Below are 70,994 nucleotides of genomic sequence, written 5' to 3'. Positions count from 1 at the left end.
GCCCGCAACTTACAAGGATTTCTCCAGGCAGGAAGATCAGGGTTTCAAATAGTATGTTAGAAAAAATTTTGGCAGAGATAAATTCATACTGCCCATGGTTCCCACAGGAAGGAACCTTGAATAAGAAAACCTGGGAAACAGTTGGACAGGTTTCATGAACTACAAAGGCAGATCCTAACACCCTTTGCCTTTGGGAGCTTGTAAAAGATGCTATTGATAATCAAATAGGGGGTGACAGTGAGTTGGGGAAAGGAGAGTATTTGGCACGCCCAAGAGAGGCAGCCTTAGACAAGAGGAACTGGGTTTAAAAGAATTTGAAAAACAAAAAAAGGCAGAGCACTGAGCAGTATCCATAATTCTGCTTCTTTGTCCCTTGGCGCGCCAATGTCCACGTGTCTCATTGTGTGTTTTTTGTCCACATGTCTCATTGTATGAATGATTGGCCGGCTATGTTTTATGTTCTATGTTTAATGTTCAAAAGATCATTAAAATTGCTTGATCCAACACTTGGTCTAGTTTAACTTGGTTTTCAAAGGCAGTTTTAATATGCAGAGCAGCAGCTGATAAGTTTGCTTAACACCTGTAGCTAAGAGTTGAGCTCAGCTGGAAAAGCTGCTTTTCAAGGAACCAGCAGTTTTTTAGAATCTATAAGGAAGTTAAAAGTTGTTTGTCGTAGAAAAATCTCTGTGACAAGGTGCTTTTATCTTAAAATTGCAGCTAGAAAAAGCAAGAAATTTTGTTTGGTTTAAATATATAAGATGTGTTGTCACTTCATTTTTGTTTGTAATTGGTTTTAAGGTATAAATATGTTCTACATGTCTTGGTTATAAATTATCTGCCTAAAGTTATTGGCTATGATTTAAAAAAAAAAAAAGTTTACAACCTTGGTAACAAAGGTTGGCTTAAGATTGGTAACTCGAGGTTAGAGTCATTCAGAAACCAGATGTATAAAGATAAGATTTAAGAACAATGTCTCTTTAGTGAGATATTAAAAGCTGCAATATCATGCATTCATATATAAGAATTGGCAGCAAAACTTTATAGCATAAAGGTAATCTACTTGGTGTTGATTTTAGAGAAAATAGATTGCTTACATTGTTAAAGATTGGCTTTGTTTCTCAAAAATATGGTTATACTCTAATGTTACAAAAGAGGCTTAAAAACATAGTTAAATGGCCAATATTCCATTGGCTACAGTTGGCAGTTAAATCAAGTGTTTGAGATTTTTTGATTTACTCATGTTTATAGAGAAAAGATACAACACTTATCTTTTAAAGTTTAAAGTTTAAAGTTAAAGTTAAAAAAAATTGCACAATTCAGGCCTAGCCAGGCCTCGGAGAACAAGCCTGAGATTAAGAACATTTACATTTGAATTAAGACAATGCAGACTGAGCTCTGCAGCTCAGGTGCCAAGAGTTCCTTTTGTCCTGGGTCTTCACAACCAGGTCCTAGAAATGTGTTTACTGGAATTTGTCTTTTGCCTTGCTTGTTTCTTGCAGGGGAGGAGGGGTAAACCTAAGACCCAAAGACTTTAAAACGGTCTGTGGGCCGAGAGTTATAATTATGCTGGAGACATTAAAATTATGCCTACTTCCCTCCATGAGTTATAACTGTACCTGCTGATAAAATATTGTTCAATTTGTTTTTAATCCTTTATATCCAAAGTTGTTAAAAATGAGATGCTTTGGATTCATTTAATATATGTAACAATTATTAGAGGATAAAGTTGGCCTTTATCTGATGTTCTCACTCAGCTTAAAGAGATTGGTTGTTGAATTAATCCAAAAGAAAGCTCAAGCTTGAGATTTATGAAACTAATGGGGCATTACAGCCTAACTTGCCTACTCCAGCTGCCATTCCAATAAATACTTATAGAATTATTATAGATATAAAAGATGTTTTTATACCATCCCTTTACATTTCTGGTAAAGGTGGGAGGTTTACATTCAGTAAATTTGCTCGTAATTTTTAAGAGCCCATGAAGTGATACTGTTAAAAATGATTGCTTCAAAGAATGGTTAATTGTTACTTTGATGCTAGAAATCAAGAGGCTAAATCTTTTAGTGTATATTATTCATTGTATGATACTTTATTAGCAGATTTCTCTAAAGAAGTTTTCTGCAAGCCTTTGCTCCAATATAACGAGATTTAAAAATTTTTGGAGTACTTGTTGCTCCAGAAAGGATTCAAAGGCAGTATCTTTTCAATATTTGAGACCTCAGTTATATCCTAAGCAGATTGTGGCACAGAAAATTCTAATAAAAATAGTTAGTTGGGGCTGGAGAGATGGCTCAGCCGTTAAAGGCTAGATTTATAATTTAAAAGATAAAAGTTGAATTCCCAGCAACCATATGATGGCTCACAACCACTTGTGGTGGGGATCTAGTGCCATCTTCTGGCTTGTAAGTGTACATGCAAAAAGAAAATGTTTGCTTTTAATCTTGATTTGCGTTTAGTGATTTTTAAAAGTTGTTAAGAGATCTTAATTGGCTAAAACCTCATCTTAAGTTTACCATAGGAAGATTTAAACCTCTGTTTGATATTTTCAAAGTGATAAAAGTCCTAATTCCCTTTGACAATTAACTAATAAAGGAGAGATAGCTTTGCTGAAAATAGAGTAAGCTGTTATCAACAGATAAATTATATAGACTGATAAATTGTTGGCAGTTTGTGTTGTTACTACTCATATGTCCACAGCAGCCCTTTGACAAAAGAAACCATTAATGTGGATTTATTTTTCTATATCTACAAATAAAGTTTAAACATCCTATTATAAAATTATAATTGTGTTAATACAAGATTATATGATAAAATCCTAAAAGCGTTTGGATAAAAGGTTTATTCCTTATTCCAAATAGCAATTAAATTGGTTATTGAAAAATAATGATATTTGGCCTATTACATGACAAACTTTTTAGACAAATTTGATAATCATATGTTACACTTTTTCTCTATGCATGCTTTTATATCCCAAGGTCACCAAAAGCACACCTTGCTTTTGTCTTGTTTTAAATTTTCTGCAAACAGATGCTAAAGGTCAGTCTGCAGTGGATTGCCACTGGCATCCAGTTACTTCTAACTTATTTGCCAGGGTCTTGTGGAGAGACCCCTTAACTAATACTTGGTGTGGTCCTGATCCTGTTTTGATTTGGGATCATGAGTCAGTCTACATTTTTCAGAAAAAGAAAATGGAGCCTGATGGCTGCCTAAAAGACTGATCCTCAAGTGGACACAGATCTTGAGCCTAATAATTATGATTCTAATGATATAGATGACTCAAAATCTTTATCAACCAGCTTATTTAACTTGGTATATAGTCTCCACTCTTACTGGAGAGTAAGTAATTTTTACTAAGCTACCCACCTGATGGCTAGACTTGTGTCTGATCCCTGCTAATTAGCAGTTGGATTAGATACTGAAATATTTCCACTTCCAACCTTATTTTCTAAATTGCTTGGATAATCATGTTGCTTTTAACCTTTGAACCTTATATTTTAAGCAGATCGGTTGCCCTCACACAGGATCGCTCTCAGCAAGTTCAGCTATTCATCATGGCAGTTACACAACGCTGTGAAGAACTGCATCTAGTGCATGCCCACAGGTCCTTTGGTCTGAATGTGGTCTTGGTCTAAAGAGTGTGCCAATGATGGCCAGTTAGTCAATGATGGGTAATTATAGGAGTAATTTTTAGCTCCCATAAACCTAAGGCAGAGGCATACATCAATATGCTATGTATGATTTCCTCAATGGCGGGTAATATAGGAGTAATATAAACGCCAACCTAAGCCAGGCACGGTCACCAGGCCACTCGAGACTCTAGACGGGATGAAATTGTGCCTCGTCCAGATATTGGCACTGCCATCTTAAAAAATTAAGAGGGGAACTGTGTCCTTCCCCCAGGCCTGAGCAGGCCTGCAAGTCATTTGCCACAATAGACCAAGCAACAGTAGGACCTAGGAGAGGCATTGCATTACCAGCCTTGGCACCTTGGAGCCTGCTACCTGAGCTAAGAAGAATGGACTGCCTGCTGAGCTAGCCTTGACACCTTCCAGACTGCTGTCTCTTTGCCCAGCCCCTGGGCTGAACCAAGAAGAGACTCTGGGGGTTGGGGCTTCCCCTTTATATGTGAAAGCAAATTATTAAACTTCGAGCCTTGATCAGAGAACTTTGTCTCTTCATCTCTTCCTGCCTGTTTCCCTATTCTCAGCCTCTCTTGCAGGTGAACCAGGTTCAGCTGTTGCTGCAGGCGGCAACAAGGGGGGACAGAGAAGGACAGAAAGAGAAGAGGGGCTGGCTGGGAACACATGGAAACAGAGCTGGGGGGGGGGAGACAGAAAGGAGGGGGCTGGGATAGTGAGCAGTCCTTTTCTATGCTACTGTTGCTACCATGCCTGGCTCATACCAGGTGGCAGGCAATGGTGGCAGGTAATGGTGCAAGCTATTGCTAGGTCCCTGGGAGGAGCCTGGTGGAATCTCCTGTAACCCAATATTCCTCTCTTTTTAATTAAAAATGAGGAACTAGGAAGGTGTAATGGTGGAGGAGGAGTGAGGTTGCCCTGTTGTTTAGACTACTTTCTGCTGACTTTGGGGTGGCATTCTGTCTTTGGGGACCCTAAGAGAATGGGGATACTGGTCAGGCCCTGGGACAGCAGGCTGTTTCACTGCTGCCCAGGATCTGTGGAACCATTCATGGCTAGGAAAGTGCAGTACCAGTTGGAGCAGTCTGTAAGGCTAGACTGGAGCACCCGTGAGTTGCTTCTCTGTAGCTGTCCTGGATGCAGATTTTGAGTAAACACCTGAACTTGGCAAGATGCTGAAGCACATATACCTATTAGAAACAGAAAATAAAGTTGAGTAGATTAAGCAGAAAAACATTTTTTTTCCTTAGGTGTACATTTGAAACCTTTAGGCCCATGGTATTGGTAGTGGGGAGCGGGGGAGGGAGGCAGTTCCAAAACCAGGGAGTGGGGAGGAATCCCACCCTCTGAAATGGGCAACTGGTGGGAAACCATGGCTGTTGATTGACACCGGTGCCTATCCAGATAAAGTCTGTTTGACCCATGAGAATGGTTCTGGATGGGTTTCCTGGGGCTTACAAGAATCTTTTTAAATTTACAATAAGAGATAAATTTGTTAAAAGCATGAATGCTCCTTAAGGTGACCTCAGTGAAGACGAAAACCTTTTGTGAAGCACAAGGGGTAAGAATGACTTTATCCTCCATTCTGAAGACTGGATGTACATAAATTAAGCATGATGAGAAACATCTTTATGTCTATACTTAAAGGACAACCAAAGGAGACTTAAAATCTTGAACTCGTGGCTATGACAGTTGATTGTACAGTTTACCAGCATTAGGCTAATAATTTATAAAAACTTCATTCATCGATGTTAGAGCTCTGACCTTTCAAAGTCCTGATATAACCATAGCATATCAAGGGGAGGGAACCTGAAACACTTTTGCTCCTTTTATAGATCTTAAATCACATTCTTATCACCATTTAACCTTCCGTAAACCTTAAAACACCTTCCTAGACCCTACAATCCTTTCTTAGGAGAGAGCTGGGGCTAGGGTAGAGAGTGGTCCTTTTACATTCTGCTGTACCCATTCTGCTATACCTGGCTCATACCTGGTGGCAGTCACCAATGACAACAGATGATGAAGGGAGCTGTTTCCAGGTCACTGGAAAGAGCATAGCAGAATCACCTGTGAGCCAACAGTAGCCTTTTCCAGCCTTGATATCAGGGTTTGTACCTAATCTTATAATATATTATGCTGTATTCAGTTAATATTCCTGGAAGGCATATATATATATATATATATATATATATATATATATATATATATGGAGGAGGGGAGAGTTGTAGAAGGAGGAGAAACTGTGGTTGGGATGTAATACATGTAAAAAATTAAAATTAATTTTTTCACACAATATATTTTGATTATATTCTTTCCCCTCCCCTAACTCCTCCCAGGTTTTTACCACCTCTCTACGCACCCTGACATCTTGCTCTCACTCTCTCTGCAAAAAAAAAAAAAACCAAACAAACAAACAAACAAAATTAGTAAGACAAAAAAATAGCAAAATGAAAAATGAGAAAAATAAAAAAATGAAAAAAAAAATGAAACAAAGGCCCACAAATAAACAGGGAGTCTGTTCTGGGTTTGCCAAGTACTCCTGGGCATGAGGCCTGCCTTGGAGTGTGTTTCATATACATTTCATTGGAGAAAACAGATCTCCCCTTTCCCACAGGCATTGACTGCAAATAGCTTCTAGGTCAAGTGTTGGGATAATCTTTTTGTACATTGTGTAAAGGTTGTTGTTCAAACATTGATTTCTGCACTAGCAGAGGGTTGAGTACTGGCTGGTCTTTGATATTGTTATATTTATGAATCAACTCCTGCCTTGGCATTTTGTAAACATACACCTCTCTCACTTTCTGATTAGTTTAGTAAAGATCTGACTGACAATAGCAGAAGAGAAAAGGTGGGACTTTCAGGCAGAGAGAGGGTCTCTGGGGAAGAATCAGAGGCAGGAATTCACCAGGTGACATGATGGTGTAGAGAACAGGTACCCAGAAGGAAAGAGAGGTGATGGGCCTCTTGGCAGGATATAAACTAGAATAAGCCAGGTTAGAGCTAGCTGGGAAGTGCTCAGCTAGTGCCCAAGCTTTCATAGATAATAATAACTCTCTGTGTCATTTCTCAGGAACTGGCAGATTCGAGACAGCCCGTGATAGTCAGGGGTGGGACTTCATGCTCATTTTCCCTTCTCAGGGCTGGGACTGTATCTGGATTGAGCCTGTATGGGTCTTATGCATGCTGTCTCTATCTCTGTGAGTTCATGTATGTATCAGTCCAGTTGTGTCTGGAAGATGCTGCTTCCTTGGAGTCGTCCATCCCCTCAGGCTCTTACAATCTTGCTGCCTCCTCATCCACAAAGATTACTGAGCCTTGAAGGGAAATATTTGATAAAGACATCTTACTTAGGACTGAGTGTTTCACAGTCTTTTACTCCCTATACATTGTCCACTTGTGGGTCTCTGTGTTAATTATCATCCATTAAAATACAATACATCTCTGATGAGGGTTGAGTAATTCATTAATCTATGGGGATAGCAATATGTCATTAAGAGTTATTTTATGCCGGGCAGTGGTGGCACACACTTTTAATCCCAGCACTTGGGAGGCAGAGGCAGATGGATTTCTGAGTTCGAGGACAGCCTGGTCTACAGAGTGAGTTCCAGGACAGGCAGGGCTACACAGAGAAACCCTGTCTCGAAAGATATAAAAAAAAAAAAAAAAAAAAGGAAGAGTTACTTTATGGTTGTGTTCCTGTAGTGGAGTAATAGTAGTGGGTTTTTTGGGTTTTTATGTATTTTAGATACTAATACTTTAGCAGATTTATAATTGGTAATCATTTTTTCCACTTTGTAAGCTACTTCTTTGCTTTATTGATGGTGTTCTTTGCTGTGTAGAAGCTCTTTAGCCTCATAAGGCCGTCTTTATTAATTGTTGGTCTTAGTGTTATGCCCAAGTCACAGGGACCCCAAAGACCACCGAAAAGTCAATTCCCAAGCAAACACATAAGAGTGTTTATTACGAGCTTGAAGTGAGAGCCTCGAGTCTTGGGGGTGCAGGGTATTCATTGTAGTTACAGTACAATGGGGAATTTCCATACTGGCCAGAAAGTTAACATTTTAAAAACTGAATTTCTGGCATAATCTACAGGAACCAAAGATGGGGTCAAAACCACCTGACAAACCAGGATGATTAGGTTATTTACTTTTTGCAGGATGTCTTAGGTTAGCTATATGTACCTTGACCCTGTTGTTGTAGTCTGACTGGCTGTTGCTAGGGACTGGGAGGTTGCCATACATTGTTTGCTCAAGTGGACTTTGTGGTTTTCCTCCTGGAATTAGAGTTTAGCCTCTGAGGCTTCTCAAAAACAGAGTTGGGTGGGCTTTACATTAGCACCTGTGCTAACTGTTCAGTTCAGAAAGTCCTCTCCAGTGCCAATGAGTTCAAACCTATCCCCTGCTTTCTTGTCATTTTGGACCTTTGTTGGGGTCTTTGATCTCTCTGGAGTTGAGTTTTGTGCAAGGATCTGTTTGCATTCTTCTCCATGCAGCTATCCACATTCCACCATGATCAAGTAGGCGTCATCATAGAGATGCAGGGATGGTTCAACATATGAATATCAATAAATGAAATGACCCACACAAGCTGAAGACCCCCATACTCGGGAGACCCTTCCTCAAGCCTCCGGAAATTGCGACCACCCAAAGATCACAAGAAACCATACCTGGATGCAATCAGCAGAGGTTTATTAGGGAAAGAGCCAGCAGTCAAAACGACAAGCTCTTTAGCTCCAAGAGCAGGGTTTTGGCCCCGAGTGGTGGGTTAAAGGGTCTTTTATAGCATGGGGTGGGGGGAGGAAGGCATTTTTCGCGTGCTTACACATGAATGGTTGCATTTTACAAATTTTGAACATAGCACTGGGAAGACCAAGGGAGGGGTAACCAAGAACAGTGGAACATTTCAGAGAATCTAGTCCAAATGATCTAGAGTCATGTGAAAATCACTGCACACTCATTCTTCTCAAAAATGTGGTTTTTACCATGCTATTGTGTCCTATCCTGCCATTTACCAACTATTTCAGATGAACTATCTTCCGACTATAGACCCACCTAGGTGGCAGCATCTTTATCTGTAGTCAGGAATGCCTTCCTGCCTTGGGGAGGCTTGGGGAATGTAATCCAGCAAGTGTCCTTCACCTGGAATGTGAAGGCCTGAAATCTTATTTTCAGTTCCGAGTTCTGTAAGGTGAAAAATCTACACATATTTCATAAAATGGCCTTTATAATTTTTCACTCTACAAAGCAACCTGAATGACAAAAGCACAGGATTATATCATTAGATTTAGAAAAGATGTTGCTACAATCCAACATCCATTCACGATAAAAAGCCCTGAAGAAATTAGGTATACAAGGGACATACTTCACCATAATAAAGGCAATTTACAGCAAGCCCACAGACAACATCAACCCAAATGGCAAGAAACACAAATATTTCCACTAACATCAGAACTAAGATAAGGATGTCTGCTTTCTCTATACCTACATACATTAATTAAAATGGTATAAAAGCAAAAGGGGGTGGGATAGGGGGTTCTAGGAAGGGGAAATAAAAAATGAGATGACATCCGAAATGTAAATAAATAAAATATCCAATAAAAACAAAAAAAGAAAGAAATGTTCTGTACGTGTATGCTAGAGCCATTTGAGTTATGACATTTAACTCCGGCATTTCTCTGTTTGTCTGGATGACCTGTCTATTGGCAAGAGTAGAGTATTGAAGTCATCCACTATGAATGGTTCCCAGTTGGTGGCACTGTTTGGAAGGGATTAGGAGAGTTCCTCTTTTGTTGGAGAAGTTGTGTCACTGAGGGTGAGATTGAGGATTCCAAAACTCAAGCCATTCCTTCTCCTCCCTCTCCCTCTTCCCCTCCTTCTCCCCCTTTCCTTCTCCCCCACCTTCCCCCTATCATCAGATGTAAGCTCTCCAGTGTACCTGTCTGCCTGCTACCACATTCCCTGCCATGATGGTCATGAACACACCCTCTGAAACTGTAAACTCCCACTAAATGTTCCCTTCTATGAGTTTTCTTGGTCATGATGTCTCTTCATAGAAACAGAAAAATAACTGAGACACTTTCCTTGAGTCAATGTATTGTAAGACCCCCCCCCCCCCGAAGGGAGGACCTCCCTCTAGCCTCAGAAATTCAAGGCCACCCCAATACTCACAAGACAGCATTCTTGATGCAACAGCATGAGGTATATTTCAGGATCAGTCAACTGATGGTCAATTCATATCCCACACAGGGGCAGAGGAAGTGACAAAGAATGACTGGGTGAGGGGGGCTTATATAGGAGAAAACCACAAACCAAGGGGGGGGGTGTAAGGGGGTTACCAAGGAAACATAACATAAAAACAGTAGAAAGTCTTAAAAGATCCCAACCCAAATTTAGTCATAGTCATTCGGAAAACATTTCATACACTTATCTTTTGTAAAGATGTAACCTTGCCCAACCATTTATCTTGTCAGCCAGTTCCTGGGACCACCCAGATGACTTGCATCTTTCGTTGTGGTCAAGAATGTGTCTTCCTGCTTTGTGCCTTCCCCACCCACAGGTGGGTTCTCTTCCCTGAGGTCTGAGGAATGTTAATCCAGCAAGTGTCCTCTGACTCAGGGATAATGTACTCCTCCCAGAATGTGGAATGTATCCCAGGGCAGTGAAGGCCTGAAATCTTACATTTAGTTCCATTTTCTTGGAACTAGTGAATGTGCATTCTTTTGCTCAGGTCTAGGGGTCATAAAAACTTTCTATATTTTTCATGCCCTTTAAAGGAAAGCCTGTATATATTTTATAAAATGATCTTTATAATTTTTCACTCTACAGTCATACATTAAAATAGCTATAAAACTGCTCAATTCTTGGGTCCATTTGCTTGGAATATCTTTTACATCTTTTTACCCTGAAAAGATGTCTGTCCTTGATGGACAGTGTTTCCTGGATGGATGTGTTTCCTGGATGCCAAAGAAAGATGAATCCTGTTTTCTCATCCAATCTGTTAGTCTTTGTCATCTTATTGGGGAATTGATGTCATTGAGTTATTAATGAGCAGTGTGTATTGATTTCTATTATTTGGTTGTGGTGGTGTGGAGTTTTCCCCCCTCTTTTGCTTAAATGTTCTGGGATTTTTATTGCATCCTCTTGGGTGTAGATAGCCTTTTTAGACTGAGGTTTCTAGTATCTTCTAAAGAGCTGTATTGGTGGATAGAAATTGCTTAAATATCCTGTGAAATGTGTTTCTTTTTCCATTCATTGTAATTGATAGTTTTGCTGGATATAGTAGTCTGGGTTGGCAACTGCAGTCTTTCAAAGCTTATAGAACATCACTCCTGGCCCTTTTGTATTGCAGAGTTGTTAGGATCTGTTCTATTGCTATGTATTGTAATGCTAAATTCTGTACTTAAGGCCTAGGAAATATGAGTGAATTCTCATGTTTATAAGCTTTTGTTGTGCAAACTTTGTTTCTTTCTTTTTTTTTTTTTTTTTTTTTTTTTTTTCAAGACAGGGTTTCTCTGTGTTGCCTTGGCTGTCCTGGAACTCACTCTGTAGACCAGGCTGGCCTCTGAACTCAGAAATCCTCCTGCCTCTGCCTCCCAAGTGCTGGGATTAAAGGCGTGCACCACCACCGCCCGGCTTGTTTCTTATTTTTAAAGTATTGATTAAATAAAATTGGCTACAGTCAATTACTGGAGGGATTAGAGGTAGGTGGGGTTTAAGTTACCTGGTTGGGAATGGAGGAGAGAGGGAGAGAGAGACCACAAGGAGAGGAGATGTACGTGAGAGGAGATAAGAACATAACCAGGAGAAACAGAAAGTATTTGGGAAATGCTGCTGGGAAGGTAGTCAGACCGGCAGTTAGAAAAGTAGATTAATAGTTACCCCTTCCCTCAGTAATTGTTAGAGCCAAATAAAATAACCATAGTCTGAGTCTTGGTTATCTGTAAGTTAGTCTGGGATAAGCTTAAATTTGTTGTACTACAACAGAGTTTCCCTTGAAAAGTCAGACATTGCTCAAATGGGCCCACTTTTTATATGTGACTAGTTCTATTTCCCTTGCAGTTTTAAATATTCTTTCTGTGTTCTGTACATTTAGTGTTTTGTTAATTATATGTTTGTCTTAGTTAGGGTTTTATTGCTTTGAAGAGATACCATGACCAAGGCAACTCTTATAAGGACAACATTTAATTGGGGCTTACATACAGGTTCAGAGGTTCAGTCTATTATCATCAAGGTAGCGTAAGGCCCGCCAGAAAGGGAGAAACTTCCTCCTTCTTCTCGGGAATTCACAGCCACCCCCAGAAATCACAAGACACCGAACTTGATGCAATAGCAAGAGGTATATTTGATTCAACGCATTGAGGTCGAACTTCTAGCCTGTCCTACACAGAGGCAAGCAATGAAGTATGACCCCCCACTCAGAGAAGAGGTAGAGCTTTTAAAGGGAAAAACCAAAACTCAGGGGAGATGAAGGGGGAATCATGATTAAGTATCTATAGAAAGCACCTGTCCTGTATCCAGCTTCTGTGACAGGTTCAAGAAACAGTCATGAGGAAATATCTCATACAAGCCTTTCTTCTTTTAAGAATCAAACCCTATCCAATTTGTCTTGTGGTCAGTTCTGTTCCTGGTATCCAGGGTGCACGGGCACGCTGACCTGAACTCCCAGCTCAAACACTATTCAATCTATCTTATGGTCAGTTTTTAGTTCCTGGTACCCATAGTGCACAGTCACGCTGACCTGAACTCCCAGCTCTGAACTCTTATCTTACCTGTTTTGTCTTGTGGATAGCTAATTCCCTGGAGCCCAGAGCACAGAACAAGCTGATCTGCACTTTTGACTCTATCTGTGGAAAGTTTAAAAATTTCTAACTCTTTCAGTAGGAGCATGGCAGTGTCCAGACAGGAGGAGCTGAGAGTTCCACATCTTCATCTAAAGGCCTCTACGAGAATGCTGACATCCAAGCAGCTAGGAGAAGGATTTTAAAGCCCAAGCCCACAGTGACACACCTACTCCAACAAGGCTACACCTCCAAATAGTGCCACTCCCTGGACTAGGCATACTCAAACCATCATACCCTCTGACTTTTTAAATGGCACATTTTTATCATTGAAAAGTGTATTGTTGCTAGGAATAGAGGATCACTGTTGCGCTAACTGGAGCCCGATGTTGGACGCCAAACTGTTGCAGCCCATACTGCCCGTTCCGGTCCGAGGGTCAGGGTCTAGCGAGAGAGAGAGTGGGGATAAAGGGAAAGAGACGCGAAGAATGGAGACAAGACAGAGATTCTGATCAAGTCTCGTTTATTGAAGGGAATTCTGAGCTATTTATAGGCTTTTGCCACGTGCCTTGTAGGCGCGTGGATACCACGTGCCTTGTAGGTGTTGATATGACGTAAGCCTTACAGGCGTCTATAGCGTGGACAGCACGTGCACCGCAATGCCTTGCAGGCGTGGATAGCACGTGTGCCTTACAGGCATGTATGGCGTAGATAGCACGTGGACAGCACGTGAACTGCAATACCTTGCAGGCGTGGCCACCACGTGCACCTTGCAGCTGGGGGCAGTAAACAGCAACACAAAATATGTGGGATATCAGAGTGTGCTTCAGCTGTTGTAGGCTATTGAAAACCAAATCTTTCGTCAGGGTATATGGTTCCAGATGGCTGCAAAGTTGATCTAGCCGCTTTCTGCTAAAGTCGGCTCCCAACAGATCACCACTCTTGGAAGGCAGAGGTGAGCAGATCTCTGTGAGTTCAAGGTCAGCCTGATTCACTGAGTGGGTTCTAGGAGAGACAGAGCTACATAGTGGGACTCTGTCTCAAAACAACAACAACAACAAGTATACTGTTCAATATCCACATTTCTAATTTATTTCATTATTACCTGATAAGATACAAGAAATTATTTCATTTTTTATTTAAGACTTTTATGTAAAATACAAGTTCTATAAGCTGTTGAGAAGTCTATGTATTTCCAAGTGTTTGATGGTGTCTTTTGATATATAATGTTTTTAACTATTTTCAAGAATTCTCTTGAAAAATATGAAATGTGTATATGCATATGTGTGCATGCACACACACTCACGCATGTGTGTGTTATGGCTCACATGTGAAGGTGAGAGGACCACTTGGAAAGCCAGTTCTCTCCAACCATGTCGGACATGGGGACTGAACTCAGACATTAGGCTTCTCAGTGCCTTCACACGCCAAGACTTCTTGGTAGCCCCTCTTTGTTAATGCTTTTGTACGTATAATCTATCTATGAAGAGAATAAAATGAAGTCACCCATTATTTTTATAACCTGTCCCCTCTTTTAAATTAAAGCTTTATTTTTAATTATATGTATAACATGGTGCCCAGGGTCCATACCTGGTGGTTCTTCCTTCTTGGTTCTCTCTTGAGGTAAGCTGAGAAGTAAGAGCATTGGTTGGGGCAAGATTTGGTCTTGTGAGATATTTAGGGTGGCCCGTGAACAAAGGTTACTTAGCCGGCTATAGAGTATATGAGCAATAGTCATTACCTTGATTAGCTTTTTCTCATAGATTTAACCCCATTATTAAATTTGCCAGTTCAAAATATGTTTATCACTTTTGACCAGCTCCCCTCAACCCCTTCCTTTTTTTTGTTTTGTTTGTTTTTTGTTTTTTGTTTTTTGAGACAGGGTATCTCTGTGTAGCCCTGGTTGTTCTGCAACTCACTCTGTAGAGCAGGCTAGCCTCAACAATCAGCCTATCTTGTTTCACTGCTTTTGTAGGATCTGAAAGTGTCTTGTACTGTAAAGTGAAAAATTATAAAGATCATTTTATAAAATATATACAGGCTTTTCTTTAGGCTTTTCTTTAAAGGGCATGAAAAATATAGAAAGATTTTATGACCCCTAGACCTGAGCAAAAAAAATGCACGTTCACTAGTTCCAAGAAAACAGAACTAAATGTAAGATTTTGGGCCTTCACTGCCCAGGGATACATTCCATTATGGTAACGAAGTACCTAAGATAATTAATTTTAAAAGACAAATTTATTTTCACTCATGATAAGAGATGTGGGTAGTCTCTGCAGCCTTCACAGCAGACTGATAAGCTGTAGTAGGCAAGAAGGCAGTTCAGCACAACATGGCTCAGCAGGCAGTGTTGCTTTAAACTTGAGAAGTCTGACCCAAAGTGGTTTACTGTAGGCTTCTTTAAGCTCAGCGTGATCTTAACTATTCTTGGGATGATTATCTCAATCCCGCATTCATAACAAAGCATACCTGTACTGGCTGGTTTTGTGTCAACTTGACACAAGCTGGAGTTATCACAAAGAAAGGAGCTTCAGTTGAGAAAATGCCTCCATGAGATCCAGCTGTAAGGCATTTTCTCAAGTAGTGATCAAGGGGGGAGAGCCCAGCCCCTTGTGGGTGGTGCCATCCCTGGGCTGATGGTAATGGGTTCTATAAGAAAGCAAGCTAAGCAAGCCAGGGGAAGTAAGCCAGTAAGTAACACCCCTCCATGGCCCCTGCATCAGCCCCTGCTTCCTGACCTGCTTGAGTTCCAGTCCTGACTTTTGGTGATCAACAGCAATATGGAAAGTGTAAGCTGAATAAACCCTTTCCTCCCCAACTTGCTTTTTGGTCATGATGTTTGTGCAGGAATAGAAACCCTGACTAGGACAATACTTAAACCGCTTTAAGGAGCAAATTAAACTAAATACAGATCAGATGTAACTAAATTGAAACTCTTTTTTAAAAGTATATATGACACCTTCCATAAAGATAGTTCCACACACTGGAGGAGGGTCCAGTACTGTAAAGTCTCTAGCCACACATATTGTGCAAAGGCTAGAAAGCATGTCCACTGCAGCCTCTTTTTGGAAAACAGGTTTTGCATTTCTTCCCTTGAAAGAAAAACTCTGTGTGCTTAACATTCTGGGTCCCCCTAGTGTATGTCTGTGAACACATAGACTCCCATGCCCCATGTCCTGTTGCTTTGGCCCCATCATAATCATGGGGTTGCCTGGTGGAAGCAGTTGCTCCCCTTACGGCAACAGTAAAGTAAAAGAGAGGAAGAGGAGTGTCCTGCTCAGTGAGGCAGGCAAGCATAGGGAATAGCAGAGCAACCCAAGACTCTCCTTGGTTTAGTATCTTATGGGCCCTCTTCTAACAATACACTTGGTAACCTAAGACCTTCACCCATGTTTTTTTTTGTTTGTTTGTTTTTTGGTTTTTTTGTTTTTTGTTTTTGTTTTTTCGAGACAGGGTTTCCCTGTGTAGCCCTGGCTGTCCTGGAACTCACTCTGTAGACCAGGCTGGCCTCGAACTCAGAAATCCACCTGCCTCTGCCTCCCAAGTGCTGGGATTAAAGGCGTGCACCACCAACACCCGGCCCAGACCTTCACCCATGTAAACACTCTTCTCTGAACAATGGACCTAGCTGTTAGCAATCCAGAACCCCCATCTGCATCAAGCTGCACATACCTACTTAAAATGACTAGGATAAACAATGAGTAAGTTTCACCTCCCCTTAGCAATCATCAAACGGTTTCTATTCAAGTGTATTCCCAATACATTCATCTAAAATGATACAAGGATTGATCTAGCTTCGACTGTTTTGGGTGTGTTTTACAATATGGCACATTGTCCTCTAAGTGAGTTTTTCAGAAGAATGTCCTATTTACATCTCACGCATCTTATGCATAATTTGATATGCATATGACTAAAATCAGATTTGTCATGGCAAGAAACATTGATTGTGTTAGTTATATGTACAGATCTGTCCATTAAGATAAAGAACTAACCAAACTATATCCCGAGTCATTGCAGTCCTTTGTCTCTGAACCCCATAAAAATTAACCACAATGAGTGCATCTAGCAAGCTGTCAGTCTCAACAGTGTATCTGACCTGAACTGTCTGTCACCTTGCTGCTTTTGAAACCCTGGGTGTACCCTTAAATCAAATAAGAGGCGCAGAACTTGGACACAGCCAGCCCAGACCTGGCCGTTGGTAATGTGTTTGGCAAGCCAGCCAGGAGGGGAGGAACATTATTCTACCATACAGATGAAATCTCACTGGAGTCAAGTCCTTCTCCATTCCAATGTCTGTGGCTGACAGTTGGCCCACCTAACCAGCTTGTCAGAGAGCTGTCAGTCCATTTAAGTGTGCCATGTCAGCTCATGGGAATTGTTTTTTGTATTGTTTTGTGTCCTGAGAAGGAACCTGCATGACAATCATTACTGCCCTAAAAATAGACTCTGTGCTGTTCTTGACATATGCCTGATTTTAAAGTCTCTCGCCCCTCTCTCTCTCCCTCTGTGTGTGTGTGCATGCATGTATATGTAAATATAAACATTTGGAGGAATTATTTTTCAAAATATATTATTATATGTGTCTGACACATAAAATGTGTCACACATGGCGCACACATAAAAGTCAGAAGACACTCTCAGGAGTCAGCTATCTCCTTCTGTAGTAAGATCCACAGATCAAACAGCTTGCTAGGATTGTACAGCAAGCACTTCTTACCCTCCGAAATGTTTTGCCAGCCCAGGGATGATTTTGTTTTTAAGGTTTGTTTGGTTTTTTTTTTTTTTTTTTTTTTTTTTTTTTTACATTTATATGTGTGTGTGTGTGTGTGTGTGTGTGTGTGTGTGTGTGTGTGTGCACGCGTGCACAAGTCACAGCATACATATGGAGGTCAGAAGACAATTTGCAATTTGTTTTCTTCTACCGCAAACCTGGGAATGCTCCTAAGTAAGGCTGAGTTTGATCTGTCTCTGTCTAATCTATCATCTTAACTTTGATCTTTACAGAGCTGAGAACTGGATGAAGGGGCTCACTATATCTTAGTTTTTCAAAGTCTATCACTGAACCTGGAGCTTGATCACTGGCTAGAAGCTAGACTGGCTGACCAGTGTGCCACCAGGATCCACCAGGATCCTCCATCAGTGCTGGGATTACAGACACTCCTCCAGCCCACTATGGATGCATGCCAGTGTTTAGATATGAAATAACAAGACCTACCTCACTGAACAATATTTGTACATCCAAAAGAGAGGCACTTACAAAACAGGCACGTCTCAGGTGCAGACAAGGTGTTTCCTTCCTAAGCCTGGCTGCTTTCTTACTGGTGCTGTGACTTAGTCAACCTTCCAAAGCCTATTGTCTTTAAGATTTATTTACTTTATGCATATGAGTACACTGTCGCTGTCTTCAGACACACCAGAAAAGGGCATCAGATCCCATTACAGATGGTTGTGAGCCACCATGTGGGTGCTGGGAATTGAACTCAGGACCTCTGGAAGAGCAGCCAGTGCTCTTAACTGCTGAGCCATCTCTCCAGCCCGCCTATTGTCTTAAGTTTAAGTAAGGACAATAGTGTGTGTGTGTGTGTGTGTGTGTGTGTGTGTGTAAGCATAGTTGTAAAGAGTTAAAATATTCTTAAGTTCCTGTTACACATTAGACTTAGCAATTATGAATAGGATTGTGTTCTTTCTGCGCCAAGCTTTCTTCATATTAGTAGAACATGATAGTAGGAATGATATATTCCATGTATTAGTAGAATGGCAAAGGGAAATCTACAACTAAGCTGGAAGGTGGTGGTGAGCTGAGGGGACTAGAGGGAGGGGAAACTATGCTCAGGATGAGAGGAAAAAACAGAAACCACAGTCCACAAAAGAGAACGATATCTACAGAGTCAACATGTTCATGGTCTGCTCCTTCTTTCCTATTCCTCCTACAGAATGGTTTGCATAAGCAGGGCCCAGGGACCTTATATCCTTCTCTCAATCTGTAGGCAGAAGTGTGAGACTGCATAGGGAAACCTCAGGACAAAACTTTGGAGTAGTGGGGTGTGGACGGCCCCTTCTGAGAAAAAACGAAGCTACAAGCACTCTAGAACCTTGGCAGAGGTCAGGTGCAGGCAGCCTGACAAGTGGACCTGTGTGGCCTTTCATTTCATCTGTTCCTTTAGGTAGCAACAGACACCTTCCTATTGGGCCAAGGACAATACCTGAAAAACTGGTTCCAGGTTCTGCCTCTCTCATGGTGTCTGGATGCTGCTGGCACACCTGATTAGAAAGGTGAAGTCTGGAATTCGTGGGGTCTGCAGTCAACCTCTTCTTTCCAGGGTGTCAGTCACCAAGTCAAGAGGGGATGAAGCGTAAACAGGGATAAATAGGGTCCACAGTACTCCAGACTGGTCAGGAACGCCAGAAGTATTACAGCTCTTAGAAAAGGAGTGAAGGAGTAAAGGGGTTGCGGCAACCCGTGCGGAGGGTACCCAGGGTCCTGGGCCCTGCAGCTGCTGCGGCAGAGATGTCAGGGCAGCGCTCTGCTGGGATGGGAGCCCCTGACAGGCAGATAGACCCAAAAGTCCAATGAGTGCTTCAGGGTGAGAGAGCCCTCCCCCAAATGTTACAACACAGTAAAAATAGGCAGTCTCAAAAGATCCTTGGTGAAGTAACTTGTGTGCTTTATTCCATGTGGACAGGACTATAGGAACCGTGGGATTTGGGGTATTCTATTGGCTGATGCTAAGATGCTGATGGTGCCGTTTGACAGAGGAAGAATTCCAGCTGCTATGCTATGTGACTGACTACTTGTGACAGTAGTCAGTCACAACTGACTACTGATTAGGGGTCTCTGGTTGGGGGTCTCTGGGTTACAGGCTCCAAGGCAGGTACGGAAACAGGGAAGGAGCTAATTCTATTCCTGCCAGTCTCAAGTTTTGAGATTTCCAGGGGTTTGAACTTGCTGCACCTTGGCAGTCTCCTGCCTATTCCTCTTGCAGCATGATCCACGTGCCCAACAGAAAACCACAAGCTTGAATCTACACAATCTGAGTTCACTTCACTGTCATGAAGAATGAAGGGCAGGTGTAAAGAAAGGCTGTACTGAGTTGAAAGATAACAAACACTGGAAATGGAAACTATTTCTGTAAACACTGAACACATCTGAAGTCCCTAATCCTTACCTAAAAAGAGAGTAAGAGGACTTGATAGGAAACCACAGCCATGTTGGAAAGGATGTGAAAGAGCCAATGTTTTGGAGCCATGTTAGCAGACTGTACGGGCTGGACAAATGACAGGCATGAGTTAGCTTTGACTCAACCTCATGCAGTACTGGAGACCAAACCCAGGGTTTCATGTGTGCCAAGTCCTCAGCCCCACATCAGCATTCTAAAAGGACCTAAAAGTAAAAGCACAGCTGGAGAGTGTAGATGTGGCTCTGAGGTGACCGTGTATTTAGCCAACTGAAGGTCCTAGGTTCAAACACTAGCTCCAGTAAGAAAGCAGTCAGTCTTAGGAAGGAAGCGCCTTTGGTGTTTACCAAACAGTACTGTAAGGAAGTTCAGTTACTGTGTCTCAAGTGTTTGTGTCCGTGTTTGTGGTTTTAAAAAAGAATGACATGCAGCCCAAAAGTAAAACAAGACACTACAGTATAAACTCTAAGACTAGTTTACTATTCATTTTTCAGATTTATTCATTCTGGTGCTGATAATTTTATATGGTTGGTTCAGTATTTCTTGTGAACGTAAAATTCCATGTAGTCCCAAATAACCCCCATCTGTAATGACAGACAACTGCAGTTCCTCAATATTCACAGGACCTCCACACCTTCTACCTACCAAATAAAGGCACCAACAGCTTATCAACAGTGTCACTTTAGGAACTCACAAATTCTCAGACCTCCAGCTTTTATTACTACCCTGTAAATCTCAAAGGCCCACATAAAACACATCACCTGAACCACATGAAGAAACAGCCACAGAAGCTTGTGTGCATCAGAGTAAAAATACAGAGTATTTATTCATTTCTTCCCACCAGAGGAACACACTGTTCTTAGACAGAAGAATCATCAGTTGTCAGGAGTTGCTTTTGGAGAATGATCAATAAACTCCTTTTCAAGGGTTGGAAATTGATACCAGGGTCCATCACCCCGGGCACGCATCAGTCTTCGAACTTCCTGCTCCTTTAACCTGTAACAAAGGGAATAATAACAATGCAAATACGGACATATAAGCAGGTGCAGCCACTATAGCAGTCAGCAGAGGCTCTTCAAATAACAAAACAGAACCACCATAGGACAAAGATGCCTTCACAACCCCACAGCTGCACAGCTCTTGGGTCTAAGTTGGCACACTAGACATCTAGCTAACTACCCACGTTCCTGGGCATAATAGCCAAGATATAGAAGCAGCCTAGCTGTCCATCAACAGATGAATGAATAAAGAAAATGTGGTACATGTACACAATGGAATGCCATTCAGTCACACAAAAAAATGAAATCATGCCATATGCAGAAAAATGCAAGAATCTGGAGGGCACCGTGTCCTCTCCTATGTGGAATCCAGATCTCACTCATACTGATGTATATAGATGTACACAGGACACAGAGACAGATGGAGAACTACTGGGGGCAGAAAGGGACCAGTAGGAGGAAGGAGGATAGGAAGAGATCAGAAGAAGAGGAAAGGGTAAGAGAAGGTAAAGGCAAATAAAGATGAGTCACGTACACCTTTATGAAGATGCCACCAGGAAAGCCACTATTTCATACACTAAAAAAATTAATAAAAGAGAAAACAGTCACACAATCCCAACAACAGAGTTAATCACTGTACACATGATAGTCTGGCACAGCCAGACACATGGAAGGATACATCTGCTATACATAAGACTTGGGACTGGCTGTTAGGAGCCGCGTGAGCATGATAGCATTCGCCATTACAAGACGGTGCGGGCATCCTGTGCTCCCACTAGTAAACAACTGACTGCGCAGGTGCAAAAGGCAAAAAGCGCGCCAAAGTCACTGCCCATCCCGGGGCGTATTATGGGTAATAAGTGAACAGCCAATCAGAAGTGAACACGCCACTCTAGGGTGTATATAAACAGTGCCTTTCCCGGGCTCTGGGTCTTTCCGTTTCTGCTTATACAAGAATAAAGCCTCGCTGTGGTAACCACCCGAACACTGCCTCACGTGTCTCTTTCGCAGGCGAAGGGGACACGGAGGGACTCGGAACAACTGGCGACTTTTACCGTCTTGCTTATGTACTCAAAGCATCACTTACATTGAGCAATTGTCTTCACAGGACCTGCTCTGTGGCTTAGTGACAAGTGTGCTCTGTCATCCTACCTTTTCAGTGACAATACAGGTGGCTACAGAATGCCTACTAATGTGCCCACGGAACTAAGGGTCCCGTGCTGTGAGGTGACATGCTGCCGTCTGCTTGGACTGCTGCTATCTTATTAGAAAAGGGAATTTGTCTACAGGAAGTGGAGTCCCCCTCACCAGCATCACCCTGAGTGGCCTACATTAGGTATTCAGTTGTTAAAAACTGAAGAGGAAAATCAGAGCCAAAAGTACAATCAACCCAGAGCCCCGGGCAGCTGACTCTGGATGATCTGTACAGCACAAAGATGCCTTCACAACTCCGCAGCCAAGGCTAGCCCTTCTCCATGGAACCCCTGATCTTGCAAAGTACATGTATTAATCTTTTTATGACCAGAAATGTACAACTACATAATTCACTTCCTAAACATTAGCCAGCGTTCTAACCTTGCTTATGAGATTAAATACCTTTGCAACTGTGACTTAAAGAGTTTATTTATTCAACTTTTCAGAAAGAACTAAACACTTCTTTTTCCTACTCTTTTAAATAGAACCACACAAAATGTATAACTATCATAATTATGATAGAGAAATCATCAATCTGAGAGAGTAGGAGGACAGGGAGGAACTGGAGTGGGGAAAGGAAAGGAGGTAGAAACAATGTAAGTAATAGTATTCGTGTAGAAAGATCTTATAGAAATGAAAAATTAAATACAAAAACAAATAACAACAACAAACAAGACACAGCCTGTAGGAAGAGCTAAGGTGGGAGGAGTAAGGAGAGGAAGAGGAAAAGGAAGAGGAGGAGCTAGAGAGCAGAGATGTAGGAGGATTAAGAGCCACACAGGTATGGAGAACAGTCCTGGGTAACACCTTATATTTAGGTTAGCTAATTGGAAAACACCTTTAATTGTATGGGCATATTGTTATTGAGCATTACCAAACATATAAAGCCTTTGATTAATATTTAAACATTAGAGTTTCATTTTCTTACTGGGCCTGTGTGGATGGCGGAATGGTCTGGGCAATGCCCAGCCTTTTAGAGACAGCGTGGAACATTGGCAGAGCCATCTCCCACGCTGGTGTCTCATGGGTGATAGGGCTGGTGTTTCTAGCTGGCCATTTCTAGCTGCAGCGCACATGTGGCCTCCGGCAGGGGAATATGCTGGCTGAGCTAGACAGAACTTCCGCAGCTTAGACAGTCGGCTTGACCAGCAGCCATTTTAAATAATTACCTCAACACAGCCAGAAAACCCCAAAACCAAGGCTGAGGAAATGGCACAGTGAGTTAAGTGCTGGCCTTGACAGATATGAGTTCCATCCCCAAACCCATGTGAAACCATCACAGTCCAATGCTGAGAAGGTGGAAATGGATCCTGGAGCTTGCTGGCCAGAGGCAAGCCTAGTTACTTGACAAGCTCTGGGTCAGTGAGAGACCCTGTCTCAAAATTTAAAAAACAAAATAGGTGAATAGAGAGAGACTGAGAAACAATACCTGAGATTATTCTCTGGCTTCCACAGGCAGGCACACACACATCTGTATGTACACACACACACACACACACACACACACACACACACACAGACACACCCCAAACAAACAAACGAAAACTAATAAGCACACTGTGGACCAAGAGAAACACAGTAGTCAAGACATGCTCTCCTCAGGAAGGCCTTTACCTGAAGGCACAGGGCTACACAAGGTCCCTAAGAGGGCTGCGCCTGCACTCACTAACTTACTGCTGATGACATTTTCTCTAGAAACAGGTACACAGATTACATATGGTTTCTAGCAGTTATAAGGGTAGTCTCTAATAATGTGGAACGGAAGGAAGAAAATCAGGTAGGCTGTGGAGTGGGCTGTCCTGTGCACAGAGTAGTTTATTTAAGAATTTCTTTCCAGGTCGGGAGAGGTGGTTCAGCAGTTAAGTGTACTTGCTGTATTCATGTCTGGTGGCTAACAGGCCTGTAACTCTAGCTTCAGGAGATCTGATGCCCTTTTGGCCTCCATGGGCCTACACCCACAAGGCAGACACACACATAGAGACATACACCCATGAGAGAGAGAGAGAGAGAGAGAGAGAGAGAGAGAGAGAGAGAGAGAGAGAGAGAGAGAGAGAGAGAGAGAGAGAGAGAGAGAGAGAAAGAGAGAGAGAGAAAACACAGGCACATTTTTTTCAGTATGAGCTATCACCTCCCCAGTCAGCAACAAAGTCCCCCCTTCTCCCAGGGGAGCCCCCCAATGCTTCACAGACATCCAAGTTCTGAACCTTCTTCCCACCCCATCCTCCTACCGTAAGTCAGCCTTTTCAGATTCGATCTGGAGGATAGCCAGGGCTTTTTCATAGTTCTTTTCAGGTCCATCAAAGAAATTCCGGGCAATCCATCTTGATATTGGATGCTGAGAGAAAAGTTGTTTCAAATCAGTTACCTTCTGAAGGATTCTTCACGTTTCTGGTTGACTACTGTTTCAGATAACTAAAGCACTTACATGCCAACAACTCTGATGTGTTTTAAGTCACTGACCACTGGGCTCACGATACTGCTGCCCACTGTTGAGATAAGCACCTAGATGGCAGCGTCTGAGCAGTGCACCTTGGTTCCGAGCCTGTGCATGCCCTTCACACTGCACTGAGGGACCACAGGTCATGAGTGAGGTAGGAGACAAACCAAATTCTACTGATCCAAATCCAAAGATTTTTCTACTAGGTGTAGAGATCATATTTTATGATTACTTAATTTAACCTATAAAGCTTAACGTTTTTTAATGAAAAAAGTACCCTGAATTGTTACTTATTAGAAAATACCGTGGGCTGTAAAGATGGCTCAACAGTTTAGATCACTCGTTGCTCTTGCAGAATATCTTCAATTCTCAGCACCCACACAGTGGCTCATTATCATTGGTAATTCCCCTCTTCTGGTCTCCAGACATGTGGAACACCAAGCCCATATATGGAGTACCAAGCACACGTGGAGCACAGTCATACATTTAGGCAAAACACCCAATCATATAAATAAATAAATCTAAAAGGGAATTAAGTTTTTAAAATGTATTATCTACTTGATGTGAAAAACTGAATATAAAAAGTATATCATAATTGTCTAATTAAGACATTTACCACAACATTAACAAGATACCCAATAAAAGTTTCAATGAGTTGTGCGAACCTTGTAATACTCCCAGTGTTCTGGGATATAGCCTTCTGGGATTTCTGCAAGTTCGGCTTCACCTAAAAGAGAAAATGTTCACAATGCTGGGTTAGCATTCACAGCCAGTGTTCCCAGCTCCACACCAGGTCTTCCAGCCACATTCAGAAGCCAGCTTCTCCACGATCCCTCTAGTGCTAAACTCGCTGGGGGGAAGAGCAGTCCCTCATGAGGGACTAGCCATCTTCAAGGTGTAAGACGGGACCTCCGGCATCTCAGCAGTTACCCATTTTGCTCTTAGGTAAGGAGACATAACGAAGGGCACACTGTTTTCTATTTTATTTTCTGTTCCCCTATAAATCTACCAGGCAAAATATTCTAAGATTCCAAAAAGTTCAGCACTTTAGAATCCTGTTCAGAAGAACATCATTTCATGGAGTAAGGGCTGGATGAGGGACTTACCAATAAATATGTTCACCAGTGTTATGCCAATTGCAACTGGAATCCCAGTCAACAAAAGGTAGAATTTCTGTGAGGAAAAACATAAAGGTTTCTCTCATAGTCTTTCCCTCTTCTCCCCCCAAAATTATCCTCATTTGATTTCCTTCTATCCTTACTGAGCAAACATAACAATTTTGGAATCAGAATCAAATCACTGATTTCTGTCATATTCCTCTGATTTAGGTTTTAGACACAACTATTTAGTAGAGTACAATATGTGTACAATGACTTTTGACTTCTGCTTAAAGCAATGCGATAAAGAGAATTCTGAATTAAGAACAAACGTGAAAACAATAGCATTTCAGCCACTGAATGTCACTGGAGTTGGTCCTGGTATAAAAAGAGGACACTCACTATGTGTGATAGCACACACCCGGAATCCAACATTCCATAGGTAGAGGCAGAAGGATCAGGAGTTTGAAGTCAGCCTTGGCCACATACCAAGTTTGAGACCAGGCTGGGATAACAGGAAATCCTCTGTCAAATTAAAAAAAAAAAAAAAAAAAAAAAAAAGGAGAGGCAGTGGGCACAGCGGGGAGGAGGAGGAGGGCTAAGGAGAGGCAGTGGGCACAATGGGGAGGAGAAGGAGGGATGAGAGACAGTGCACACAGTGGGGAGGAGGGGGAGCATCTCAGAGGAAATGTGCAAACAAGCGTCCATTTCTAACCCCCTGTTCGGTATTTTTGATCATGAGATACAGATAAGCAACACTCTAAACAAGTAGTATTAGTTACATTCCTGCTGAATTAAGAACATTGCCCTAAAATCAACTTCCCAGATAGCATTTAAAAAATCCCATCCCAAAACAGAGCTGCTGCAGTAGAAGTCTTTCAGTGAGTCTTGCTAAAACTATCTTAGTTTTTTTTTTCAAAACCTATCTTAGTGATACAAATGACCAGCTCAGTGGCTCAGTTTTTAAAGTCTGTAAATCTGCTGTTTTTTCATGGTGCTGGGAGAGGACCAGAGGGCCTGACCTAGACACACACTGATCACACACTGCCCACCGAATCCCGCAGAGTTATTTTTACATTTGAAGGGAAAACACACACTGGACTTCAAACTGCATGAGCCTGAGCAGAAGAAATGGCTGGCGCTTGACCTGCAGGCCTGGTGAATCCATGCTTTGAAAGAACAGTTCCAGCTAAAACTTACAAAGGCCGGTAGCAAATCAAACCTTCCTACCCAATCTCAGTATCCTCTGGGGGAAAACAAACAGTAATTGTAAAATGAAAGACACCTCCTAACTGGGAACTTGTCCTCCTAGACATGCTATAGTTAAGAGCATTTCAACTCACCATCAGTCTCAAGAAGCGAGAATCATAGTATGAAGAAGGCTTGATGACAAACAGTCTCTTGCCATGGTCCCCACTGTGCCGAACAGGAGCTGAAAACGTGAAGCTGTTTAACAAGGTTCATGCGGAGGGTGGGCAGAGAAGCCCACCAGATACACATGAGTGAATGTGCATCAGAGTGGGTAGGATGCGTTTCAGACACTGACAGGCTGTGCTCAAGTGTAGCTGCTGCTGCTTTTCCCTTACGTTCTGACAGTGTGCGTACTGAAGCCCAGTCCTTACACATGCTGGGAAGTGTGCGGCTGCTGTGCACTTTAATCCACTGTAAGAACACCGAGCAATCAGTTCAGCGCACCTTAGAGGCAGGCGGGGAGGGCAGATGCTCCTGATAAGCTGCTCACCCCTGCTTCCTCTACAGAAAACAAGCATGCTACAGCTCCCTAAAAACAAAGGTCAACACAGCCTGCCAACACAGAAGGTGAAGGCAGAAAGCTGCTGAAACACAGATGGACTGAAACACAGCCGGACAGGACGAGCAGTATCTATGCCAGTCTCTAGCAGGAATCTGACCATTACAGACTACACTGAGTAAAAGTCAGTGCCTTGAGTGTGCCAGCCAGGCATTCCACCACCAGGCTATCCCCCATCCCTCACATCCAGCAATCAAGAGGCAGAGGCAGGTTGAATCTAGCCTGATCTACATAGGAACAAGCTCCAAGCCAGCCAGGGCTACATAACGAGAGGATAGCTAATAGAACAAGGCAAAGATCCCCAAGAAATGCCTCCTATCTCCTGGTTTCTTTCTCCTGAATCCAGCCCTACGCCATGGGCTCTCAGCCTGTGTCTCCCATCTCACCCTCCGGAGCTATGTAGCCTCTCCTTACATAGCTCTTTCCTGATTTCCCCAAACAGTGTTGGTCTCCTGCTTTTCCCTTGAGCAACACTTGCTAATTTCCTTTAGCTCGAAGAACATTAACCTTAATCATTTGTTACCGCTCATGAGGTCAGGGGACAATATATGCAGCTGTCAGTCTCTCCAGTAAGCTTCAGTGTCTGACATGTGGCAGGTGTTGTGGGAACATTGGTGTTGGTGTTTCAGACAATCCAAAACTGGTCATTCATTGTCTTTCTCTACATTTTCAGTTAAAAGTGCCATTTTAATTAACTGGGCCAAAAAGCTAAGTCCACTTCCTTGCATCTGCCAATCTTTTACCACTTATCAATGACAAACTGATAATGACTCTAAGAAGGGCTAGTGAGGTGAGCCAGAAAGGAAGAGTGTTGCCAGGTTTGATAACCTGAGTTTGACCCCAGACCCTACAGTGGAAGGTTGAGAGCTGATTCCCAAAAGCTGTCTTCTGGCCTCTATATGCATAGGCACTTTAGCTGGGTCCAGGCCCCTTCTCCACCCCAGCTGGGTCCTGATCACCTTCTTCCCCCTTCTCTGAACACCAGGATTACCAGAAAGCCCACACACTACTCCTGCCAGTTTTCCATGTTAAGGTGATTCTCATATTCATTTTACATTGTATCCTTCTCGTCTGAGTCCCACAGCACTGTGTTCACTGTTGTTCCAGTCTCCTCCAGCCTGAGAAACAGCTGTGTATATTAGCTTTACAATGGAAAAGGAGTCAGTGTTTTCTGTTCAAGCTGGAGGTTTGCTGCTTTGGACCTGTGGCAAAGCATGATGGAAGTATGTGTTAGAACAAACTGCACACCTTCTAGTGGCTGGGAAGCAGAGAAAGAAAGAAGAGGGGCTGGTGCCCTTTAAGGGCCCTCCTTCAATGACAGGAAGATCTTGAATCAGAATTCCACCTCTCAGATACTCAATCACAATGGACCAGCATCTTGGAAGACAGTGGCAGCAGCACTGAAGGCGCAAAGCCAGCCTGCAATACAGAGTCTACTCAAGGTCAGTTTAGGCAACTCAGTGACACTCTGTCTCAAAATTTGAAAGAGTAAAGAAAAAAAGGAGGGCTAAGGATGCAGCCCAGAGGAAAGAACTCACCCGGCTACAACATGCAAGCACTTGTATTTCATCAGCAGTACCAAAGAAATAAGCAAATAAAATAAAAGGGTAAATTTAATGCTGTGTGTATTTCCTAATTCAGGTGCATGGTGCTAAAACTGTTTCCTACTCAAAACGCTTCACAACTACTCTATAAGATATCTCCGACGATCAGATGGTCATCTTCTAGAAAAGGAAAGAAGATCATGACCAAGTGCCTTCCACCTCAGCTTCCAGTAGGTGTTGACTCAAGGTCATAGAGCTTTTAAACTCTGCAGCCAAGATTTGAATCTCGGCAGCCTAGCTCTAGAAAAAAGATGGGAGGAGGGCCCAGCCATCTTGCCGGGACACCCAAGGATCTGGTGGAAGAGAGGAAAACCTCCAGGGAGCAATGGCAGATGCAGTATACCTGTGAAAGCGTGACACAGGGAAACAGTCACTCCTGGAACAAGCAGCTAGCAGGCCTTCCCTGTTCTCTCTGGAAAGGACATGGGCTCCCTGTGGTTCTCTCATTGCAAGAATGAGAAATAGTACAGGAAGAAGAACCACGGAGTCTTATCTCAGTTTAGCTAGACTACATTCAGCCCCTCTCAGGAAGATTTAAGGGATCTCTACTTGTGTAGAGAGGATATTTATAATAAAAAATGATGTGCAAAGGATTTGACTAAGAAGTGTCAGCACATGGAGTTTGCATGCAGCTTAAATTCCTGCTGGGTATTTTAAAAGCACTGATCCTGTCCAGCATGTTCCAAAAGATCCCTATGCATACATACTGCCTCAATATAGAATGTGGCATAATCAAAATTAAGTTGGGAAAATAGGACAAGATGTTTGGAGATTGCAGAGAATGTTTTTGGCTTTAGGGTAAATTATTTTTTCGTTTCTCTGTATTGGACAAGGCAAATTGTGTATCTCTAACCAAGAGGATTAAATGGACTGACTACTTAAAATGGTACCTGGCACTTAGCAGATGCTCAATAAGCACTGCCACCATTATTGCTAACTTAGTAGAGTGGCACATTATTTTTAATATTAAAATGTATTCAATAAAATGTATTAAATATTAAACTGTAAAATGATGAAATAACATTGAATTTTCTCTCCTAGTCTCTTAAGAGAAAAAAATAGATCGAATACTAAGCAGGTAGTATTTTGCTATGTTTACTCTTCTGGAAAGCAGAGGGATACGGGGTCAGGATCCTAGGCCCTCACTCCATCCTGAGGCCTGAGCTCTTTACCCCAATTGGGCTCCTTTCTAAGAGAGCAGTGGTTCTCAACCTTCCTAATGCTGCAACCCTTTAACGCAGTTCTTCATGTTGTGACCCCCCCCCCCCAACCATAAAATTATTTTTGTTGCTACTCCACAACTGTTATTTTGCTACTGTTATGAATCATAAGGCAAACATCTGTGTTTTCCTATGGTCCTGGGGGGGGTCGCGATCCACCGGTTGAGAACCACTGCAATATGTTAAAGGCTGGACTTCATTAACATACAGCAGATAGATACAATCTGAGCTGAACTTAACATTACACATTCACTCACACTACAGTCTTTTAAAAAAAAACAAACATAAAATATTTTCGTGGGCTTGTAAGACGTCGTGAGGTCCACGGACACAGTTACGACCGTCTCCTGGAGCCTTTTCACATTCGTGCCTAGGAACATCATTACAGCCTTCGCTTCAGTGCGCTTCTCAGCAACTTCCTATCTGCGGGTTAGAACCGAGCTACGGGTGTCACCCATCCTGATTCTGCCCTGAGTCCAGCGACGTAGCAAGCCTGCAACCCCAGCCCTGGGAACCGGGGCAGGAGGAGGCTCGGACCTCCGAGACCCAGTCTCAATAAACCAGAGTGTGGAGTTGCCCTTGGAGACGCGGGCTGCAGCTCCATGCCTGCCTACCCTGGCTGCGAGTGAGCAGCGCCCGGCATGGCGTGGTAACGCTCTTCGCAAACGCCGAGCTTAAACAAGGCCATCCGATTTCTGCAGCAGCTCTTCCACAGCAGCGCGGCGTCTCCTCTGGAGCCCCAGGCCGACCGTGTCCCCGCTCTCTCCCTCCGAGGTCCCCAAGGTCACCTGGAAACAGCCCTCCCACCTCTCACCCGCGTCTCCAAGGCCGGCACCCACCGACAGTCTTCGGAAAGCTCCGTGTGAGAAAACTTCCGACTCCGAGTCTAGTGCCAGCGCGGCGGCAAGACAGCGCTGTCAGCGCGGCGACCGAAGCCCGCTGCAGCAGGCTCATGACCGCCATGGCTGCACAGGCCACGGAAGGAAGTGGGGTGGGCAACGGGAGCCGGGAGGGCCAATCCACCAGTGAGGGCGAACGCTAGAGGAAGCCATGTTGAGTGAGGGCAGCGACTAGTTCCTGATAGCTTCCTAGACACGCGCTGGCGGACAAAAGTGACGACGTTGTAGGCGGGGCGTGCGAAGAGAGCCGCGTAAACTCTATGGCATACTGGGGATCGGGGTGAGAGCCGTGGGGGCGGCCATCTTCAGTAAGGGCAAAGCCTGTTCCTGTTTGCTTCACTTGTCTCACGCAGCCAGCGGAAGTGACCGCGTGGACACCGACCCAGTGGATCTACACTAGAAACATGGCTGCGACCAGTCTAGTGGGCATTTGTAGAAGAGCCTCGGCGTTCCTGAAGTCTGCTTGTTCCCTAGTAAATCCCAAGCCCCCTGCTCACTCCGGGTAAGTGATGAGAGAAGAAATGACTGCCCCCTCCTTTGGGCGCTTCTTGCAGAGTGCAGCAGAGCTCTGAGACAGGCCACCGCGGAGGTAGAGAGCGTGACCTTGGAGTCGCCTACTCTGGCGCACCCCGTTCTTCCTCCAGCGTTCCGTTGCCGCGGGCGGTGGGAGTTTCAGATGCTCAGTGTAGGTCGCGAGAGAGGTTCCCGAGCAATCTTGAGCTGTGGAACGGAAAGGCTTCCCCTGGTGTCTTTGTACCTTCGGGTTCGGACACAGATCGTCCCCAGATACTAAGTGGTGAGAGTAGCTAAGGCAACAGAAGCTGTTTGTGCGAGTGCGAGAAAAACAGCTTACTCTTCATTGACGTTTGCCAGCAGGGAGCCGAGTTTTAATAGAGTGCAGATTAACTGAAGGAAGCAAACCATGTTCAGTTGACTACTCAGCTGTTGTGCATCTGTTTTCTGTCTTACTAACACTGACTTTGGAAATTAGCTTTGTAAAAACTTGTAGGGTTGTAACTTGATCAAGGTGGCAAACTTGAATAAATGATTTCGTCTTTCATTATCTTTTTTTCCTTAAAAATGAACTAATTTGAGGCTGGAGAGATGGCACAGTTTAAGTGCATGTGTTGTTCTTGCAGAAGACCCAAACTAGGGTTTATGGTGGCTCACTAACGTCTTTAACTCCAGTTCCTGGTGATCTGATTCCTTCCTTAACCCCTGAAGGCATCAGCCACATACATGGTGCACATATATGCAGGGAAAACATTCAAATATATAAACCTTAATTTTTTAATGAAATGATTTTATTGTGGTTTAAAAAAAAAGAATACCTGTCACTCAGAAGAGAGGCAAAATATTTTGAAGACAGTAAACCAGTTGTGTATTCCCAGATGAACACATTACCATTTTTTTTCTTTAACTCTGCAGGTATACACTTTATTTACCATTATTTCCCCAGAACAATAGAAACGTTATTAGAGTAAGACAGTAACCAATCATTGGCACTTTGTCACATTGTTCAAGATTCCCGTATTTATGCTTTTTCTGGACTATTTGACAGACGTCAAAATTCAAACACAGAACCAAGGACATTGCCTTGTAAGTATGACCTTGTGGTCACACTCAGGAATACACTACTATTTAGCGTATAATCCAAAATAAAGATAGAAATTGCCCTATTAATCCCTTTCTTTTTCTGTTTCATTGTCTCCACTCAGTCCCATTCTTCTCTTCAGGATTCAATGAAGGATCATTAATTGCAATAGTTTCCATTAATCCAATATTTCTTTCTTCCTTTGTCATGATACTTGCCATTTGGGTAGGATTTTGAATTTTTGATTATTTCATCATAACTAGTTTCAAGTCAAGATAACTAGTTTCAAGTCATGGATGTAGCTCAGTGGTAGAGCAGAGCACTTAACCTAACACACCTGAGGCCCTGGGCCCCATCCTCAGCACACAGGAAAACAAACATAGATTCCAGTCAAATGCTCTTGGTTTGGAAGACAGCACTTGTGAAACATTTCACATTTTTTGTTAAGATCATCTTATCAGCTCATTAAGTATTTTAGAAACATAATTTCTAAATATGTATAATTATGCATAAGATTTTTATGCAGTTAGACAGTGTTGTATGTTTATGTAATTAACGACTCTCTAACACCACATTTAATGCCTTTGTGGATATCTTAATCAGTGAGCTCCTGTCTATTGTGTTAAAAGTTTCTAGATACAGAATTACTGCATTAAAGGAGAAAACATTGTGCCTTTTGAATGTTGCTATGTTGACTTTCAGAATGTTTTTGATCTGTTCATAAATTTACTTGCTGCAGTAGAGGAAACACTCTAAAATATAAAATATAAAAAGGTTACTCTAAAATATAATTGTGAGGCCAGCAAGATGGCTGGGGAAGTAAAAGTGCTTGCCACTCAAGCCTGTTGACCTCAGTTTGGTCTGAAGAACCTAAGTAGTAAAAATTGTGTGCAGTGGCAAACAGCTCCAATCTCAGCATTCCTGGGCCCAGATAGGAGGTAGACAAAGGGGAAGCACCCAAAGTCTTTCCGACCTGCTGACCTGAGTGATCGGCACAGCAGCATAAAGGAGAAAGACTGTGTCTCAACGAGGTGGAAGAGAACCAACACTGGAGCTTGTCTTCTGACCAGTACATGTGTGTCATGGCGCATGGATGCACATACTCACACACACATGCACTAACAGTAAATTAAAAGATAGACATACATAATTGTGTACATATGTTGTATGAAATTACGGGGTAGCAATCTGTACAATAAAAATACTTTCTCATGCATTTGAAAAGCTTACCACTCCTGGGGTAAAAATCCTGTATAGAATTTTGACACTGTAATAAAGAAATGCTTCTTGCTTATAAAGTCAGAACATGAACTTTACTCCTTTGTTCCTTCTTTGTGTTCAGTTGCAGGTCTTCTCTTCATTTGTTGCACGAGAACACACCACATGCCACATCTTTTCTCCAGTGTAAATTCCTTCATACCACGTTGTCAAGGAAAGGACTAGAAGAATTTTTTGATGACCCAAAGAATTGGGGGGAAGAAAAAGTCAAATCTGGTGAGATACATAGAATGGTCTGTAGTAATCAGTTAAGCCCTCTGTCAGCCTAGGATTTTCTTTTAAAATTCCCTTTGGATTTTAAAGGTCATTCTTGTAACTGAAGTCAAACTCCCTTGGGCTGCTTAGAAGAGGGGTGCTTTGAACGTGTAAGTAACATGAGGCTTGAGTTTATTTTAGTTGGCTTTTTTTTTTTTAAGTAACAATTAAAACTAGTTTGCAGTGACATTAGGGAAGGAGAAAGCATTTGACACAAATACCAGCAGTCTTGCCAGTCATGTTACTGAGATTTTCATGTTGGTATTTAATTGAATTCTAATCGTATATAATATGGTAATTCTGTTGCACTCTTTACAGATACAGAAACATTGAACTTTGAGAGTGAGTGTTCAGCCAGGACATAGAGCTAGAAGCGTCATTTAATGTCACACGTTTCTCCTTCTCACAGGAGCCTCATGGACCTGCCAGCAGCTGAGGAACAAAAGCAACGAAGACTTACATAAGCTTTGGTGAGTGTCCTGCATACTGAGACATTACAGTTTAACAGCAGGGTCAGAACTCCCCCCACGAGAGAAAGCACTGGCCAAGTGATGTGTTTTCATGGGACAGTGGGTGATTGTGTGAGCTTGTTAAAAGTGTGGCAGATGATTGCATTAAGACATGTCTCACAGTTCGAAGGTAGGCAGAACTTTAGATATTTGCTGTAAGTGCTATGATTCAGACCACTACCTTTACACCAGTGGTGTCAGGAAACAAGGTCAGAAATGACTGGGGGACTGGTTGGTCAGTTACACTGTCCTCCCTTTTCTTCCTTTCTCGTTAACTATTGTGTAATATGAATGATGACTGAAAGCAGATAAAGACCTCTATACACGTCTGTATAGTTACAGCCCAGTAGTTGACTCACCTCATACTTGTTAGGATTAACCCTGTTACTTGCAACTCATAGGAACCTTAAATTCTAATTAGGAACAAGAGGCTCTGTTTCCAGGGTAATAAAGTAACAATTAAATGTGGGGTCTTTAATATTAACTACATGCACACAGAGAGGATGAGAAAGAGGGCTGCAGTCCTCTCAGAAATCCGCAAAAGTGGAGCCTGGACTTGCTGAGGTCCGAAGTTCTGTTGCCCTAAATACACCCCTGTTTCTTTTCCCACCTCATTTGTGTGGAAGGCTGTTTAAAAACTGGAAATGTTGAACAGAAGCAAGGAAATGTCCATTTCAAGCAGGATTCTTTTTCCCTGTTCTAAAAGAACATTCAGAAGATGTTTCTAACTGAAGTCTTACCACTGGCCAGATGTTAAGGAGTCATTCACAACTTCTGCCTTTCTTTTCACTCCCCGTTACATGGCCTGAATTTTAGTCTGTTATCCTGGTGGGTTTCATCAAATGCTGCGTCAGTTGGGAATGTAAGTAGATTTTTCTGGCACATGCCCCTGCTGTCCTTCATTGTAGTACTTAGTCTAGAGCTTGTTTTGTTTAAGCCATACTTGTTTTGGGGGAAGTCTCCCATGAGCTGTGTAGGCTGCCTCTGTGGCTCTGTGCCAGCCCTGACCAGGCTGTGGAGTGGAACCTACCCAGTCCCTCAGTGCCAGTCCTGGCCAGGCTGTGGAGTGAAGCCTACCCAGTCCTTCAGTGCCAGCCCTGGCCAGGCTGCGGAGTGAAGCCTACCCAGCCCCTCAGTGCCAGGCTGTGGAACTGTGTCTACCAGGTCCTCACCTGTCGCCGCCACTCATCTCACCTCATTATTGTTATCTACCTGGGTACTCTAGTAGGCATTTAATTTTTTTATTCCCTAATTGGGAGGATTAGTTCTCTTTCTTAACAGTTTAAAGAATAACATAGTATTTACAAAACCCATCCATACTGCACTTGTTATAGAAAAATAAATTTTAGTAAAGCACTGTTATTATGAGTTATTGATAAAGGTCAACTTAAGAGTGTCTTAGCACTCACTGTGCTAAAACCAACATCTGCCACTCTTCCTGCCAGGACTGTCTACATCTGAGTATAAGTCTCCCAGTTCCTTTGTCTCGCTTGTACTGCCCTCCACAGTTTCTGCAGTAATCTGAAGCTGAGGTGCTCACGACACCCCTTTATCCAGCTTAGCCAGGTCAGTGCTTTAGAGTTCAGCTTCCTTGTCCCCTTACATCTTAAAGCCCAAACCGGGAAGTCTTCTCTGGTCACCTTAGCTCTAGAGAAGGTGCCTCATGTCCACACCTTAACTGTTCTAATCCATGTCATCTCCCTAACCCAGTAAGCCACATTGGAAGTAGCATGGCAGGCTAGAGGTAGAATTTACACAGAAGTCTGAGATGTGAACCCAGAATTTGCTGTGTGACCCATGGTCATAGTCCCTGACCACTCTGAGCTGTCTTCATTAGAGAGCGGGAACTAGTACCAACCTCAAGCGTATGAAGCATGCTGTGCATTCAGGCGTGCAGTAGCTGCACAGTAGGTACTGTTCATCTTCCTTCCCCGTGGGATGGAGGGACTGTGCCTGCCGCTTTTGTGACCTTCTGGAACTCCACACAGGATGCAGCACTGAGTAAGCCAGGGGGTGGCTCTTGGTGCTGGTACTGTGTGAGCTTTCAGAAGGGCTTGAGGACTCTCTCGGCTTGTACTTTTGACGTAAGAAAGCACTATGGAATAGCAGCACGGCTTTGTGTTTGGTACAGGTATGTCCTTCTGAAGGAGAGAAACATGCTGCTAACTCTAGAGCAGGAGGCCAAGCGACAGAGATTGCCAATGCCAAGTCCAGAGCGGTTAGAGAAGGTAGGCTTGTGAGAGCGGAGACCCTTGCGTGGGGTTAAAGCTAAAAGGAAAGGCAGTCATCGTTCTTATACTTCTTTCCAACACCAGTCCAACAGCTTCACATGACAGCATGTTGTCACAAGTGTTAAGAACCTTTGTTGTCCCCCCATTCTCAGTTGCTACTTACAGATGGGTATTTATTTTTCTCTTGAGCAGCTACCTGGGAGTAAAATTGTTAGGCCATACGCTGTCTCTGGGGAGCTGCTTTCTGAGACAACCATGGAGCCCCTGTTCAGTCTCCAGTATCCCAGACATAAAGTGGCCATTGCACTCACATTCTAGCTCAGTCTGGCCATTCTCCAGTAGCTCAGCCCACTTTTTATTTGGAGGTTCTATTGTGTTTCACCCTTAGATTGTTTTAGAGCTCGGCACTTGCTTTTTCTGTCCTGTGTAGCCAGTGAGAGCAGAGCTGAGCCTTGTACCAGCTGGAGCACTGAGCCTCACCTCAGCTCACTTGCCTTCCCTCCCCCATACCATTAATGAGCATTCTCACCTACTGCCTGCAGATGAAAGGCCACGTGTGACACAAGCGTGACACAGTGTGTCTAGCAAGCCCAAGTGTGCACTTGGCTTGGACAAAGGCAGCAGCAGTTGTCACTTCTCATTAGCTCGCTGCATTTTCAGACTGAGTGCTCGTGCCGTGTGCACTCAGAAGCAAGTATTAAAAAAGGAAAAGATAGGGGCTGGAGAGATGGCTCAGAGGTTGAGAGCACTGCCTGTTACTTCCACAAGTTCAATTCCCAGCAACCACATGGTGGCTCACAACCATCTGTAATGGGATCTGATGCCCTCTTCTGGTGTCTGAGGACAGCTACAGTGTACTTATATAAATAAAATATTTTAAAAAAAAAAAAAAAAAAAAAAAAAAGGAAAAGATAAAACTTCAAACAGGTTACAGAAAGTCATTCTGTAGACACCCCTGAACACACCTGTCAAAGGGGCTTCTTACGAAGTACTATAGAGGGTGGTCTCTAACTAAAAATACAAGTTCCCCACTTTGTAGATCTTGAGTTCTTTTGGAATACAGTTGCAGGTAATGGCTAAAGTTAGCTGTCTTTTTCTCACCTCAGGTTGTTGATTCCATGGATGCTCTAGATAAAGTTGTCCAGGAAAGAGAAGATGCTTTAAGGCTTCTTCAGACCGGTCAAGAAAAACCCAGACCTGGTGCTTGGAGAAGGGACATCTTTGGACGAGTCATCTGGTACATGATTATACTGACTTCTAAGAGTAGAGATTGGTGGCCTGGTTTCCCCTTTCAGTACCTTTAAAACTCCTCTCCTGTGGATATATTAGCGTCTTATGTAAAGAGAGGTCCCAGTCCTCTAGACCACAAACCATGTTTTGTCTTGTAAAATGAATTCCAGACCTGACAACCCATTCTGTGGGTTCTTGTCTTGTGTAAATCATAGATTCTTTCAAGAGTTTCATGAATTCTTCTGACAGAAAAATCAGCCTATATAGATTCTAAAACTTAAAGGCTAATTTCAGATATACCCCTGCCCACCTTGTGTACTGTACCTGGGAAGCTTCTTGAGAGTCCTAAGCAACAAGGTCAGTTTGTTTGTGTCACTGGCATCAGGACAAGCTCTGGGCCAAGTAATGAACAGCTTACCTCCGTCCAGGGAAGGACCTGAGATTCAGCTTAGACACTGAGGAATGAAGGACCCAGAGGATCCAGGACACACTAACTCGGGGACATGTAGTGTCTTAAACATGAATCAGCAAGTGGAGAGGCTTGAGGTGTCTATTACTTTACCTGTTTGTGAATTTGTATGTGCTGTGGTGTGTGTGTGTGGTCAGAGGGAACTTAGTTAGCTATCTCTCTGGCCCTATTATCTAATGATTTTTATTTGACTCAATTTATTTGAGGCCAATTAGAAAACAGTGAAATATTGAAGTAAAAATGTATGAAATATTTCATGTAAAGCAATAACTTAACTTTTTTTGGCAGGCACAAATTCAAGCAATGGCCTATACCTTGGTACCTAAATAAGAGATACAACAGGAGGCGCTTCTTCGCCATGCCCTACGTGGATCGCTTTATCAGGTGAGCAGCGTGCTCATGATGAGGCAGCCTCCTTAGTCCAGATGGCATGTGATCTGAGCTTCCTTTACACTTTGGTTTCTATTACATAAAGAATATGTTTTCATTACTTTAGTAAAAGAAATAGCACTAGGTTGAAAAAAGGAGAAAATTGATGCCCTATATCTAAAGCCTTATGTGCATAAAGTCACTGTACCAATAGTAAGTATCCTTTTGAAAGTTGTATGGCTTCTGTATGTCTGAAAACAAGGCAATTCTACAGTACCATGTGGTAGCGCTTTCCAGGGCTAGTGGGAAGGGGAGGTGTCTGCAGCATTGTGTCTGAGATACTGCTGTGCTGCAGGCTGCTGCCTCAGCGTTTCCTGTGCTGGGACAGATTTCATTCAGTTTAGATGAGACAAGGAGAATGTGGTGCTTCTGTTACAGAACTGTAGTTGGCAATAACTACCAGCTAGGTGATTCTTAAGACACTCTGCCTTTTTTTTTTTTTTTTTTTTTTTTAGATTTATCTATGTATATGAATACACTGTAGCTGTCTCTAGACACCCCAGAAGAGGGCATCAGATCCCATTAGATGGTTGTCAGCCACCATGTGGTTGCTGGGGGTTGAACTCAGGACCTCTGGAAGAACAGTCAGTGCGCTTAACCTCTGAGCCATTCTCTCCAGCCCAAAGCTACTTAGAACCCCAAAAGCAGACAAGCCAAGATTATGTAATTATCACACTGCAGTTAGAAGAGAGGCAGAGAGACACAAGACTGCAGTGTCATACTGAAGGGTGACATGCAGTTTAGCTGCTATGCTGGCACACCTGTGACCCAGCACTGAGGAGGCTGAGGAAGACTGGGTACAAGAACCCTTGTAAGTTCTGTTACAAATAAACAACCTGCCAGGGATTCTTTCTGCTCTCAACAGGCTCTTCACAAATTGGTTTCTACCCCAAAACTTAATCCATAGGAAAAGTTAAGAGATTTAGATTTCTATGTTTGCCCGTGTGTGTGTGTGCACATAGACACTGTCCTAGTGTGATGATTTGTGTGTCGAAGTTAGGGGACAACTTGCAGGAAGTACTTCTCTCCTATAATCCAGGTTCAGGGAATCAAACATGCCTTTACTGCTGATCATATCACCAGCCATTTTAATTTTTAGACGGAGCATTAAAATGTTTAGTATACTTATCAACCAACCAACTTTTCATCTTTCTCTCTGAACCAGCCCCGGTCCTTGGTTTTGATTGGGTCTGTGTGGGCCAGGCCAGCCTAGAGCTCTGCCAGATGAGATTAAAGGTGCACTAACATACCCAAGTTCATTTTTGTCCATAGTGTACCTGTGCAGTGAGGACCCTAACACTGCCTGTTTTTCAGAACCAGCCTTGGGTCCAGTCTGTCCTCCAAATGGTTCCTGCACTGCATCAAATCTTCCTTCTGCCATTGTCTAGTATAGCCCCTTGCTAAACGTGATCCTAGTCTGCTCTATGCCTCAGGTTTTCAAGGCTTTTATCAGTTTCAAAACTCTGCAGCACCTCCATGTCTCCAGAACAGCACACCCTGCTCCACCCACTCGAGTTAGGTACATGCTTCATCAGTGAGAACACTTACTGTCTCATGACACCTTGCTCATCCCCACCTCTGTTGTTGACCCTACAGCTTTGAAATCTCTCCACATTTAAGACCTGGTTATGGTTAAGAAATCTGCTACATTGCTTCTGTTCAGTTTCTGCCGGCACAGTACCGAGAGGGTTTACTTCCATCATCTTGTGTGTTTGTGGTGATCACTGTTAAAGCTTGATTTATATACACCAAGTGCTGCCAACATGACTGAGGCTCTCACAGAGACATGTTTTACAAAAGGGGAATGGTTTTGTCTAAGTTGATGTTATGTTTTTATTGTAGACTGAGAATCGAGAAACATGCCCGCATGGAAGCAAGAAAGAGAAGTTTACAGAAAAAGAAAGAAAAGATTCTCCAGGCCAAGTTCCCACATCTCTCTCAAGACCAGAAATCAAGTACTGTCTAAGATGAGATCCATTCCATTGTTCTTAAAGCCTGTGTCCTGATGGGAATGTGTTGAACAGTTTATAAAGAAATGTTCTTGTCAAGTGACATCAGTTGTTCTTGTGAGTAACACGACATCTTCATTAGCTCTATAAGCAGTATTCCTTCTACCAGAACCAGGCAGAGTGTAGGTTCAGTTTCCATTTAACAGGTCCTGACATCTAAGCAGCTTAATGTCACCTGATGTCTTGGTATAAATGGAATGCTTGTTGCCAGAGCAGTGCCAGCAGCAGTCGGTTTGGAAATGCTGTTTTCACCAGTAGTGTTAAACTGTGATGGGGAGGGAGCTGAAGAGAGGGCTCAGTGCTTAAGAGCACTTGTTGCTCTTCCAGAGAATCCATCACAAATAGGGAAGCTTAAAACCATCTGCAAACTCCAGTCGTAGGGAACCAACACCCTCCTCTGGCTTGTGTGGACATCAGGCACTAACTAGGGTGGTGCAGATGGACATGCAGGTGATATACCCATGCATAATTTTGTTAGCATGAAAAGGATGTGGACACTGGTAGTGAAACAGCGATTGCTTTCCCCCTTATGGTAAAAGCAACACTGACAGCAAGTCACAAGAGACAAATCCAGAACCTTTCTAGGACAGTAGTGATTTTTATTTAATTTTTTAAGCCTAAGGTAAAAAGCATAGGCAGTAACTTTTACTAGTCAATAAAGAGTAATTCCACCAACCCAAAGGAGAGCTGGAAAGTACTTACTGAAAGCAAAATATTTAGAGAAAATAGACATTCATACAAAATTATAAAATGCCTGTAATAAGAATAAGTACATTTTAAGAAAAGCACAAACTCATTTAATTTATAGAGCCAGTTAAAGCCTTAAAAAATTTAAGTGGAAATTGAAATATGCAAACATGTATAAACATTCTACAAAAGATGGTCATCTTTTCCTGAGTGTACTAAAGCTACAGACATGAGGTGATGGGCAGGCAGGTGGAGCCCTCAAGGGCATTTTCTTTCTACACACTGCTTCCCTCCTTCTTCATATTCCTGTTTGGAAATCCACATCTGTTGAAAGGTACCCTGTAAGATGGAAAGAAACACTGCATAATTATGCCTCATTTTTTATTAGAACGTGGTGCTTTTTACTCATAACTGTCCTTAACTGCTAAACTATTAAACTCCCTCCTCCAAAATAGTACTGTCCCCTATTTCTTCTGCCTCCCTCTGAGACAGCCCAGACATTGTTTAGCCTGGCCTTTCAGGTCTAAAAGAATAACAAGCCCCTCTATACCTGTTACATCAAAAAGAAATTAAAAAGCAGCTGGCAAAGGCACGGGGAAGGCTCGTTAAGGCAGTAGTGGAACCTCTTAGTGGGCACATGCCAGTTACTTCAGGTCCTCTGAGGAAAAATGGAAACCCTGTATCTCACAGTCTCCCAATTCAAGGTAGACTCCTTTAAACTAGGCACAGTGATCTCACTGACCCTGGTTACACAGCCAACTCCTGACAGCTTCACCAGAAGCTGGGAAACAACTAAATTCAAGAAGAAATGATTCAATACATGTAGTGCACCTAAGCCTGCCCAGGGCCAAGACATATTAACAAAAAGAGACTCAACAGCGCCCACTGAAGGGGAAGTCAGTGTCGGGTGACAAATGTTCACTGATGATGCATCTGATGTATCCAACAGAGCCAAGTGCAACGGTGCAGACCTACTGTCCCGGCAATGTGCTGGGACAATGAAGATTCCAGGTTGGAGGCAACCTGAGGTTGCTGGAATTGGGAGTAGGGTTGGGAGTCATTTTTATACGTAAATAAGCAGATATTCCTACTAGGTCACCATTCATCTGTCAGTTTTAAATGCGCAGATCAATGAAGCACTGAAATCATTCTTAATATTTTTACTAAATAGTATTTTCAATGCCATATTTAGGCCAAATAAGAATCGTGTTTTTAAGTTAAGAAAATTTCTGCTTATACTGAAAGTTTATACGACTTTAATTGTAATAAACAACCATTACTAGAAAACCCAGCATGCTGTTCTAGGGGGAAAAAAATACATAAACTGGGGAGTTACTTGTGGTACTAAGAGATTTTTTTTTTTTCAGTACAGATTAAGTATTAAAAGGATTCTTGAGCCCCAACAAAAAGAACCAGAAAAGATGTAATAAAGTATTCATTATTCATTTATGGTGCACTGTCATATGATAAAACGCTCTTTATAAACTCCTCACACAATCCCATTCTCAACAGCTCCTCTCTCAAACCACAGAGTCTCTGTCAGTGGAATCTTATCTACTAACCAAAGATGCTAGGATGGAGCCGCCAATCCATGAGCTGAACCTCCGTTCCACCGTTGTGTTGTTAGCAATCAGTTTCAATCGCATACTCTACAACAGACAAAAGCAGGATATTAGGATAGCCACAACAGCCAACCTGGGAATTCAGCACTGAAAAACCTCTAGAGCCACAGTGGGACAGGTACTTGGGACACAGAGACAGGCAGATCTCTTAGTTCCAGGCCAGTATGGTCTACAGTAGCATCCATGTCTCATACTCACCCTGTCTTTCTTTCTCTCTACACACAGAAAAACATTTCACATGGTGTCAAGCAGCTAAGCTAATAGTTGGCACAGGTTAGGCTACTTTTCAGGAAAGGTCTTAGCGAATATAGGGTAAGAAAATAAACTATGTGACTCAGAACTGGGCAAATACAAGCACGCAACATCACACCAGGTAGGAAGGCACACTGGGCTGGAAATCCTGAAGCCCATGCTCTAACTTTTGCTGCCAGCAAATGTGTTCAATATCCTCAGCATGACACTCCCCTCCAAGTTTTCATCCTTGTAGCAGTAGAGACACTACACAGAGCCTGGCGTAGCCTTCCCTAACAGCTCTATTAACATGTTTCATGATGTTCTTTGAATCACTAACACTGTTACTTTGTAATCTCATTTAGAGACAGAATTTATATGTGTACATAATTTCTTACACAACTGTTAAACATAACAAATTAACAAAGCAACAAAAACTTGAAAAGCTGCATAGTACAAGACAGCACTTAAATTCATGCATACTTCCAAAGGTGCTTCATCCATTTTCTTTAAAGTCTCCCACCCACTACCCAACCCCCATAGGTCCCGCCATCGAAACTCTTCCCAATCTAAATGTCAGACCACAAGTGACTTTTGATTCATACTGCCTGCCATCCAAATTCATACTTGTGCTCAGCAGAGTGGCTCATGTCTACAACCCCAGCACCAAGGCTAAAGGGGGCAGAGTGCTGAGTAAACTAGCCTGGTCTATAATGGGACAACAACATATGCCCCATCTCAAAAAACTAAAACCTTAGTGCCTCTGTTCTGAACATGGTATACCACCCAGGCTGGCCTTGAACTTGGGATCTTCCTGCTTCGGCCTAAGTAGCTAGGATAACAGGTTTGCACCACCTGGCCGGGCTCAATACTATATTCATCTGACTTTCTTTACGAATCTGCCTCTGGGAATCATTTTCAAGGTGTTCAAACAGGCGCTCTATACAACACAAATGTGGACTACCTTCCCAGTGCATTAACGTGTGTGGTGACACAGAGCCCAGAACCATAGAAGTGCTAATATGGGTGTCTGTTCTAGAAGGGAACTTTTCTCCTGACAGTTTTCTTCATTTTAATTACTCCCTAAAGGACAAAAGTTTCTAAATTACTCTTGGGGACTTATTTAAGTATTTTAATTATGTGTATGTATATGCCTGTGTGAGCAATATGTATATGCCTGTGTGAGCCTATGTGCACATGAGTGCAAGTGCCTCAAGGGGCCAGAGAGGGCAACTGGAGCCCATGGAACTGCAGTTACAGGGGGTATGACCAGGCCAATGTGGGTTCCAGGAACTCAAGTCCTCTACAAGAACAGTTCATGCAGGGAAGGCTGCATAACGACAGCCCCTAATTCCTCGGCAGACCTTGGACCATTCATGCATGTAGTTTCTATTTGTCGGCTTTCTATGAAATCCAACGGAGAGAACTTCTATTGCAGGTTCTCCTATACCAGTGGTTCTAACCTCTTTGACTCCTTCGGGGTTGAATGATGCTTTCACAGGGATCACATTTAGATATCCTTCGTATCAGGTACTTACATATGACTCATAACAGCAAAATTATAGCTATGAATTCTATGGCAGTCACAACATAAGGAATTGTATTAAAGGGTCACAGCATTAGGAAGGTTGAGAACACTGTCCCAGACTGTCATCTCCAACTGTGCAATATACTGAAGGCAGATGTCAATCATGGAAGTAATTAACACCCAAATAGCACTTCTAACTATAAACATACAGTATATGTAACAGCAGCCAAAACAGACATTTTCTTCAGAAATACTTAGCACCCTTTAAGCATATTATATCTGGTATTATTAGTACAACATGTAAATTACCCCTCCAGATTCTCCTCTCCTTTGAAAATTAGCACCATATGTCCTGTGAGTGTATATGTATGTGTGTTCATGTGTGTGCACTTATATGTGAATGTGTGTATGTAAAATAATGTGGAGAGAGATAGAAGACACCTAGTTTGACCTCTGGCCTCCAGACAGATGTACATGGGTTAATGTACACAGCACACAAAAACATTTAAAATAGTCAAGTAACAGAAGAGGAAGCAATAGGTGATATGTAGGATAAATAGATTATTAATAGATATTACTCATATTGTAAAGGCACACAATTATCTACTAAATTCTACTCGGTGAGAATGGACACAAGTAAATAACACAAAGAACAGAGAAACTTACTGGCGGAGTTTTCTGAGAAAGCTCTCTATTTAACCTGTCAGTGAAACTCTGTATTAGTGTGTTTCCTCCTGCTACGATCACACTGCCATAAAGACCCTAGGAGAGAAACAGAATCATTTCCAGATGTTTCCAACAACCCTATAGTATCGTTAGGTGCTGGGAATTTGATCCAGCTACCAAAAACCTTCATTGTTTTTCCATTTATTTATTTTGTGTGTAAGTAAGCATGCCACAGCTTATGTGTGGAAATCAGAAGGCACTTTTGGGAGTTGATTCTTTTCCAGCATGTGGATTCTGGGAATCTAATTCAGGTTATCAGGCTGATGGCAACCTCCTTTATGCACTGGGCCATCTTGCCAGCCCAGAGCCACTAACGTAAAACAATTACTGTTAAACTCAATTATTATTAGCAGACAGCTACTAATACTAGAGGTACATTTTATATTGGTATTTATCTTTGTTCATCTGAAAGTCATAACATTTTAAATTAGACAAAACTGTATTTATGATCATGACAGATAATGATACTCTTTGGAAACATTCCTGGCCAAAACGCTTTCTCTTTTGTAGGAATTCTGCAACGTTTTTAGAACACAGGCTGAACCTCCCAAATACTTCATACTCACAGGGAATGTATTTACTTCTACTTTGCATGTATTTATCAAAATGTAAATGTCAGCCTGCCTTTTTAACTGGCTATGTTCTTCATTTTAAAACCTACTCCAAGCATCTAAATCATCTAAATTTTGAAACAGAAAATGCAAAAATTGGGTCCCATCTGCTAACATTAAATAAATAGAAAATGATCTCAATAAAAAGTTCTACTCTTGCAAATGTATTTAATTCTCTGCCCTTAAGTGACCTTGCAAAAAAAAAAAAAAAAAAAAAAAAAAAAAACACTTAGAGCAAAAAATTAGCTCAGTGGGCTATAGGTGCTCGCTAGGTACATCTGGACATGAGTTTGATCCCTGGAATCCACATAAAGGTATAAAGATACTCAACTCCACAAAATTGTGCCTCCATGTACAAAACACACATGCACGAATGCACACCAAGAAAAAAAGAAGTAAACTGAACTATTACTTCCACTGTCCTAGAAGTGGTATAGGCACTTGAAAGAAACTTTTCATGGTCACCCAGCAGCCTTTTGTGAGCATGGTATTTATACACTCACATCTATTCACGTCATACTTTAAGCAAATTAACTTGAAGGCCAAGATAGTATGTGGGTTGTAAACTAAGTGGATTATGAAATAAATCTATACATTAATAAATTATAACATAGATGACTATATTATGTAATCAAGTCTATAGTATCAACAGTTTAAAATTTGACATAGCAGAACAAACACAAACATCATCTAATACAAGTCATGTAGAAGCTGCACATTTAAGCCACACTTTTCTGAAAACCACAAGTCAAGAAAAATCACCAATCTTTATGTATCTTGACTTTCTACATTTTAGGAAATCTGGAGTAGCAATGACAGTAAGACGCAGACTGGCACTTACTGGTCTGATGTCAATGTCACACATTCCAACACTTGTTGTGACAACGTGACTGACTCCCAGCATTGTATTCCCGGATAGCCCCTAGAACAAGAATGTAAGTGTTCACATGGAAAACCCCCATTGGCAAATTTAGTCTTATTTAGGTTTTTTAATCCCATAAATTCTCCACACAGGAAAAGCCACACCAATTCTGAAATTAGCTTTCATACCTTTACGTTGGAAGGGTCAAATAATCCTTCAGGAATTTTCAGCCGCTCTGCACCAAAATCACAGTTGTAACCATTGGGGAATTCGTAGTGAACAGTTGGCATCTGTGCAGCCACTCTACAAACATAAACGGTATTTCACAAGAAGCAAACCAACCCTGTTCAAAATTATAATCCACTTATAGGAGCTACCAATCTCTGAGAAATTAGAGTACAAATACCTAAGGGCAGTATTCAGAATATATGTTTTCAGGCTAACACACTCTACAACCCTTTAATATCTAAACAAACAAAAGCCCTTATTTCTGAAGTATACAGTTAGACAGAAAACATACTGTTCATCATAGGTGGAGTCTGACACCTGAAGAACGGAAGCTTGAAAATCTTGGATGACACACTGTGGACAGACGGAAGTTAAGAATCAGGTTGGAATCTGCCTTTGTAATGTGCACCGTATGTGACAGTCTACAGAATGACATCAGACCACTTTCTCATAATTGAATCATTTGAAGAGGGTAACTCTTCTAAAGACTGAGCATCAACATACCCAATTCTTCAGTTACGTGGGAATTTACAATTTACAGCATAAATTCATTTCTACACAAGCTATTTCAATTACACTACTTTCGGGACAATAACAAGAGATTAAAAACAACCAGGAACCTGCACTACTGCCCTACCAAACTTAACCAGTTTTAGAACATCATTCTTTTCCTTAAAAGTAACCTGATTTATTATTTATTTATTTATTTATCTATCTATCTTTGGTCTATCTATCTATCTATCTATCTATCTATCTATCTATCTTTGGTTTTTTGATACAGGGTTTCTCTATGTATCCATGGCTGTCCTGGAACTCACACTGTGGACCAGGCTCAGACATCTAACTGCTTCTGCCTCCCAAGCTCCGGGATTGAAGGTGTGTGCCACCACCACCCAGTAACCTGATTTTCTCACCTGAATATGACATGTAGACATGTCATATCTCATAGAAATGTCTAGTGACTACTGTAAAATGAACATGGGCTGCAGGCTGATATGGGAAAACCTTTTCTGATATCTATATAGAACCATCAATCCAAGAATCTTCCATGTTCTAACACACACAACGTGCTCTCAGGATACACTAAGTCAATTATGTCTTTCATATCCTTTTACTATTAAAAATTAGTATGTATCTATGAGATGGCAATGTACTGACCTCTCACCTACATAGTTCTACACAGTCAGACAGACTTCCCCCAGAGTCTCACTGGCCCACTGCTGGAGCAGTCACACTTTCATGTCTGATAAATGCTAGGGAAGAAATCACACCTAAACTATACAAAGTTCTACACAAACTGAAACCATTTTCTGGACAGTACAAAATAAAATAAAACAGCATGCCTGCTTCTACCCTAAAGCCAAAGCCTCTGCCATGTCTTCACCCTGCTGTGTAGCAATTTATTTGTAGGGACTGTTTCAACAGTATGGAAAGTGCTCCCCACCCCTAGGCTATTTGTCAGATATTTTACATAAAACATAATGTGGCTATTTCTGCCCAATCCAGAGGCAGTTCAATTGTCCCTCCAGGGTGATAAATCTCCTCTGTGTTGTTAAAAAAGCAAAACATAACAAATCCCTGGACTCAACACTTTATAAAGACAGTAAGGGTTACTCACGTTGCACATGTAATTGTGCCAAGACCTTGTAACCTGGGGCAGTTTCTCTTTTCTTTTCCAGTTGGCTGGAGAGCCTTCTCGAACAGCCTCCTGAGAACACCAAGAGCACATGCTAAGAGACTTCACAACACAGGCAAAGGCAGGTCTCATTAAGGAACTTTACACGCTGCTTACTTTTGATGCAATCATATAAGGAGGAATGAGTTCTATGTTCATTTCCTGGAAGAGTTCTCTGCACTGCATGGTAATGAAGTCTCCAGCCAGAGGGGATTTCACAATGCCTGAGAACCAAATCAAACAAGGCTGAAGGAGCCAAAAGTCTCAATTCCTTGGAACTGTGAATATATTTACACAGGAATAGGTTTCTTTTAGTAGATAAAGTAAACTATCATTCCAAAGAGGAAAGCCATGCATCTGAAACATATTACTTGGGAACAGATGTGCTCCAATAAAATTCCTGGTCTGTCTTCACTATCTGTGTCCTCAAGACCGGGAAAGTCACCTTGTGCCCCCATTACCTTGTTGAAGGACATAGCCATCGTGGACTGGAATCGCAGTCGTGTGGGTAGCTCCACTGTCCAAAATCAGCCCAGTAGAACGACCATTAGCAAATCTAGTTTAAAGCATTAAGGAAAATAAAGTATCAAAGCTCCTAGGATAGTAGTGACTATGAAAGGCTGCTGGCTCTTGTAATGTTTAAGCCAGTTTATTAAACATATGTTATCATTTACATGTGTAAAAGCATGTCTAAGGATAAAACTGCTGTCAATAATTACTCTGTCTTGAAAAAAATTTACACAGGCAGGAATTCCAGAATGGTTTCTATACAGAACCTTCTTTAAGTTGCTTAAAATGAGCACATCAAACCCTCTACAATTGGTCAAAAAGCTTACAATCAATTGAGACATTTTAAACAACATTTACAAAAACTTGACAAGAACATCGAGAGGCTGTGACACCTCAGGTGGAGAGTTCTGGAGGAGCACTGCAGGCATAGCAGCTAGGTGGCAGTTCCTGCTCCTACCCCAGTATGCCAGACAAGCAACACCAGCATCAATAGCTGGTGACAGAGCGGCTCCCTCTCCCCTCAGCTGCATGCTACAGGCCTATATGCAAGCTTATGAACTGGGCGGGTCACTGGTGGCTCAACTACTTGCTGAGCATTTATGATGTCCCAAGTCTGGTACATACTAACATCTCAGAAGAGGTAAAGTACAGAGAAATGGGAGGGGAGAAGGACACAAGGAAGCTGCCACCAACGTTCCTTAAAAGTAGAAGGTACACATCAAGCCACCTCTGCCCTGAAGGGTATCTGGTTTAGAAAAACAGAGGTCAGTTTATCTGCAAAAGAAAGCTTGAGATGTCCTGGAAAGATGAAGAAAAGCTCGCCCACCCAACCTGTTCCTGACCCCAGGTTCTTCCAACAATAACCTGGGGGGATGTGGATAGACTAGGAACAAGCAGGAAATACAAGAAGCACAAGAATAAGGTGAGCTCACAACTACAGACAGTCAACGGAGCTCCACGTAGGGCAGAGAGGGGTCACAGAGAACCATGCTGACTCAACACAGAATAACTTTACAAAGATTTCACAGTGCCAGTGACCTACAGAAAGGGGGGAATCTGCTAGCTCCACTTCCGACAAAGGATTACTACTTAGAAAACTAGACCAGAAAGAAAAGCAACCTAATCAGTAATATAGCCCAATGAAATGAATACATAGCTCTTGAAAGATGAATTACTACCGGGCGGTGGTGGCGCACACCTTTAATCCCAGCACTTGGGAGGCAAAGGCAGGTGGATTTCTGAGTTCGAGACCAGCCTGGTCTACAGAGTGAGTTCCAGGACAGCCAGGGCTACACAGAGAAACCCTGTCTTGGGGGCGGAAAAAAAAAAAAGAAAGATGAATTACCAATGGCCAATCAACATGAGAAAAGGCTCAACACCTTTAAAACTATCATGAAAATACAAATTAAAACCACAATGAAATTTCATCTCACCCTATTCAGACTGGCTGTCCACCAAAACAGACAACAGAAGCCAGTGAGACCTCACTGCTGGCGGTCATGGAAATCAGTCCAGCTACTATGAAATCAGTAAAGAGGATCCTCAAAAAATTAAAGTTAGTACTCAGGATCCTGTCAGACCTACTAAATCTATGCCCAAAGAAGGAAGTCAACACAACCCAGGTGACACATGCACACCATGCTCACCACAGTACTGCTTGTCACAGTCAAGTCACAAAGTCAGCCCAAGGATCATCAACATCTGGAGAGAATGTGGTGCACTCGCACACTGCTGTTCTGCTCAGCCAGAAGGAAGAAATAATTCGGCCTACTCAGAAACTGCAGATCAAACTAGTGACACAGGAAAACAAACACTGCATACACAGTGTCATCTGCAAATCCAAGAATTCCTTAGTTACATTAAAAACCCAGGCATCTGCACATGTGCAGCACCCCCAAACCCAGCCCCCACCACAAAACTGGAAGGCACAGTGGGAGACAGGAAAGAGGGGAGAGTATATCAGGAGGGGCAGGTAAATCTAAGCAGAGGAAGTGGGTGAATATGGTCCAGGTCCGTGGTATACTTGAAGAAGATTGTCTTTATGAAACCCAACACTGCATACAATGATTACACACCAAGAACAGAGGAAAAAGACTTTTAAAAAATACTCAAAGAAAGGTAAAAGGCTAGAGAAGACTTCACTGATGCCTTACACACACTGAAAAAGCTGTCTCACAGTTTAAGGATACGCCGTCAAAACTGCAGTTTTGCAAAGGAAGAATGCAGGGATGCTGTAGTGCTCAAACATCAGCTCTGTCAGCTTCTCTCTCTTTGCCCTGGTGTTCCACTGTAGAAAGGAGGAAGGACCCAGGTTAGTCACCGAAAGTAATTAAAGCACTGACTCATTTCATACATTACTGAGCCATACTGGCAAAGGAAGCAAGGAAGGAAGGAAGGCAGGAACTTAGTTAAGAAGTTCCTTTTTTAAAAAATCATAAATTAAACCCTACTACTTAACAGGTAAAAGTATTAGCTACTATGAGTTCTAGAAATAAAGACTTTTCAAATCACAGGAAAATTAAGATTCTAAAAACAAAAGTATTTTTAAATATTAAATCTGGTAACCAAAATCCTAAATGAATTTTAAAACACCCAATCATCCCACTTGTAACTGGTACTCACAAAGCCAATTATTTCATTTGCTGAAATGTTATAACTATAATCAAAATTAATCTTTCCCCAAATTTCCAAACTCAAAATGTAAATTTTAATGACTCTTTAAAAGAAAACAAAAGGTCAGCAAGGTGACTCAGCAGGTAAATCCTGCTCTGTCCCCAATGCTGACCACCTTAGTTAGAGCCCTGGGATCCACACGGTGGAGAGATCTAATACCATCAAGCTATTGTCTGACCTCTACACGTGTGCCTGGCACATGAGCACCTATGTGTATACATATACACACATGATAAATTAATAAATTTTTTTCTAAAAAGAAAAAGAATATCTTCAAATAAGCGGAAACTAAAGGAAGAAAAAGAAGATACACTAGAGACATAAAAGAGAAAGTGGTCTCACCGGTGCTTCCGACATAAGAACAGGATGCAGGCTGGCTTCAGATTTGACATGCATCTTGTATGTATGATCCAAAATGGCCTGGAAACTATCCCAGTCTTCAACTAGAACAAAAGAGTCAGAGCCTGAAACAAGGCTTAGCTGATGAATGAATGAATGAATGAATGAGCACCGTCTTAAGACAGAGACTGTTTTTATGACTTATAATTAATATCTCAATATACAGAATCTACTTTGTAACACAGCACTTTACAAAAGAAGCTAGTATCATTTTCTATATATAGAATCTCATTTTGGTTCTTTGAGGTGGGCCTCAGATCTGCCCCAAATATAAGTGGGATATTTAACAGACACTGATTCTTGCTAGAGGCCAGGTGGGTGATCAGAAAGGGAAAGAGGACACCAGAAAACAGCTCATAGGCTAAACACAGTTATATCTGGAGCTCATTTCATCAGACACATTCTCTTCTTCTATTACTGTCCTGTCTCCAGTGCATCCTCCACCAGATCCTATATTGTCAGTGAGGCTTTCAGAGTGGCAAAGATGAGCGAGCACACTGCGCCTTACTTAATTTCCCTAGGCCAGCTTTCAGGGACTATTTCAGTGTGCTCCAAAGGAAGACAGCATTCTCTGCCTACCTTTCTGCAAGTATCCTGACATGCACAATGCTGCAGCCATATCTGTAAAGCACTTCAAAGCTATTTCCCTCACAACTCCCATCTCATCACACAAGCTGGTGTTTTTCTGCTTTTCTCAGTCTTTTTGGCCAGCTGAATTCCTATCCAGGGCTCAAGACTCAGCAGCTACCTTCTTTATGAACTCTAATCCCAGTTTCCAGCTCACACCCACATAGCTCTTAACCCCATGCACAGCATACAGTTTTCTGTGCATATGCCAAACTCTTCTGACTGAGTTTAAGGGAAAGAAACACTTCTTAAACATTTTTGTATTCTCATTACCCAAAATATTACTTTACAGAACTAAAACAAATACTTGTTCCTCTTGTAAGAAGTTGCTATTTGCAGCAAACTCATACCCATGCCGTTCTTGAGAGGTGAGATGGCCTCCATGTTCTCCCTGGGCACTCGGAGGGCATTGGTGTCTATGTAGTAGGTGGGCCCGCCCTGCTTGCCTTTGTCTCCGTCTATCTCCATCATTGTGCTTCCGTCGTCTCTCTCCAGCACCACACCAATAGCCGTGGGGAAATCAACCTGGGACGGTAAGACATGGCGGGAAGGATCGTGTGCTCTCATCAGAGGTTGTTTCCCGTGTCATTTTTGCTTTGAGTCTCTGCTTGAATTTGATTTTGCATAGATGACTCTTGTCTACCCAAATAATTCTTCTCACTGTTCTTACCTTAGGGCAGTCCTCACCAGCATAGCCAGCCCTCACTGTGTATGATCCAATGTCAAAAACAAGAGCGCCAACTTCATCTGAGGAAATTAAAAGAGAATTACTGAAGAGACTAAAAGAGAACTATCCATATGCCTTTAATCCCAGTAAGGGAGACAGAGGCAGACAGATCTCTGAGTTCCAGGGCAGACTGGTCTACAGAGCCAATTCTGGGATAGCCAGAACTACAGAGAAACTCTTGTCTCAACAAAGTAAAGGAAAGCCGGGCGGTGGTGGCGCATGCCTTTAATCCCAGCACTCGGGAGGCAGAGGCAGGCGGATTTCTGAGTTCGAGGCCAGCCTAGTCTACAGAGTGAGGTCCAGGACAGCCAGAGCTACACAGAGAAACCCTGTCTCGAAAAACAAAACAAAAACAAACAAACAAACAAAGTAAAGGAAATATTTTATGTATATACAATGAGAATATTTAAAACTTTGTAGAAATCCATTACATTCACACATCATTAGCTAGAATCTAGCTTTTACCATTGTTATTTTGAGACAGGGTCTCTCTATGCAATCTTACTTGTCCTGAAACTCACAAAATTCCTGTCTCTTGACACTCATGTGGATTAAAAGTATGCACCACCATGTCTGACTTGAACCTAGTATTGAACACACCTTCAAGATTTACTTAATTAAAATATGGTGAGTCATACACTGTTTATCAGTGGAGGTTTAATCAGGAAAGACATGGTACACTGACAGCAGGTAGTAGTTTCCTTACTAAAGGGACTAGTTATAAACATCTATAGTTGAGATACAGAATGACAAACAAAGGGACGTGCCCTTGTAATCTTTGGAACTAAAGAAATAACAAACTGTTAACAGAATGTAGAGAGAAGGGTTTTTGTGGGGATGGATAAGTGTTGGGAGCTGTGGCATCAGCTGAAATGATGCAGAGAGCTACAGCTGCCTGTTCAGGGAGGGAGGACCAAGCTCACAGACTCCAACTTCCAGGAAGACTCTATAAGCCAGCATCCAAATTGGGACACTTTTAACTTGGGTGAGGAGCACCAGCTTTGAAGGATTATACTAGAACAAAAAGCACAGGTGAGAAGTACAGTTACCCTATCATCACCAAATCAAAGTTCAAAGCTCAAATCAGAGACTGAGAAAGCCCAGAGGCCATCTCTACATGTACAGGAAGGGTGACAATGGCAGCAAGAGGATCAGGTGGCACAAAACAAAACAAACAAACAAAAGGAAAAAAAAAAAAAAACCCAATACGTCTAAGTACCATTTCATCAATGATTAGAAATTGTGTTTTGTTTCATAAAATGAATAAACTCAGCAAAACCCAAGAACTGGAGAACATGGAGAATCAGAGCCTAGAGTGTCATTTACACAGGCCAAGTAGAAAGTACTTACTGAAGGTGCCATTTAAGTTACATGTTCTAGACATTAGGATATAGTTTAGTGGTGAGGAAAAAAGCTGGCAATCTTTTTCAGTCTAATTCAGAGAAAGGCCTCCATTTATATTTTCAAGTGCTTCACCCCAAACAGCAGGCCTCCTAGGATAATGCACTTTGGTCTCTCAGTGCTGGTTTGTCAATGGGGTCCCCCCCCACACACCTGAAATTTAAAACACTAATCCTACTTACCTACATTACTCAACTGCTAAGGCCGTAAGAAAAGTTCTTCCATTTCTCTAGTTAAAGCTTAGATCACCATAGCCACGCTATGCAGTTTAGTGCTGGCTACCCAGAGAATCAGAGCTATTTAATTCCGACATACCCAGTTTGGAGAAATAAATATTTTAAAAGGAGATGCATATGCAACTGTTTGGATGAAAATGTCTCCTACACACTCTGATATTTAAACATCTGGGCCCCAGTTGGTGCTGTTTGTGGAGATTTAGGAAGCTGTCACTGGGGACAGGCTTGGAGTTTAAAGCCCCCACCATTTCCAGTTTGCTCTCTGCTTCATGCTTGAGGTTGGATATGTGAGCCCATTCCTGCTCCTGCCACCATGCTTGCTGCTAGCTGCCATGCCTCCCCCATACAGGACACTTACCCTTCTGGAATCATAAGCTAAAGTAAACTCATCCTTCTAGAAGTTGCTTTGGTCATTTTTTTTTTTTTTTTTTTTTAACTACAGCAACAGAATGGTGACTAATATACTACGTGAAATGGGTAATCTGCTAACTTCTCTGCCCCAGTTTAATCTGTAAACTGTATTTAAGACTTACCTCATAGGATAGATACTACAACTAAGCGCCTTCAATGTTTTAATGCATAAGTACTTAGAGTAGTGCTGACAAACAATAAGAACGACAAATATTAGCTAATTGTAATTATTACTGTCACACTTCTTGCCAGAAAACACTATAGTTCCTAGAGAAACTGCTACAGTTCATTCTTACAAAACCCTACACAGCAGTTAAAACGAGTGGGCACGGATGTACTGACTTAATACAGATATAAATTTGTAGTATGAGGATACTATTTAACTCACTATGGGTGCGTGTTACCGGTAGATGGCAGAGAGAGGAATGCCTTTGCCTCATCCCTGAAGCTATTTGCTCCCAATTTACAAAGAAAGTCTTTAAACTTACAGCTGGTTGTTTAACTCTTCCCAATAACTTCTTCTTCGTTAAAGTGGGAGATAGAAACACTATCTCCTGTCAGCATCCACCCCAGAAAAGAGAGTCTTTAACTGGTTAACTACTCTTTAAAAAAAAAAAAAAAGGTGCTTGGACGCCTTGATGTTGTTACCGTCAATCTATAAAAGGCTCCTGCCCAACTGGACAGGGAACAGCAGCCTGTACCTCAACGTTCCGCTCATCTAGGGACCAGGCACACCTAGAACGGCGTCTAGTCTGTAGCAGCTGCTGCAGGACCCAGAGCAGAAGCCTCAACACCGGACGCGACTAGCACCCAGTGCCCACCCAAAGGGCCCGGAACCTCGGCGAGCTGCCCGGGACCAATGCGCGGCGGAACCGGTACAGCAAGGGACCCGGTGTTTGCCATCAGAGTCCAGCCGGTCCTGGAGCCCCAGGGGTAAAACACGCCAAGGCCCTTCCTTGAGGCCATCTCGGAACAACGACCGGACAAGCCGGAAACCTATTGCGCGCGGGCTCTGGATCCGAAGAGAAGAGGCCGTGGCCCATACGGAGACCGGAAGCACCGGCCAAAGACCGGAAGGGCCCGCCGAGGACCGGAGGGAAACGGAAGCGACCAGGGACCGGGCCGGTCGTTCCGGCCCGCACGCCCCGAGGCGCCACTGCGCTCACTCACCTCCGCCGTACACGCCGCCGCTCATGGCTACTGTCGGGCGGGGACTGGCCGAAGACTACTGGGCAGAAGATAATAGCGGCGCGACTCCTCTCCCCGAGAACGCCAGCACCGCAAGCCTGCAACTTCCAACGCCGCCCCCTCCGGCAACAAAGCAGCGGCCGCACGCCCGCTGTACAGCCACTCTTGCTGGTTTCTCCTATCAACCAATGACAAGGGGCCCGACTTAGTCTTTAGCCAATCATAATATGGTGCTGCTGCATCCCCGCGCGGTTTAGCCTTCTTAGCCAATGGAAGGCAGCCGTGGGGGCGGGGACAGGGAGAAGCGACGGAAGAAGGGAAGGTGTTGGGGTACGGGCAGGAGGGGGCGGAGCTTCGCGAGCCGGTGAAGTGGGCGGGGCTTCTCGAGCGGGCGGTGGGGTGGACTGAGCTTTCACAAGCATTCGGGAGAGTGGGTGGAGCTGCTTCGCGGGAGGGTGTGAACTATGCTTCGCGCGCGAATAGAGTGGGAGGAGTTTTAGGTGGGCGGGTTAGTGGGAGGAGCTTTGTGTGGGAATGCGCTGGGTCTCCAGAGTGAGTTAATTAGGTACTGGGAATTAAGAGGCTTGCCTTGGGCCATCAGCCGCTCTGGTCCTGAAGTATGGCTGCTTCCCAGGAGCCATGCGAATTTAGGCAGAGAAAGGCGAGTGTCTGCAAGGAATCTGGAATTTGAGTTACCTCCTAGAGATCCCTGGCCTTGGATTGTGATGAATTCGGATTTTTTTTTAAGCAGAAATAACTTCAACTAACATTTATACTTGAAAAAGAAATGTGTACTACACTTTGACTTAATCAGCAAATCAGAGATAATAATAGGATCCAGCAGTTTTAAAAATGGCTATTTATAATAAGTTGATAGTATTTATTTTTTTCGGCTAGATTCCGATAGCATTTAAAAATTCAGCTTCTTTCATTTCTGTGAAAATCATTCACCAAGCGAGTGGAGCGCCATTCAAGGAAGCACCCATTTGTAAATATATCCCCAATCTGTGTCTACTGTTCTTAGTCTACATTTCTATCAGTGTTGTCCAGAACACTGTCTTGTCTTCCCAGAATTACTGCAACAATGTGGCCCTCTGCTTCTCTGGGCTTTAGATAGTTTGATCTATATAACAAAAGGCCCAGACCAATCGTGCACTTCCAAAGCTGAAGTGTAATGTATCCCTGTACCTGGTAGCAGCACTTAAATTGAAGTGTCTAGGGTCTAGGCACATAGGGGCTACCCATAACCTTAGGAGAGTTGAACAAAATCCCATCCATTTCTAAGCCATCAAGGTGACAGAAATTGACCTGTCATAGGATCAGGAATAAGGCTAGTAAGAAAACACTTTCCTATTAACTTGACACTATGTGCTGTGAGCTAACAATGATGGTTTGGGTTTGGGTTTTTTGAGACAAGGTCTCACTGTGTAGGCCAGGCTAGTCTCCAAGCTGTAACCCTCCTGCCTCTGCCTCCTGAGTACTGGAATTATAGGCACATGCCACCTTGTGTATTATTACATTTTAAATGATTCAAAAACATTTTTAAGAATGCTATGATACTCCCATGTCAGGAACCTTAAGCTATGTTTTATTGGAGCATAGTCAAGCTTATTCACAGCTGTGACTGCAGTTATGTGTCTGGTTAAGCTGTAGAGCTTGTTACTGCCAAGTGACCTTCGGGGAGGGTTTGCTTACTTCTCAGACAGTGTATGCAGCATCTAACACAGCCTACCTGAGTGCTATGTGCTGTGGTCCCCATGATCAGTGCTCACTACTAATCAGCACCCCAAAATGATTCTATTTCCAGTCATGTTTTCATGTTTGACTAAATAAAACTGATGAGTTATAACGGACTGTGAGTCCAAGCCTGGCACTGTGGCACACAATTTTAATCCCAGAATTCAAGAAGCTGAGGCAGGTGGATTTCTGTGAGTTTGAAATTAGCCTGGTCTACCTAGTGAGTTCTAGGCCAGTGAGAGCTGCATAGTGGCTACATATCAATACCCTGCCTCAAATCTATAAATACATGATAAATACATAAATACTATGGTTCCAATAATGAAATATTGAAGAGACTTTTTTTTACTTTATAATATATAGTAATATAGTTAAACCATTATCATTTAAATACCTAGCAATTCATTTACAAGTTTGATGGATTTACAGATTGATATCCATTACCAATACCATCTGTAACATCTCTCATGGATATAAGAGAATAAGCCTTAGAATTAAAAATACCTTTTTGGGCTTAAGAAGAATCAAGTATTGTTCCACTAGTCCAGAGTTCAACAGAAATCAGAGCTGTTCAGCAGGGTTGATTACACCGTCTTGAGCTCACTGCACCTAACCCAGAGGATTTGGACATCTAAGAGCAAAGAATGTTGAAAAGCTGTGCTTAGATGTTTTTAATAAAGAAAGAAATAAAGATTAGAAAACAGATCATTCATAATTTCAGTTCAGCTCAGTCTCTTGATATATCACTGGAGTAAAGACTTCTTTTAATGAACCAACTGAGTGAAATTTATAGGAAATTAATTTTTTCACAGTATGCCTGATGTGTCAGGACTAACCACATGTTAAATACATGAAAACACACATTTAAGCCTTTGATGATATTTTTATTTTGAAACAAGACCGTGTAACACCCAGGCTGGCCTTAAACTCACCATGTAGCTGAATTTCTGATCCTCCTGCCTCCACCTCCAGAGTGCTGCTGTTGTTATAGGCACCACCACACCTACACCTGGCTTTACACTATGCAGAGGCTCAGACTCAGGGCCTCATTCATGCTTGAGAAGCACTCCAATACCTCAGCTAATTTTTAAAAAAAATGTAACAGATGCTAAAATTATTGACCCTAAAGTATTGAATTGCTAGAAGAATCTCTTAAAGGGAAACTGCAGCCCAAGAGAACACTCCACAATCATGCCATTGCTTCCTCTGAAGTAAGATCTCAAGTGTGGCAGCTTGTGTGTGTAGTTGGTTGGTTGATCAGTTGGTCAGTTGGTTGCTCAGGTTTTGATATTTGGAGATAGAGTTTCTCTGTGTAGCCCTGTCTGTCTTGGGACTTGCACTATAGATCAGGCTGGCCTCGAACTGACAGATTTGCCGCCCCTGCCCCTGCCCCTGCCCCCGCCCCCGCCCCCGCCCCCGCCCCCGCCCCCGCCCCCGCCCCTGCCCCTGGCCCTGCCCCGAGAACTGGCATTAAAGGCATCTGCCACCATTCCCAGCTGCTGCTTGTGGTTTTTAATTCTTAAATATTAGAAAACTTGGGGTCTGAAGAATTGGCTCAGTGGTTAAGAGCACTTGTTGCCTTTGCAGAAGACCCAGGTACAATTCCCAGCACCTACATGATGACTTGTGGTCATCCTGACTCCAGAGCCTAGGAATCTGACACACCTTTTTTCTGACCTCCCCAAACACTGCACATATGTGACGCACAGACATACATGCAGGCAAAACATCTATACACATAAAATATGTCTTTAAATTTTAGAAAACTACTACATAGTACATTAAAAATAAAACTATTGGGCCTGATGCCCAGCATACCACAGAACACTAGGGCTGTGCTATACGGCATGTACAATATCTGAGGCTGCACGGCGTTTCTGCATGACTATCTCTCCCCTGAAGCCGGTTGTCTATAGTCTTGCCTGGGCCTCAGTCGATGTTACTAATACTCGTAGAATTAAAGAGTAAGAAAACTCAAGACTATTGGCTGCCTCTTCCATTCTCACTGGCACACCGTATCAAAACTGGACGTGCCTGGCATGGGAGAGCAGCTCAGTGGCAGAGGGCATGACTAGCATGTGAGGGGCTCTGAGCTGATTCCTCAGCATTACAAGGACAAAGCAATCCAGTTGTCTGTATCCACACTTGGAGCATTTCTTCCTAAACCCAAACACTAGGTCAATAAACAATGAAGTCCCGCAATAAAGTCATCCGTCCCAACAGTGGGTGCTCAGAGACTGACTCTGAGTCCAAATCAATAGACATTGCGCTTCCAAAAGCCTGGTACTATCCAAGCATAAAGAATTTTCTGTGTTCCCACTGCAGCTTCTGGCTTCGCCTCAAGGGGGCGCTGGTCTCCTGTTCTTGTGGTACCAGTTCTCCTCAGGCATAGCCTATCAGAGCACATTAAGGAATTCAGTGGCCAGTACATAACCACAAGGATCTCTACCTCCGTTTTTATTAAATTCACTGTTGAAAAAGCTTCAACTGTTATATACAATTCTAGGAAACAAATTTGGAAGACTATCTCGGTCCGAAAAAAAATTTTTTTTTCTCTTAATAAAGAAAAATAAGTATACGTAGAATTATTCCATACTGTAAAATACTAGGTTTGAAGTAAGTGAGTATAAAAGGCAAATTTCAACATAGACATGTTTGTGTGGATACATGTATGTACTGGGAGTGATAGAAAGCACTATCTTATGTTTACTGACATTTCTGTGCAAGTGCGGCTGACATAGCAAGTAACTGGAATCTGGGCTTCTCAGCCACAGAAACTGGGAGTGGTGGTTTGAATGAGAGTGGCCTGCAAAGGCTCAGATATTTGAGTGCTTGGTCGTTAGGGAGTGGCATTACTTGACAGGGATTAGGAGGTGTGGCCTTGTTGGAGTAGGTGTGGCCTTTTTGGAGTAGGTGTGGCTTGCTGAAAGAAGTTTGTCACTGGGGGTGTGGGCTTTGGGGTTTCAAAGGCTCACACCAGGCCTAGTGTTTCTTTCTTCCTGTTGCCTTCCCATCTGGAGGTATACCTCTCAGGTACCACGTCCGCCTATGTGCCTCCATGCTCCCCGCCGTGTGAATAATGGACTAAGCCTCCGAAACTGTAAGCAAGCCCCAGTTAAATGTTTTCTTTTGTAAGAGTTGTCTTGGTTGTCCTGTCTCTTCACAGCAATAGAATATTGGCTAAAACACTGAGTTAGATTCACATATGTCTTGCCGTTAGGATAAGAAGACCTCTGCTAACCATTTTACTAACAGATCAGGGATTACAAAGAAGCAAATGATATTTTTGAGGAACCAGCCTGACTCCATTTTCAAGGCAGAAGTCAGAATGCTGTATTGTTGGTTTTTTTTTTTTTTAAGTTTTTATTTACTGTAAGCGCTGAGTTGCTGTTTTTAAAGTCTGTTTCCTGGAGCCATGATCCTAACTTATTTTTGAGGACACCCTGACTCTCCTTAACCTCCCTAACCTTCCCTAATCACATGGTGACCATATGATGATTTTTTTTTTGAGCTTTTTTTCCTACATTTCCTTTTGCCCATTGTCTTTCTTCTGTAAACCTGATTTGAAACTAATTGTGATTTACTGCTCTGTTTAACCTAGTTTAAGAGATAGTCACCGATGGCCAGCTCTTGGGTGCACCCCAATAAAATCAAGCTTGCTTCCATTTTGGCTCAAAAATGTGGTAGTGATCTTACTCTTACCCGTGGGACTAACAATTTGGTAGTGGTGGGCTCCTTCACAATACAACAGTTAGACCCTAGAGTAGAGACAGTGGGAGCCTCAAAAGACAGCACTAGCACTGAAAACCATGTTTGAAATAGCATGAACGTTTGCGTGTTTGTTCTCTCATCACAAAAACAAAACACCAAAGCCTTTGTTCATTTGCTGCAGCTCCTGGGACACATTACAAGATAAGCATTGGAGTGAGCAAGGACAATATTTAATCAGTGGATGCTACAAAGCGACACTTTGGACCACTCACTCTGACACAAAGCGACACCTTGGACCACTCTGACATACCACTGATATGAGTCAGTTGCAACATCGTTTCCAGAGCTGTTCCACAGCCCGGAGCTCCACCCCAATCCTGTCCAGGGTCTAGCCTAGTCCTTTTTGTAGAATCCAAGACCCCAGAGAACAGCTCTAATGCACCTAACTTGGGCTGCTGAGAGTACCTTAAAGAACCACAGATGGGAACTTCAAGATGAAAAGATTCATTGCAGTCGGAACCCTGGCTGTCCTAACTATGTCATTGGCTGCTTGTCCCAATGTTCTTCCATGTCTGTGCCCAGACTTCCTCTTCTACAATGCTGTGTTAGGACCCACCCTGAAGACCACAGCGTAACATCAGTTAAAACATCATCGCCACATCTAGCCTCACTTGGGGTACTGGGATTATGACTTGAACATATGGAGTCAATTCAAGTGCTATCACCACCCATGTAATGTGAGTGCAGATACCCTCAGAGGTCAGAAGAGGGTGTTGGGATTCTGGTGCTAGAATTATAGGCAGTTATGAGCTGCCTCACACGGGTGCTGGGAAGTGAATCCGAGTTCTCCACAAGGGCACAGTAAAGAGCACTCTTGATTGTGGTGTCATCTGGCTCTTCTCAGGTAGACTCTGAGTCACCCGAAGTGTCCCCTGGCCACTCCCCGAGCCTCCTGCTGTAGCTTTACTCATAGCACTCGGCACTCCAATGCCTGCACATCTAAGTAAAATCTGCTTCTCTGAAAACAGCCCAGGCTCCACCTCATCCTGAAATCCTCCAGATGGATAGAATGGCTCTCTCTTAACAACTCAAACAGCACTAGAAATACCTCTAAACTTCTACTTATTTCTGTGTCCATTTCATCTTCTCTAACAAACTGTTAAGTTATTTCGGGGTGCTACATATCTTCTATTACCAATAGTTACATTCCAGCACCTGCGAGCGTGTGTGTGTGTGTGTGTGTGTGTGTGTGTGTGTGCACGCGCACACACAGGATCTGGTAAAGTACCTCATCCAATACAAGTGTTCAATTCATACTTCAAATCCATCTGTACAAACTCAACACAAATACACAAATACATGCTCTTTGTGGATCATTAAAATGATGTCACTGTGTCCTTGTCTGAATATGTTTCACATGCCAGCCTTGATCTTTCATGGTGTACTACTGTCTCCCATAAACTTGAAACAAATCTGTTGTAAAACCTAACCCTAGGAGCTATGGCACAGGCTGGTGTCTCTTGGGACCTGGGGGGAAGCAGGGACTGAGACAAGAGGGTCCATTGTCTTGCTCTTACAAAGCCTGAGCTCTTTGGGTAAGAACAATCAGCCACCAACCGCAAACCAGGTCCCAACAGCTTATGGGTCACCCAGAGAGCAGAAAATGCAAGCCACACTTGGCCTCCCCCAGAGTGCTAACAGAGTCCATTCATATGTTGATTAAGCCTCTGCCTTGCGCCCTGTTTGTGGCCACAGTGTCATGTGAATCCCTTAAGAGCTTCAGGTCACAACACCTGCAACAGAAGTTGTCATGGCTCTGCCTCCACTGCCCACTTTCATCCCCTGCCCGCCAAGCTGCTGCTATTGCTTGAGCTCCTGCTTCTGATCCCAGCTCCCTGTCCTCAAACTGTATCCTGGGACTCAATGAGTGGCCAAAGGGAGAGGGTTCTGTAAGCCAGGGGGTGCTTTGCTTTGGTCTTGGTTTGTTTGCTTGCTTTGGGTGTGTGTGTGTGCGCGTGCGCGCACGCGCGAGTGTGTCTGTGTGATACAAACTCACATAGCCCTGGCTGGCCCAGAGTTGCTATGTTGGTTAGCATACCTTTAGACTTCTGATTATATTGTTTTCATCTCCCAAGAGTTAGGAACAAAGGTGTGCATCATTAGGCCTGGCTTATACAGTGTAGCTACTTTTTAAATTTTTTTTTTACACTCCAGATTTTATTCCACACCCCACCCCTGCCCACTCTCCAACTGTTCCACATCCCCACCCCACTGTCTCCACAAGGATGTCCCCAACCCCCACCCCCGACCCTACAAGACCTGTAAATTCCCTGGGGCCTCCAACCTCTTCCCCCCCCAGACAGGGTTTCTCTGTGTAGTCCTGGCTGTCCTGGAACTCACTCTGTAGACCAGGCTGGCCTCGAACTCAGAAATCTGCCTGTCTCTGCCTCCCAAGTACTGGGATTAAAGGCGTGCGCCACCACCGCCTGGCTCCAACCTCTTGAGGTGTATCTTCTCTGATTGAACACAGACCCAGCAGTCCTCTGCTGTATATGTGTTAGAAGACTCATATTAGCTGGTGTATGCTGCCTGGTTGGTGGTCCAGTGTCTGAGAGATCTCAGGAGTCCAGGTTAATTGAGATTGCTAGTCCTCCTACAAGGTCACCCTCCTCCTCAGCTTCTTCCAGCTTTTCTCTAATTCAGGCGCAGGGGGCAGCAGCTTCTGTTCACTGGTTGGGTGCAAATATCTGCATCTGACTCTTTCAGCTGCTTGTTGGGTCTTTTGGAGGGCAGTCCTTTTTTTGTTGTTTGTTTTGTTTTGTCTATTTTTTGTGTACTTCATAGCCTCAGTAATAGTGTCAGGTCTTGGGGCCTCCCTTTGAGCTGGATCCCACTTTGGGCCTTTCACTGGACCTTCTTTTCATCAGGTTCCTCTCCATTTCCATCTCTGAAGTTCTTTCAGACAGGAACAAATATGGGTCAGAGTTCTGACTGTAGGATGGCAACCCCCTTTGTCACTTGATGCCCTGTCTTCCTGCTGGAGGTGGGCTCTATAAGTTCTCTCTCCCTACTGTTGGGCATTTCATTTAAGGTCCCTCCCTTTGAGTCCTGAGAGTCTCTCAACCCCCCCCCCCAGGTCTCTGGTGCATTCCAGAGGGTCCCCCAACCTCCTACCTCCCAAGGTTGCCTGTTTCCATTCTTTCTGCTGAAACCCCTCAGGGTTTCAGGCCTTTTCCCTCACCCAATACCAGATCAGGTTCCCCCCTTCCTCCACCCACCGCCACCCTCATTCACTTTCCCTCCCAGGTCCCTCCCTTCCCCTCTCCCCACAGTGTAGCTTCTTGAAGATTATTTCTTCCTCAAAGATCAGAGGAGAGGGATGTATGGAGAAATGGAATTTAGTAATCAGCTGAGTAGGGAAGTGCAAAGAAATTTAATGTTGAAACAAATGCTGATGTTCACAGGTTGTCATGCTGGGTTCAGAACTGAAGAGCTGGCTTCGTGGTTAAGAGTGTGCATCGCTTTTGTAATGGGCTGGAATTTGTTCTCAGCACCGGCAGTACACTCATGTGTAATGTGTCTCACCCGCACAACAATTTAAAATAAAATAAAAAGTATTTACAATGCAGAATTCAAATGAAGCTTTGGGAAATGAAACTCATTTTTTTCCCTGAGTGCAGGTCATTCAAACTACCTGGAGAACACATAACCACACAGACCACTGTTTGGGGACAAGAGAAAGGAAAGGGTTTTGATGAAAGGAAAAATCTTTGCAAAATGTGACTGGCCGAATAAACCAGAAAAGCATAACACAACTTATCCAGGCATTGGTCATACTAAATATTGACTCCTGGGTCAGAAAATGTGGGCTTGGAATCACGTGTGACACTTAGGTGTGGTGTCACCCATTGTAACCCCAGCACAGGTGGAGAAGGAAGGAGTTTAAGACCATCCCCTGCTACCTTAGTGTTTGAGACCAACATGTGCTACCTGATATCTTGTCTCAGTAAGGAAAAAGGAGAAGAGAAAGAATCAACCATGAAAGCCCCTGTGTCTTTACAATAGATTTTAAACTAATAAGGTGCACACGGGTGGCTGGTGGGTAAGTAAAGCTGATACTAGCATACCTGGCATTAAATGGTTCCAGAGAACAGTTTTCTTTCTTTCTTTAAAAAAAAAAAAAAAAATCATACAATATATTCACAGCTATCAGAACACCATCAAGAAGGAAATCATAGGGAGAAAATTCTGAGGGCTTGTGAGATAACTCCAAGAAAACAAGACAAGTGTCTTAGTTAGGGTTTCTACTGCTGAGATGAAAGTCCATGGCCAAAAAGCAAGTTGGGAAGGAAAGGGTTTATTCAGCTTACACTTCCACATTGCTGTTCATCACCAAAGGAAGTCAGGACAAGAACTCACACAGAGGAGGAACCTGGAGGCAGGAGCTGCTGCAAAGGCCATGGAGGGGTGCTGCTTACTGGCTTGTTCCTCAAGGCTTGTTCAGACTGCTTTCTTATAAACTTCTGGACCACCAACCCTGGGATGGCAAAACTCACAATGGGCTGGGCCCGCCCCCATCAATCACTAATAAGGAGAATGCCCTGCAACTGGACCTTATGGAGGCATTTTCTCAGTTTTCTTCCTTTCAGATACCGCTAGTTTGTGTGTCATGTGACAAAAGACTAGCCAGCACAACAAAAGCCTTGCAACCTCAGATCCTTGAAAACATGTAATAATTCTTGGAATGTGTTTTTGTACTCCTTCCAACTGTAGCAGACAGGAATGTGTTTACTTCAGATTACTCATTACAACTGGCTATTGTTATTTGTTTATATGCCTGTATGGAAACCATGTTTTTCCCATGTGCAGCTTGCTCGCCACGTGTGGTTTGTCTTTGTGATTGTACACTTACGTGGCTCAGAGTATAAATTGTCTGATGCTCTGATAAACTTGGCTGTTGCATGAGACTTTAGCCTGACTCATTTATCAGCTCTATTCCTTCAGGTCCCACCGACTCTAGAGCAATAAACAAGTGGCCCCGTGCACATGAGATACGAGAGTGGGAACCCTCACAGAGGAGGTGAGGGAGGAAAATCGGACAGAAACCAGGGAAGGCTTTGCCTTATGTAAAGCTTGCTCACCATTTTTTTTTTTTTTTTTTTTAAGAAAAGAGGGGCACAAGCATAATCCCTTGTTTCCAGAAGAAGGAACTTTAGATAAAGAAGCAGGGGATAGAGTCTGAAAGAATATTGAAAAGGCATATAAACAAGAGGAAAAGATCCCTCCCATTCAATTTTGGGTCGTGTGGACATTGATTTGGACTATTATCAAAAGGCTTAAGGAAGATGAGGATATTAATCATGAAGAAGAGACAGCTAATTTCTTGAATTAATATAAAATGGATGATCAAACCTTACAATCAGCAAAGGAGACAAAGATTTTTCTCAATTCAGGCAACATTTGAAAGCAAAGCAAAAACACCACCACCAATAACTATACCAATGACAACTCCCTCCACTCCCTGACTGGAGCGTCCTTTAAATCCATGTAGCCTCCACTGCCGGAAAGTGATCCTGAAGCATGGTGTTCTGGATTTGATAATCAATCTAATCCTAAATTCTCTCCACTTTTTGATGAGGATTTAGGAGATTCTGTGAAAATGCTAACTTCAGCTCCTAGGCAGGCTAAGGCACAGCTGGGGAAGGGAATTAGTTCCTCCCTAGCTGCATAAGCTGAGCTTGGTTTTTCCAATGCACTAACCAATCCTTTTCAAACTCTAATAGGAAACTCAGCATTGGACAGTCCTCACCTATTATCTGAGAGGCAAGAAAAGAACTACAGTTATTTAAATCCAGGCTAAAAAGGCATTTGTGTGTCGTGTGGAACCTGCACTGCCTTTAAACTTATTTTTCCACTAAATTGTCTCCTACAGGCACTAGGGGATAAACCTTTGGGATGTATCTCTTTATAGGCTAAGGACATCGAATACTAACTGCTTACGTTACTCTTCCTGCTCAATTGGTAAATCAGAGGAAGGCTTGATGTCAATAGTCACATAGATTTGATCCTTGCTCTATTATATTTCCCTTAACTAAGAATCAGTTTTTACGAACATCGCAGAAACTCTATGGATTTTCAAATTTCATTTGCAGATTACTGTGGAAGAACAGGAAATCATTATTCATCTGCTAAGCTATGGAATTTTTCTCATGCAAACTGAATTTGTGATTAAAAAATTGTCCAGTCTTCTCCCATTCCACAGACACATACTTATTTTATTGATGATTCATCTAACGGGAGAGGAGGAATTCATGATCCAGATATTCATTAACCTATTAATACTTGTCTTTTGCTCAGCTGGACAGGCAGAACTGGCTGTTTTGATTCACCTATTATGGTTAATTCATAAACACTTAAATATATTGTTTCAGAGTCTGCTTAAACTGATTCAATTTCATCTTCACACTCTGTTATACTTCTGTAACTATAGAAACTGCAACATCTGGGTAAACCTGAATGCATCCTTTGTTTATTGCTCCATGCGTACACACTCTAGCCCCGCTGGTTGCAGAAGAAAATAAACAACCTGGTGCATTAACTTGCCCTATGTTTTACTTCTCCAGAAGGAAATTGGTAAGTGGTCTGCATTTGTTACTTTGGATGGATCCGTTGAAACTCGGACTTCTCTTTAGCCTCTTAAGCCCCGGGCCATTAAGAACAGAGTAGAGGATGAGGAGACAGTGGGCGTCACCAGGAAGACAGCAAACCTCCAGCTAAAAGGCAAGAGGAGATATTTTGTTTTATTTTGGTGTTTTTGAAACAGGGATTTGTCTGTGTAGCTCTGGCTGAACTGGAACTCACTCTGTAGACCAGACTGTCCTCAAGTTTACAGAGATGCCAGCCTCTGCCTCAGAGTGCTGGGATTAAAGACATGTACCACCACCACCCATCAGAAGTCAAGCCTGCCTTCCTGGGGCCAAGTTAAGGCCCTATGCACCAATGGAGAAGTTGTTTTACAAAACACACAGAGCTCCAGGTCACTGAGAAGCCCTTTCTGGCTATGCTGGCTGCTTTGACTTGTGCATCTGTGGTCAGTGCCTCTGGGCACATGTATTGATTGGTCTTCTGTGCCTCATTATCCTTTGCTTTAACTTGTAGCATGAACCCAGCCCCTGTTATCTTTACTATTGACTGTGTTTATGCCTAGACTCTGAGATTGTATTAGACTCGGTCATTCATTGGGAGAAGGAGCTGTGTTTAATTTTTCCTTGGGCTTTGAATCAGTTCCCATTTGCGTAGAACATCATAACATTTGGATTCCTAATAAAGGGCAAACATGGGCTTCCGTTCTACATGATACCAGAACTGCTAGTCATATGGGTCTCTTTACAGTTATTCTCTAGACTTTCCTGATGAGTGTAATAATATAACCAATAGTACTGGCCACATATCCTTGCTTTTCATGGTAAAGTATTACACACAGTATGTTAACTGTACTAACATAATTCATTATGTTTATAATTTGCTTGCTTATAGTATACTCATACATTAAATGACAATTATATGTCTGTACAACATCTCAAAACCACTGAGGATATTTTGTGTTTGCAAAAACAAAATAAAACAAAAAGTTGGACTGGAGAGATGGGTCAGAGGTTAAGAGCACTGACAGCTCTTCTAAAGGTCCTGAGTTCAATTCCCAGCAACCATATGGTGGCTCACAACCATCTGTAATGGGATCTGATGCCCTCTTCCGGTGTGTCTGAAGACAACTACAGTGTACTCATATAAATAAAAAAAATTAAAAATAAAATAAAATAAAAAAACAAGAAAAGGGGGAGCCAGGCATAATGGTGCACTTTAATCCCAGGATTTGGGAGGCAGAGGCAGGCAGATCTATGAGTTCAAGCACAGCCTGGTCTACAGAATGAGTTTCAGGACAGCCAGGGCTACACAGAGAAACCCTGTCTCAGAAAAACAAAACAGAAAAACAAACAAACAAAAACCACCAAGGGTGATGGGGAGGATTCAGAACACAGTCTGTAAAGGCCAACCAACTCTGTTTTTTGTTTGTTGGTTCGTTTTTTTATTTTTTAATTTTAATTTTTTTTTTGAAGAAACTCCATTTTGTGCAAGACCAGGAACTAAACTCCAATTCCTCAGCAAGCATTCTTAGCAACAGTCAGTCAGGCTACAACAGCAGGGTCAAGGTACATATAAATAACTTAAGACATCCTGCAGAGAATAGATAACTTAGCCATCCTGTTTGTCAGGTGGTTTTGTCTCCGTGTTCAGTTCCTGCAGATTACGCCAGAAATGGAGTTTTTAAAATATTAACTTACTGACCTGAAT

General features: G+C 42.7%; 3 protein-coding genes across 6 annotated transcripts; 1 reads left to right on the top strand and 2 right to left on the bottom strand.

Annotated features, from left to right (window-relative positions):
• Positions 1–20,390: 20,390 nt before the first annotated feature.
• Ndufb5 (NADH:ubiquinone oxidoreductase subunit B5) lies at positions 20,391–30,962 on the bottom strand. The gene is made up of 6 exons (XM_034500699.2): positions 30,789–30,962; positions 26,659–26,747; positions 25,325–25,391; positions 24,884–24,945; positions 24,010–24,116; positions 20,391–20,585 (listed from the first exon to the last, which is right to left on the bottom strand). Exons 1-6 carry the CDS (start codon positions 30,910–30,912, stop codon positions 20,465–20,467), a joined length of 570 nt encoding a protein of 189 aa, XP_034356590.1. The 5' UTR covers positions 30,913–30,962; the 3' UTR covers positions 20,391–20,464.
• Positions 30,963–31,152: 190 nt separating this feature from the next.
• On the top strand, positions 31,153–40,895 carry Mrpl47 (mitochondrial ribosomal protein L47). 2 transcript variants are annotated; one of them, XM_034499987.2, is made up of 7 exons: positions 31,189–31,350; positions 33,785–33,936; positions 34,385–34,445; positions 36,616–36,712; positions 37,822–37,952; positions 38,703–38,798; positions 40,686–40,895. In XM_034499987.2, exons 1-7 carry the CDS (start codon positions 31,253–31,255, stop codon positions 40,807–40,809), a joined length of 759 nt encoding a protein of 252 aa, XP_034355878.1. In that variant the 5' UTR covers positions 31,189–31,252; the 3' UTR covers positions 40,810–40,895. The 2 variants fall into 2 exon arrangements, with proteins under 2 accessions (XP_076788372.1, XP_034355878.1); XM_076932257.1 differs by lacking the exons at positions 36,616–36,712; positions 37,822–37,952; positions 38,703–38,798; positions 40,686–40,895 and adding an exon at positions 35,301–35,717 and having other exon boundaries at positions 31,153–31,350.
• Positions 40,896–41,430: 535 nt separating this feature from the next.
• Positions 41,431–57,381, bottom strand: Actl6a (actin like 6A). Of its 3 annotated transcripts, none has more exons than XM_034499985.2 (14): positions 57,177–57,381; positions 53,902–53,978; positions 53,582–53,756; positions 52,548–52,648; positions 51,722–51,819; positions 49,484–49,578; positions 49,140–49,246; positions 48,966–49,055; positions 47,640–47,701; positions 47,308–47,422; positions 47,099–47,179; positions 45,587–45,682; positions 43,102–43,188; positions 41,431–41,878 (listed from the first exon to the last, which is right to left on the bottom strand). In XM_034499985.2, exons 1-14 carry the CDS (start codon positions 57,199–57,201, stop codon positions 41,798–41,800), a joined length of 1,290 nt encoding a protein of 429 aa, XP_034355876.1. In that variant the 5' UTR covers positions 57,202–57,381; the 3' UTR covers positions 41,431–41,797. The 3 variants fall into 3 exon arrangements, with proteins under 3 accessions (XP_034355876.1, XP_034355877.1, XP_076788371.1); XM_034499986.2 differs by lacking the exon at positions 57,177–57,381 and adding an exon at positions 56,708–56,834 and having other exon boundaries at positions 41,623–41,878; XM_076932256.1 differs by lacking the exon at positions 57,177–57,381 and adding an exon at positions 56,495–56,625 and having other exon boundaries at positions 41,623–41,878.
• Positions 57,382–70,994: the final 13,613 nt, after the last annotated feature.

Source organism: Arvicanthis niloticus, chromosome 4 (genome assembly GCF_011762505.2).
Source record: "Arvicanthis niloticus isolate mArvNil1 chromosome 4, mArvNil1.pat.X, whole genome shotgun sequence".
Lineage (NCBI taxonomy): Eukaryota > Metazoa > Chordata > Mammalia > Rodentia > Muridae > Arvicanthis > Arvicanthis niloticus.
The sequence above is the reverse complement of the archived record's forward strand: the minus strand, read 5'-3'. Positions and strand labels throughout refer to the sequence as shown.

Coding starts and splice junctions, on each gene's coding strand:
- Ndufb5 (XM_034500699.2), bottom strand. CDS start 30,912: ATGGCGGTCATGAGCCTGCTGCAGCGGGCTTCGGTCGCCGCGCTGACA. Junction 24,117..24,883: donor AACACTGGGAGTATTACAAG/GTTCGCACAACT, acceptor CTTTTCTCTCAG/CATCCAATATCAAGATGGAT. Junction 20,586..24,009: donor TCTGAAAAGGCTGACTTACG/GTAGGAGGATGG, acceptor CCTTTGTTACAG/GTTAAAGGAGCAGGAAGTTC.
- Actl6a (XM_034499985.2), bottom strand. CDS start 57,201: ATGAGCGGCGGCGTGTACGGCGGAG. Junction 53,979..57,176: donor CGGCGGCGTGTACGGCGGAG/GTGAGTGAGCGC, acceptor TAATTTCCTCAG/ATGAAGTTGGCGCTCTTGTT. Junction 51,820..52,547: donor TTCTTATGTCGGAAGCACCG/GTGAGACCACTT, acceptor TCCTTTCTACAG/TGGAACACCAGGGCAAAGAG.
- Mrpl47 (XM_034499987.2), top strand. CDS start 31,253: ATGGCTGCGACCAGTCTAGTGGGCATTTGTAGAAGAGCCTCGGCGTTC. Junction 34,446..36,615: donor GAAGACTTACATAAGCTTTG/GTGAGTGTCCTG, acceptor TGTTTGGTACAG/GTATGTCCTTCTGAAGGAGA. Junction 37,953..38,702: donor ATCTTTGGACGAGTCATCTG/GTACATGATTAT, acceptor TTTTTTTGGCAG/GCACAAATTCAAGCAATGGC.